The sequence below is a fragment of the Oncorhynchus kisutch genome, linkage group LG6 (assembly GCF_002021735.2).
Source record: "Oncorhynchus kisutch isolate 150728-3 linkage group LG6, Okis_V2, whole genome shotgun sequence".
Lineage (NCBI taxonomy): Eukaryota > Metazoa > Chordata > Actinopteri > Salmoniformes > Salmonidae > Oncorhynchus > Oncorhynchus kisutch.
The window spans coordinates 22,152,537-22,219,609 of NC_034179.2; the positions used below are offsets into that span (position 1 = coordinate 22,152,537).

The following is a 67,073-nucleotide window of genomic DNA, read 5'->3' on the forward strand; positions in this document are numbered from 1 at the left end:
GCCGCGTCCATCAGAGCATGGGTAAACCAGCTGAGTGGAATGTTTACTTCCATATTCAATCTCTCCATTTACCAGTCTGTTGTCCCCACTTGTTTCAAAATGTCCACCATTATTCCTGTACTAAAGAAAGCGAAGGTAACTGAACTAAATGACTATCGCTCCGTAGTACTCACTTCTGTCATCATGAAGTGCTTTGAGAGGCTAGTTAAAGGACCATATCACCTCCACCTTACCAAACACCCTAGACCTACTACAATTTGCATAAAGCCCTAACAGATCCACGGACGATGCAATCGCCATCGCACTGCACACTGCCCTATCCCACCTGGACAAGAGATATACTTATGTACGGATGCTGTTCATCAACTTCAACTACAGCTCAGCCTTTCCACACCACAGTGGCCTCCAAGCTCATCACTAAACACAGGGCCCCGGATCTAAACCCCTACCTGTGGAACTGGGGCAACAACACCTCTGCCACGCTGATCCTCAACACGTGGGCCCCATTAAGGTGCATGCTCAGCCCCCTCCTGTACTCCCTCTTCACCCATGACTGCATGGCCTCGCACGTCTCCAACTCGATCATCAAGTTTCCTGACGACACAACAGTGGTTTGCCTGATTACCAACAACGATGAGACAGCCTACAGGGAGTTGAGTTCCCTGGCGTAGTGGTGTCAGGAAAATAAGATCTCCCTCAACGTCAAAAAAATGAAAGAACTGGCCGTGGACTACAGGAGACAGCAGATAGAGCATGTCCCCATCTACATCGAAGGGGCCGCAATGGAGAGGGTCAAAAGCTTCAAGTTCATCATGTGCACATCACTGACAACCTGAAATAGTCCCTTCACACAGACAGTGTGGTGAAGGAGGAACAACCCGGTGTCACAGGAAGGCCCAGAAAATCATCAAGGACCTCAGCCACCCGAGCCAGGTCCTGTTCACCCCGCTAACATCTAAAATGCGGTGATCGTACAGGTGCATCAAAGCTGGGAACAAGAAACTGAGAAGCAACTTCTGACTCCAGGATATCAGACTGTTAAACATTCACTGCCCCGACACTGCCCTGAACCTTAGTCAATGTTCTACCCGGCTACCTTAGAGATTGCTGCCCTATGTGCATAGTAGGGGAGTTTTTCAGTATAAAAAAGAAACGGAATGGAGCAAAGCAAAGGCAAAATCCTAGAGGAAAAGCTGGTTCAGTCTGCTTTCCACCAGACACTGGGAGATGAATTCACCTTTCAACAGGACAATAACCTGAGAAAAAATAAGAAACCGCACTGTGCAGGTTTCTTCTTTTTTCTCATCTTATTCAACTGTTAACATGCTCTGGAAAAAAAGACAGCTCAGATGTGCGTGTGCCTTTTGAATAGCAGCACAATAATCTAAAAGGCCAAATCTACACTGGAGTTGTTTACCAAGAAGACAGTGAATGTTATTGAGTAGCCGAGTTACAGTTTTGACCTAAATCTACTTGAAAATCTATGGCATGACCTGAAAATATTTGTCCAGCAATGAACAACAACCAATTTGATAGTGCTTAAAGAATTTTGAAAAGAATAATGGACAAATGTTGCACTATCCTGGTGTGGAAAGCTCTTAGAGAAAGACTCACAGCTGTAATTGTTGCTAAAGGTGCTTCTATAAAGTATTGACTCAGGGGTTTTACTTCTATAAATGAGATACTTCTGTATTTACTGTTCAAAACATTTGCTAAAATGTGTAAAAACATGTTTTCACTTTGTGGTTATGGGTTATTGTGTGTAGATGGGTGAGATAATTATTTATTTTTTAATTAATTTTGAATTCAGACTGTAACACAACAAAATTGGACTAAGTCCAATATAAATATATAATATAAATATATTAAATACTTTCTGAAGGCACTGTATATATTGTATTATAGTCATTGCTTATCCTATATAACTACTGCTGTACATACCTTTCTACCATTCTATGTATATGCAGTGCATTCGGAAAGTATTCAGACCCCTTCCCCTTTTCCACATTTTGTTACGTTACAGCCTTATTCTAAAATTGATTAAAAATAAATATATCCTCATCAATCTATACACAATAACCCATAATGACAAAGCAAAAACAGGTTTTTAGACATTTTAGTAAAGGTATTCAAAATAAACCTTATTTACATAAGTATTCAGATCCTTTGCTGTGAGACTTGAAATTGAGCTCAGGTGCATCCTGTTTCCATTGATTATCCTTGAGATGTTTCTACAACTTGATTGGAGTCCACCTGTGGTAAATTCAATTGATTGGACATGATTTGGAGAGCACACACCTGTCTATATAAGGTCCCACAGTTGACAGTGCATGTCAGAACAAAAACCAAGCCATGAGGTTGAAGGAATTGTCCATAAAGCTCAGAGAGAGGATCGTGCATACCCCAAAAATTCTGCAGCACTGAAGTTCCCCAAGAACACAGTGGCCTCTATCATTCTTGACCCACCAAGTCTCTTCCTAGAGCTGGCCGCCTGGCCAAACTGAGAAATCGGGAGAGAAGGGCCTAGGTCAGGGAGGTGACCAAGAACCCGATGATAGAATATGGTAGAACCTTCCAGAAGGACAACCATCTCTGCAGCACTCCACCAATCAGGCCTTTTTGGTAGAGTGGCCAGATGGAAGCCACTCCTCAGTAAAAGACACGACAGCCAGCTTGGAGTTTGTCAAAAGGTGCCATTTTCAACCTGTCCCTGACTGAGTCTGTAATACCAACATGTTTCAAGCAGACCACCATATTAACTGTGCCCAAGAACACTAAGGTTACCTGCCTAAATCACTACTGACCCGTGGCACTTACGTCTGTAGCCATGAAGTGCTTTGAAAGGCTGGTCATGGCTAACATCAACACCATTATCCACAAAACCCTAGAGCCACTCCAATTTGCATACTGCTCCAATAGACCCATGCCAAATCTTTTCAATCTCCTGAGTGGAAATAGGTATTGTCGTGCCCTCATTACATGCATCTGCGCAATATAGGACTCACCTGGACTGACTCTGTTACTTTGTTGATTGTCCCTCTATATCTGTCTGCTCCTCAGTTTGTTCCCCGTGTCAGCATTGATGTCGTTATGTTTACCCCTGTCCAGACGCTGTCCTTGTTTGTTTCTTGTCTATTATCCATTAAATGTTCACTCCCTGTACATGCTTCTCGTCTCCCAGTGTCAGTCCTTACAGAATGCCGACACCACAATTTGAAGCATCAGGGAGTTTTGTGTTTTTTGTTTTGTTGGTGACGTCGGGTCCGGGGATGCCTCAGCTGGCTTCTATGCCTTAGTTGGCTCGAGAGATTTCCTTGCCTCGGTTGGCTCGGCAGGCTCCCATCCCACGTCATGCCTCAGCTGGCTTGTCGGGCTCCCACGCCTCAGCCGGCTCATCGGGCTCCCATCCCACGTCATGCCTCGGCCAGCTCGTCGGGCTCCCACGCCTCGGCCGGCTCATCAGGCTCCCATCCCACGTCATGCCTCGGCCAGCCCGTCAGGCTCGCCCATGTGGGACGCCATCATTACGTGCATCTGCACAATATTGGACTCACCTGGACTCCATTACTTTGTTGATTGCCCCCCTATATCTGTCTGCTCCTCAGTTTGTTCCCCGTGTCAGCATTGATATTGTTACGTTTATCCCAGTCCAGACGCTGTCCTTGTTTGTTTCTTGTCTATTACTCATTAAATATTCACTCCCTGTACTTTCTTCTCGTCTCCCAGCATCGGTCCTTACAGTTGGAGCTAGAAACACAAACATTTCGCCGCACCTGCGTTAACATCTGCAAATCTGTGTACGTGAACAATAACCTTTGATTACATTTTTTTGGGGGGGGATTTTGATCAACACCATTGATTGTGTATGTTTGAGTGAACTACTTTGCCCTGAAAACCTTGAATAATCAAACCTGATATCTTCCTGACTTTTCAACCACAAGTGAGAGGGGCATTTGTCTGTTGCGATCTTATACCATATTGTGCTGCACATTTTTTTTTGGGGGGGGGTCAGGGTAAATGCAGTATGGGGGCAGATGGTTATTTTTTAAGGGAAAACACGTAAAAAAATGTACTGATAATTTTGTAAATATACCCTAATCATAACTGAAATAGCAATATTTTTTATATATTTCTTTAAACTTTACTCTTAACAGTTCAGATACTCACCACCACACCCCTTCTTTAACTACATTTAAATGCCATAACCTATTATTCTATTTGTGTACCCTTCACCATGCTTGGCTTGTACATAGTCTTGAATAGCAAATGTATACCCAATTAACTTAAAAGGAGTCGAGGCAATCAAAGTGTAACCAGAAATGTCTTACTTGGTTACACAATTTAATTGTAGTATTTAATTCACAAAATAATTCAGTGCCATTCAAAATATAATTCTTCAATATGGAATAAAATGCTATAGGAAAATAGACTTCAAAATAAACCAATCAATATGGCATCAAGCTCAAGAAATAGATGTAAAAAAGACATAGCAACAGCTCATTGTCATTCACCATCAAGTAAAAAAACATACACATTCAATAACAGTCAATAACCGGTTGCAACCTTATACATGGTACATAGAGGGGTCAGCTCTTCAGTCTCAATTAACTTAAATGCAACAATACCATTTTACGCCTGTCACTGCCAGCAATAACATTCTGGCATATTGTTTTCATATCTATGCTATCCAGCTTCTCCTGGTGAATATGACAGAAAGCAACATGGTCTGCTTTGTCATTGTTGAGCACAGCCACGTCTTCAACCTCCTGAGGGCACTAAAGCTCCTTTCTGCTTCAGAGGACAATACACGTACGACAAGGAGCAACCTGACCAGAGCTTCAACATCTGTAAATAAACCATGAACTTCTACTGGCAGTCCTTTTAGAATTTCTGCAGCCTCTGCACTAGAACTGAGTAGTTGAGTAAAAACATGGGCAGTTGCACTGCAAGAGAGCGGGTATTAACATCTGGATATTGAGCAACCATTGATTCAATCTGTCCAGTGAGTAGTGTTCTCTAGTTTCAAGGGTCAGTAGACCATCTTGTTGAAACCTCTCATTAAACTGTTAATCGACCGCATCTCCTACCTTATATAACTCTATCCTCTAGTGTTCCATGGGAGATTTTGATTTATACACATTTGCCTTATAACTCAAATTCTCACCTGATGTCCAGTCCGTCCTCTCCCTGCTTCAACATGGGTTGTGTTCTCCCTCTCCCTCTATCTGCTGCGTGTCTCTGGCCCCTGCCATGACAATCAAATTCAATCCGAATGGAGGCAATACCATTTGTTATATCACTTGGGCTACAGTCAGAAAAGATGAGGAGTTGAAAAGATAGTGCCATATAAATCAAATTCTCACCTGATGACCTGTTCATCCTCTCCCTGCTCACTCTCTCCCTCTCTCTACTTCCTGTCTTTGACCCCTGCAATAATCATATGAACAACTACCATTATCATCTGACAAAAATGGCTAGCCTTAATTATGGTGTTAGCTTATTAACATTAATTTGATTCTGCTTTTATTAGCAGAATTATTTATTTACTGGCTGGCGATATGTATAGCTAGCTAGCTGATGACACCATTATTGTAATGAGTGCGCTGAGAATCGGGAAGCATGTACAGGGAGTGAGTGTTTTAATAAATAAACACGAAACACAAACAACGCACCGATATGAAACAGAGTCAATAACAGCTGAGGAAAGAAACAGGGGGAGTGACAGATATGGGGAAGATAATCAGGGAGGTGATGGAGTCCAGGTGAGTGTCATGAGGCGCAGGTGCGCTTGACGATGGTGACAGGTGTGCGGGATAATCAGCAACTTGATGACCTAGAGGCCGGAGAGGGAGTATACGTGACAAGTATGAATTGTACAGTGTACGGTGTAGTTAGCTAGCCAGCTATTTAGCCATTCCTTCATAACTTACAGTTCTCTGCAGCCTAATCTTATGTCCTGCACTTTTCTCTTATTTGGTGATGTCATCTCCATTAAGGGCACTACCCACGGGGCACAGTCGTCAGTTCAATGTCTAGTTTGATTTACATTTGATTGAGTTGTCAACTAACATGAACTCAACGAGAAATCAATATTTAAACATTTTAAAGCAAACTTGCTTTAAAATGGAAACATTTTCTCTATGGCAAAACGTGCAGAATTCCAGGAAATTTGAAAAACTTGAAAAACTTGAAAAAAAAAGTATCTTCGATGTGGCCCCCAACCCATCGCTGATCTAGAGGGTGACTCTTCGCTGTAACGAGGGGGGCCGCTAAAATGTTTTACTCGCAGAGTGGGGTAAGCAGCATTTCTTTTTTACATTGAACCTGTATTTAACTCATGATGAGATCCAATGTTTTGTAGGCCCCCACCCCCATCAAAGTTGCCCCCCCTCAACTCATTCAGTTAGTAGTCAAAACATCAATATCACAACCCAGCAGAGTTTATGAATGGGACAGACTCCACCTAACCGTACACAAGGGAAAATGAATCTTGTTTGAAGTGGTTTTGTCATTGCCTGCAATCATTAGATAGGATAGAAGATATGGATAGAATATATTTCATGCCTCAGAACTATACATTCATTACCTTTATCCAAAAATGTATTTCCCAAGCTGAAGAACAAACTGAGGATTTTACCTCAATTATAAAACCATAATTTGCTCAACCGGACTCATTTTGGTTGTTCTGTTTGACAGCGGGCAATCGGTCAACTTGCCATGCATCTCACACCACATCTGTCCCTGTATGAGACAAGGTGAACGACAGTGAGAGTTAGAAAGAGACTGACAGAAAGAGAGAGACAGGTTCTATGTCTCATCACCCCCAGGACGTCCGCTATCTCCGAACAGCTGTTGTCTGAGAGCTAGAGGCAACACTGCGGTGTCCTGTCAACTCCTTCTCCTGTGAAAGCCTTGTGCATGCCAAACAGTTACACGCTGCCCTCTCGCTCTCTACCTCCGTCACTCTCTCCCCCTTACATCTCTCTCTCCATCTTTCACTACCTCCCTCCCTCTCTCTCTCTCTGTCTCACTCACTCTCTCTCTCTCTCTCTCTCTCTCTCTCTCTCTCTCTCTCTCTCTCTCTCTCTCTCTCTCTCTCTCTCTCTCTCTCTCTCTCTCACCCTCCTATTTAATGCTCCGCACCTTCAAATCTAATACAATCAAGCTTTATTTCTATAGCATATTTCAGACCAGAATCCAACGTAATGTGCTTCACAGGAAAAAACTAATAAAAACAATGAAAATAAAAACAGAAATGTACCACACAACAAACATAAGAGTATTAAAAACAAAAGAATAACAATAAAAACTGACAGATTAAAAAGTACCCTAAGGAAAAGCAAAGCTTTTTTCACTTAAGATCTCTTTTTAAACATGTCCACAGTTTCGGCCCCCTTCAGGTTCTCTGGTAGGCTGTTCCAGAGGCTGAGGGCATAGTAACTGAAGGCTGCCTCTCCATGCTTCTTGGTCCTAGGCTTTGGATCTTAGCACACATGCACTCACTCACGCACACACAATACATTAATGCTACACACACACATCACAATTGCTGCTATCAAACTTATGTACTATTGCAAATATTGCAGAATTTAAACACTTGCACCCCATTCCAACATTCCTCTGATACATGTGTAAATATTGTAAATACTATAAATTGTGCCTTCCTGTATTATACTTATGCTAAAATGTGTATTCTATTCTACTGAGCCATTTACTTTATGTTCATATTCAAATATTTTCTCTTAATATGTGCACCTCCACTTTATATTGCATAAGCATTGTCTCTGTGCCAACTTTTAAACAATCTTCTCATATCTCTCTCTGGTCACATTCCATGAGTTCCCATTCTCTTATTATAGACACAGACAGCGCCATCTTGCCGAAGAACATGGCTGACGTTTTACATTCTCCCAACCAATTGTACTATTTTGTAAAACAATTTTTGCATTTTGTGTAACTTATTTTTTTACTTATTGTGTACATAATGTTGCTGCTACCGTCTCTTATGACCGAAAATAACTTCAGGACATCAGAACTGTGATTACTCACCGCAGACTGGAAGAAACGTTTTACTTTAATGAGTCCGACGAGAAGGATGTCCTGCATTCACTGGACAGGCCCAGATCCACCACTTTTGCGTGAAGAAAAATCAGCAAAAAAAGGGGACGCAAATCTGGGATCCTTAGAATTCGGAGACGAGCGAGTAAACTCCCAATATATTCCATTCTTCTTGCTAGTGTGCAATCATTGGAAAATAAAATTGATGACCTACTATTAAGATAATCCTACATTAAAAACTGTAACATCATATATTTCACCGAGACGTGGCTGAACGAAGATACGGACAATATAGAGCTAGCAACATTTTCAGAACAGAGACACTACCTCTGGTAAGACGATGGGTGGGGGCGTGTGTCTTTTTGTCAATAACAGCTGGTGAGCAATGGCTGCCATGCTGATCCTTAACAATGGGGCCCCTCAGGGGTGAGAACTTAGTTCCCTCCTGTATTCCCTTTTCACCCACGACTGTGCGGCCAAACACGACTCCAACACCATCATTAAGTTTGCTGACAACACAACAGTGGTAGGCCTGATCACCGACAACGATGAGACGGCCTATAGGGAGGAGGTCAGAGAACTGGCTGTGTGGTGCCAGGACAACAACCTCTCCCTCAATGTGAGCAAGACAAAGGAGCTGATCATGGACTACAGGAAACGGCGGGTCGAACAGGCCCTAATTAACATCGACGGGGCTGTAGTGGAGCGGGTCGAGAGTTTCAAGTTCCTTAGTGTCCACATCACCAACAAACTATCATGGTCCAAACATACCAAGACAGTTGTGAAGAGGGCACAACAAAACCTTTCCCCCTGAAAAGATTTGACATGGGTCCACAGATCCTCAAAAGATTGTACAGCTGCACCATCGAGAGCATCTTGACCGGTTGCATCACCACCTGGTATGGAAACTGCTCGGCATCTAACCATAAGACAGAGGGTAGTGCATACGGCTCAGTACATCACTGGGGCCAAGCTTCCTGCTATCCAGGACCTAAATAATAGGCGGTGTCAGAAGAAAGCTCATGAAATTGTCAGACTCCAGTCACCCAAGTTATAGACTGTTTTCTCTGCAACCGCACGGCAAGTGGTACGGGAGCGCCAAGTCTAGGACCAAAAGTCTCCTCAACAGCTTCTACCCCCAAGCCTTTAGACTGCTGAACATTTCATAAAAATCGCCACCGGACAATTTACATTGACCCCCTCCCTCCCTTTTGTACACTGATGCTACTCTCTATTTGTTTGTTACCTATGCATAGTCACTTCGCCCCAACCTACACGTACAGATTACCTCAACTAGCCTGTAGCCCTGCACACTGACTCTGTACCGGTGCCCCCTGTATATAGCCTCGTTATTGTTATTCTTATTACTAACTGTTAGCTTGTTAGCACAGGCCTGCTAACCGTCTGAATCGCCGCGTCCCAAACACTCACTGGACCCATATTTACTTTCAATCTCTTTTCAATTTTTTTATTTGTTTATACCTTCCGGTAACCTGCCTCACCCAATGTGATACGGAATCGCTATTATTTTGAATTTTTAGAACACACTCAAGAACCTCCAGAAGCTAACCAGCTAACTAGCTAAAAGCTATTTAGTCATTGTACTCGCCAGTCCAGCTTCCCTGCCCCATCCACCACTGCCCCCTGGACACTGATCACTTGGCTACATAGCTGATGCATGCTGGACTGTCCATTAATCACGGTACTCCATTCTGCTTGTTTATGTTTTATCTGTCGGCCCCAGCCGCACTCAGGCTCTGTGTGTAGATAATCTGACCCTCCCTGCCTAGTCAACACCATTTTACCTGCTGTTGTTGTGCTAGCTGATTAGCTGTTGTTGTCTCACCTACTGTTTTAGCTACTGTTTTAGCTAGCTCTCCCAATTCAACACCTGTGATTACTGTATGCCTCGCTGTATGTCTCTCTCAAATGTCAATACTGTTGTTCAGGTTAGTAATAATTGTTTTAGTTTACAATGGAGCCCCTAGTTCCACTCTTCATACCCCTGATACCTCCTTTGTCCCACCTCCCACACATGCGGTGACCTCACCCATTACAACCAGCATGTCCAGAGATACAACCTCTCTCATCATCACCCAGTGCCTGGGCTTACCTCCGCTGCACCCGCACCCCACCATACCCCTGTCTGCGCATTATGCCCTGAATATATTCTACCATGCCCAGAAATCTGCTCCTTTTATTCTCTGTCCCCAACGCTCTAGGCGACCAGTTTTGACAGCCTTTAGCCGCACCCTCATTCTACTCCTCCTCTGTTCCGCGGGTGATGTGGAGGTAAACCCAGGCCCTGCATGTCCCCAGGCACCCTCATTTGTTGACTTCTGTGATCGAAAAAGCCTTGGTTTCATGCCTGTCAACATCAGAGGCCTCCTCCCTAACTTTGTTTTACTCACTGCTTTAGCACACTCTGCTAACCCTGATGTCCTTGCCGTGTCTGAATCCTGGCTCAGGAAGGCCACCAAAAATTCTGAGATTTCCATACCCAACTATAACATTTTCCGTCAAGATAGAACTGCCAAAGGGGGAGGAGTTGCAGTTTACTGCAGAGATAGCCTGCAAAGTAATGTCGTACTTTCCAGGTCCATACCCAAACAGTTCGAACTACTAATTTTGAAAATGACTCTCTCCAGAAATAAGTCTCTCACTGTTGCCGCCTGCTACCGACCCCCCTCAGCTCCCAGCTGTGCCCTGGACACCATTTGTGAATTGATCGCCCCCCATCTAGCTTCAGAGTTTGTTCTGTTAGGTGACCTAAACTGGGATATGCTTAACACCCCGGCAGTCCTACAATCTAAGCTAGATGCCCTCAATCTCACACAAATCATCAAGGAACCCACCGGGTACAACTCTAAATCTGTAAACAAGGGCACCCTCATAGATGTCATCCTGACCAACTGGCCCTCCAAATACACCTCCGCTGTCTTCAACCAGGATCTCAGCGATCACTGCCTCATTGCCTGTATCCGCTACGGAGCCGCAGTCAAACGACCACCCCTCATCACTGTCAAACTGGATGCAGTTTATCACAGTGCCATCTGTTTTGTCACTAAAGCACCTTATACCACCCACCACTGCGACTTGTATGCTCTAGTCGGCTGGCCCTCGCTACATATTCGTCGCCAGACCCACTGGCTCCAGGTCATCTACAAGTCTATGCTAGGTAAAGCTCTGCCTTATCTCAGTTCACTGGTCACGATGGCAAAACCCATCCGTAGCACGCGCTCCAGCAGGTGTATCTTACTGATCATCCCTAAAGCCAACACCTCATTTGGCCGCCTTTCGTTCCAGTTCTCTGCTGCCTGTGACTGGAACGAATTGCAAAAATCGCTGAAGTTGGAGACTTTTATCTTTCTCACCAACTTCAAACATCTGCTATCTGAGCAGCTAACCGATCGCTGCAGCTGTACATAGTCTATCGGTAAATAGCCCACCCATTTTTACCTACCTCATCCCCATACTGTCTTTATTTATTTACTTTTCTGCTCTTTTGCACACCAATATCTCTACCTGTACATGACCATCTGATCATTTATCACTCCAGTGTTAATCTGCAAAATTGTAATCATTCGCCTACCTCCTCATGCCTTTTGCACACAATGTATATAGACTCTCTTTTTTTCTCTACTGTGTTATTGACTTGTTAATTGTTTACTCCATGTGTAACTCTGTGTTGTCTGTTCACACTGCTATGCTTTATCTTGGCCAGGTCGCAGTTGCAAATGAGAACTTGTTCTCAGCTAGCCTACCTGGTTCAATAATAATAATAATAAATAATAAAAAAATCTATAAAAAAATCACACGCTCCAGCAGGTATATCTCACTGGTAACCCCCAAAGACAATTCCTCCTTTGGTCGCCTTTCCTTCCAGTTCTCTGCGGCCACTGACTGGAACGAACTGCAAAAATCACTGAAGCTGGAGATTTCCATCTCCCTCACTAGCTTTAAGAACCATCTGTCAGAGCAGCTCACAGATGACTGCACCTGTTCATAGCCCATCTGTATACAGCCCATCTATCTACCTCATCCCCATACTGTATTTATTTATTTAGCTCCTTTTGCAACACAGTATCTCTACTTACACATCCATCTTTTGCATTCCAGTGTTTAATTGTCATATTGTAATTACTCCGCCACCATGGCCTATTTATTGCCTTAACTCCCTTATTTGACCTTATTTGCACTCACTGTATATAGACTTTTCTTTTTTTTCTACTGTATTATTGACTGTATGTTTTGTTCTTTCCATGTGTAACTCTGTGTTGTTGTATGTGTCGAACTGCTATGCTTTATCTTGGCCAGGTCGCAGTTGCAAATGAGAACTTGTTCTCAACTAGCCTACCTGGTTAAATAAAGGTTAAATAAATAAATAAATAAATATGCACGCACCACTTTTCTATTTTAGTTATTTTTTTAATTCGACTTCTCGAATTTGGACTATTTTGTATATGTCCATTACATGAAATCCAAATAACAATCCATTTAAATTACAGGTTGTAATGCAACAGAATAGGAAAAATACCAAGGGGGATGAATACCTATGCAAGGCACTGTACCACTCATTTAGCAGACCAGATTGATTGTGTATTAGGCAGCACCTTTAATACATTTCCCTATATAAGAAAATGAATGAACATGTCCTAAACTGATTAACCTGTGAAGCTTGTAATGCTCTCAGCTACCCTCAGCTGTCAGAAGCCATTTGCAAAGAGGAGAGTTAGGCAGTGTCAAACTATTCTCCAGTCTCCATGGTACCAATTTAAATGGCACGGACTACACCAGTCATGCATATGTATGAAGTTAAAATACAAGACACCAGATATTACTTGTGTTCATTTCACCATTTGTTTAACACATTTGGGGACTTTTCTGTTCTCTTTTTTTATACTGTGCCTCTCCATACAAGTGATAAGGTACTGCATGAAATTTGTTAGGAATGCTATATAAAGTCACTGTCAGCAAAAATTGGGGTAGTTGTAGTAGAATATGAACTCATCTGATTTCACGAGGTTGGATGTGTTCAGAGCTCTCCTCAGGACACAGGACTTCAATACCTCAATGGAAGCCCTGTGCTGTCTCAGAATGAGATGGAAGAGGGTAAACACAGGTACTTGTGAACTTTCTGATAACCTACCAGATGTGTCTGGGTTGGGTGCCTGTCTGCTGAGAAGATCACAGTCTTGAGTCAGGCTGTAATCTCAGGACCGTGACATTGTGTAATAGCTCCCACTATAGAGTTTTCAGATTTTCAGATTGGCTTTTTTAAATCCAAGTGTATGAGATTTTAGATAGCGAGCAGGCAGAGTTATCTTTGCCAGAACCACTACATTTACAATGCACTGTTGCTTGCTGTTTGTTATTTGTACAACATATCCTGTCAAAAAAAAATTAAGTGTTCAAAATCTAATTCATAAAGAATTAAAATCATATCTTTCCCTGTGGAGAAACTGTTGCCAATTAAGCTAGACACAACACGGCACTAAGTGTGCACCTGTTTCTTAGTCAGTTAAGTGGCAGCTTGACTAATTCATTTGAGACCATTTAATGTGTATGAGAAACAAGTGTCAGGTTAAGCTGGATGCGTCAGTGACTAAAACCACCAGCATATGTAGCCATTATGTAAAACCCATGTGCATTCCTAAAAAGATGGTAGACACACACAGCGACAGATTTTCACCTTGTCAGCTCAGGGATTCGATCCAACAACCTTTCGGTTACTGGCCCAACGCTCTAACCACTAGGGTACCTGCCACCCCACAACTACAGCCCACAACATGCTTACAACACAACATGTGTACAGTGCTCCTGTACAACAAACATTGTCTTTGATAGAGCATGGCGCTTGCATCGCCAGAGTTGTTGGTTCGATTCACATGGGGGACCAATACAAAAATATATGCACCACTGTAAGTCGCTCTGGATAGAGAGTGTCTGCTAAATGACTCAAATGTTAAGAAAAAATGTAAAATGTTATAAAGAACATACACAGGGCCTGGTGTGCCTCTGTGAAAATGGTCTTATTGAACGGTCATACTAAATCTCTCCTTATCTCAGTCTGATGTCCCCACTTGTTTCAAGATGTCAACCAATGTTCCTGTACCCAAGAAAGTGAATGGAACTGAACTAAATGACTATGTTTATTATATATGCATAGTCACTTTAACTATACATTCATGTACATAATACCTCAATTGGCCTGACCAACCAGTGCCCCCGCACATTGGCTAACCGGGCCTCTTTTACGCTACTGCTACTCTCTGTTTATCATATATGCAGAGTCACTTTAACCATATCTACATGCACATACAACCTCAATCAGCCCGACTAACCGGTGCCTGTATATAGCCTCGCTACTGTTATTTTCCATTGTTTTTTTACTCTTGTTTTTATTTCTTCACTTACCTATTGTTCACCTAATACCTGTTTTGCACTATTGGTTAGAGCCTGTAAGTAAGCATTTCACTATAAGGTCTACACCTGTTGTATTCGGCGCACGTGACAAATAAACTTTTATTTGATTTGATCGCCATGTAGCACTCACTTCTGTCATCATGAAGCGTTTGAGAGGCTAGTTAAGGACCAGAGCATTCTGGCAGGCTGTTTCACCATCTGATACGGCAATGGCACCACCTACATCCGCAGGGATCTCCAGATGGTGGTGCAGTCAGTCCAACGCATCACCGGGGGCACACTGCCTGCCCTCCTGGACATCTACAGCACCTGGTGTCACAGGAAGGCCAAGAAGATCATCAAGGACGTCAGCCACCTGAGCCACGGCTTGTTCACCCCGCTACCATCTAGAAGGCAGAGACAGGACAGGTGCATCAAAGCTGGGACCGAGAGACTTTGAAACAGCTTCTATCTCCAAGACATCAGACTGTTAAACAGTCATCACTAGCTGTCCTCCGCACCGGTACCCTGCCCTGGACCTTAGACACTGTCACTAGCCGGCTACCACCCGGTACTCTACCCTGCACCTTAAAGACTGCTGGCCTATGTACAGTGCAACAGACCCCTTGACTTTTTCCACATTATGTTACATTACAGCCTTATTCTAAAATTGATTAAATAATGACAAAGCAAAAACAGGTATAAAAAAAACTGACCCTACTCAATACTTTGTTGAAGCACCTTTGGCAGCTATTACAGCCTCGAGTCTTCTTGGGTATGACGCTACATGCTTGGCACACCTGTATTTGGGGAGTTTCTCACATTCTTCTCTGCAGATCCTCTCAAGCTCTGTCAGGTTGATGGGGAGCGTCGCTGCACAGCTATTCTCAGCTCTCTCCAAGGCACTGTTACCACTCATTTAGCAGACCAGATTGATTGTGTATTAGGCAGCACCTTTAATACATTTCCCTATATAAGAAAATGAATGAACATGTCCTAAACTGATTAACCTGTGAAGCTTGTAATGCTCTCAGCTACCCTCAGCTGTCAGAAGCCATTTGCAAAGAGGAGAATTAGGCAGTGTCAAACTATTCTCCAGTCTCCATGGTACCAATTTAAATGGCACGGACTATCGGGTTCAAATCCAGGCTCTGGCTGGGCCACTCAAGGACATTCAGAGACTTGTCCCGATGCCACTCCTGAGTTGTCTTGGCTGTGTGCTTAGGGTCGATGTCTTGATAGATGGTGAACCTTCACCGCAGTCTGAGCGAGGTGCTGAGCACTCTGGAGCAGGTTTACATCAATGATCTCTCTGTACTTTGCTCCGTTCATCTTTCCCTCTATCCTGATTAGTCTCCCAGTCCCTCCCACTGAAAAACATACCCACAGCATGATGCTGCCACCACCATACTTCACCGTAGGGATGGTGCCAGGTTTCCTCCAGATGTGATGCTTGGCATTCAGGCCAAAAAGTTCAAACCTGGTTTCATCAAACCAGTTTCTCATGGTCTGAGAGTCCTTTAGGTGCCTTTTACTGAGGAATGGTTTACGTCTGGCCTCTCTACCATAAAGGCCTGATTGGTGGAGTGCTGCAGAGATGGTTCTTTCTGGAAGGTTCTCCCATGTCAGAGTGACCATCGGGTTCTTGGTCACCTCCCTGACCAAGGCCCACCTCCACCGACTGCTCAGTTTGGCCGAGCGACCAGTTCTAGGAAGAGCCTTGGTGGTTCCAAACTTCTTCCATTCAGAATGATGGAGGCCACTGTGTTCTTGGGGACCTTCAATGCTGCAGACATTTTTTGGTAGCCTTCCCCAGATCTGTGCCTCGACACAATCCTGTCTTGGAGCTCAATGGACAATTCCTTTAACCTCATGGCTTGGTTTTTGCTCTGACATGCACTGTCAACTGTGGGACCTTATATAGACAGGTGTGTGCCTTTCCAAAGCATGTCCAATCAATTGAATTTACCACAGGTGGACTCCAATCAAGTTGTAGAAACATCTCAAGGATGATCAATGGAAACAGGATGCACCTGAGCTGAATTTTGAGTCTCATAGCAAAGGGTCTGAATACTTATGTGAATAAGGTAGTTCTGTTTTTTATTTTTAATACTTTTGTAAACACTTCTAAAAACCTGTTTTCGCTATGTCTCATGGGATATAGTGTGTAGATTGCTGAGTTTTTAAATTTATTTAATAAAAAACCAAATATATTTAATACATTTTAGAATAAGGCTGCAACATAAAACAATGTGGAAAAAGTCAAGGGGTCTGAATGCACTGTACCTAGAGTCATTGAACACTGGTCACTTTAATATTTACATACTGTTTTACCTACTGTTTATGAATATACTGTTTCATAGTCATGGCTCATCCTATATAACTACAGCTGTACACACCTTTTTTATTCACATACACACTATGTATATACGCTGAGTATCCCAATCATTTGGAACACGTTCCTAATATTGACAAGGTGTCAAAACGTTCTACAGGGATGCTGGCCCATGTTGACTCTAATGCTTCCCACAGTTGTATCAAGTTGGCTGGATGTCCTTAGGGTGGTGGAACATTCTTGATATAAACGGGAAACTGTTGAGCTGTACCTCGTTCAAAGGCACTTAAATATTTTGTCTTGTCAATTTACCCTCTGAATGGCATACATACACAATCCATCCTATATATATATATAATTCGAAATAAAATTTAAAAAATTGCGGGCTCTGACATTGCTCATGCTGATATTGCTCGTTCTGATTAAAAAATATATATATATATAATTTTTTTTAATTTGAGATATTACTGCATTGTGGGAGCTAGAAACATAAGCATTTCACTGCACCTGCGATAACATCTGCCGATCTGTGTACCCGACCAATAAACTTAATTTGATTTGAAAAAGGTCTGACAGTCCAACAATGCCATCTACAGATATTCGGTAAGCAATGGGTCCCAGGAAATGCTTTTTATAGTTAAATACCTGCTGCCACCATGTGGAATCCCTCAATAAATACAACTTGAAACAGATCATTTTTATTCAACTAGGCAAGTCAGTTAAGAATAAATTCTTATTTGCAATGACGGCCTTCCAAAAGGCAAAAGGCCTCCTGCTGATATAAAAAATAAAATATATATAAATATAGGACAAAACACACATCACGACAAGAGAGACAACACTACATAAAGAGAGATCTAAGACAACAACATTGCAAGGCAGCAACACATGACAACACAGCATGGTAGCAACACAAAATAACATCACCATGGTAGCAACACAACATGGTAGCAGCACAAAACATGTTACAAACATTATTGGGCACAGACAACAGCACAAAGGGAGGTAGAGACAATAACACAAAACACAATGCAGCCACACGTGTCAGTAAGAGTGTCCGTGATTTAGTCTTTGAATAAAGAGACTGAGATAAAACTGTGCTTTGGGGACCTTCAACAGAGTGTGACTGGCAGAATGGGTGTTGTATGTGGAGGATGAGGGCTGCAGTAGATATCTCAGATAGGGGAAGTACAGAGAACTACAGAGAAAAAGTGTGGTTATTTTGTTTCTCCCTATTATTAAAGAGTAAAAAACATATATTTTTGAAAAACACTAAACATCTATTTTATATCCTTCTAAAAATAAAGGGTTACGTTATAAAGGGGTTACTAGATGATTTAATAAACTAATCTCACAAGTGTATCTGTTCCAAATATGATACATTGTCAATGATGACTGCAGCATATCAGGGTCACCGCAGTTCCCAGATCCTCATTCACTGTGACAGTGCATTTTGAGTGGTGTGAAGCCTGAGCAATAGAATAAGTTGTGGTTTCACATGAATAAACCAACTCATCAGATTTTGTTCAATAGTGGTAACATGAAATGAATAATCATCAATCGTTCAAACTCTGAATGCTGAAATATACCTTGGTAACCAGTTTATAATAGCAATAAGGCACCTGGGGGGGTTGTGGTAAATGGCCAACACACCCCTGCTAAGGACTGTATCCAGGCACTGCCTAAAAACAGCCCTTAGCCATGGTATATTGGCCATATACCAAACGTCCTAGGGCCTAAATGCTAAAGTATAGGCCATATGATGGTTATTGCCTATTGCACCCCAAATACTCACGCAACTAGGCTATCAGTCAATTCAAGTGTCAACCTACCAAAATCTGTGTAGATGACAATGTGAAGTTTTTTACTCATGAATCCTTCAATTAGGCCTAGGCCTACTTATTTTTCTATTTACTCGTGAAAATGTTTTTGTTCATGTAGTGTATGTCTGCAGAAGCTAACACTATTTTTCTCAACAGCTTTGGAGTGATTAAAACCGAACAGGACTGTTTTTCAAAGTAGCTTTTCTTGAGATATTAGCACGAGCACATTGGCCATCACTAGTGAGTAGCCTATGTTTCATCTTCATCAGTGGGTGAGTCAGTGTCACTAGAAAGTGTATTTTGTAGCCTTTATATCTACATATAAACATACAGTGCATTCAGAAAGTATTCAGACCCCTTCCCCTTTTCCACATTTTGTTACGATGCAGACTTATTCTAAAATGTATTAAATAAAAAACTTTCATCAATCTACACACAATACCCCATAATGACAAAGCGAAAACAAGTGATAGCAAATGTATTTAAAATAAAAGAACCTTTACTTTGAGACTCAAAATTCAGCTAAGGTGCATCCTGTTTCCTTTGATCATCCTTGAGATGTTTCTACAACTTGATTGGAGTCCACCTGTGGTAAATTAAATTAATTGGACATGATTTGGAAAGGCACACACCTGTCTATATAATGTCCCACAGTTGACAGTGCATGTCAGAGCAAAAACCAAGCCTTGAGGTTGAAGGAATTGTCCGAAGACCTCCGAGATAGTATTGTGTCGAGGCACAGATCTGGGGAATGGTAACAAAACATTTCTGCAGCTTTGAAGGTCCCCAAGAACACAGTGGCCTCCATCATTCATAAATGGAAAAGTTTGGAACCACCAAGACTCTTCCAACAGCTAGCTGCCTGGCCAAACTGAGCAATTGGAGGAGAAGGGCCATGGTCAGGGAGGTGACCAAGAACCCAATGGTCACTCTGACAGAGCTCCAGAGTTCCTCTGTGGAGATGAGAGAACCTTCCAGAAGGACAGCCATCTCTCAGCACTCCACCAATCAGGCCCTTATGGTTGAGTGGGTAGATAGAAGCCACTCCTCAGTAAAAGGCACATGACAGCCCGCTTGGAGTTTGCCAGAAGGCACCTAAAGACTCTCAGACCATGAGAAACAAGATTCTCTGGTTTGATAAAACCAAAATGGAACTCTGTGGCCTGAATGCCAAGCATCACGAATGGTGGTGGCAGCTTCATGCTGTGGGGATTTTTTTAAGTGGCAGGGACTGGAAGAGTAGTCAAGATCAAGGGAAAGATTAACAGAGAACAGGGAAAGATGAACAAGTACGGAGAGATCCTTGATGAAAAAATGCTCCAGAGCGCTTAGGACCTAAGACTATGGCGAAGGTTCACCTTCAAACAAGACAACGACCCCAAGCACACAGCCAAAACAACGCAGGAGTGGCATCAGGACAAGTCTCTGAATGTCCTTGAGTGGCCCAGCCAGAGCCAGAGCCTGGACCTGAACCCAATCTAACATCTCTGGAGAGACCTGAAAATAGCTGTGCAGCGACGCTCCCCATCCAACCAGACAGAGCCTGGGAATATCTGCAAAGAAGAATGGGAGAAACTCCCCAAATACAGGTGTGCCGTGCTTCTAAAGTCATACCCAAAAAGACTCGAGGCTGTTTAAAAAATATATATATATATTTCACCTTTATTTAACCAGGTAGGCTAGTTGAGAACAAGTTCTCATTTGCAACTGCGACCTGGCCAAGATAAAGCATAGCAGTGTGAGCAGATAACACAGAGTTACACATGGAGTAAACAATTAACATTTAACGAGTCTATATACATTGTGTGCAAAAGGCATGAGGAGGTAGGCGAATAATTACAATTTTGCAGATTAACACTGGAGTGATAAATGATCAGATGGACATGTACAGATAGAGATATTGGTGTGCAAAAGAGCAGAAAAGTAAATAAATAAAAACAGTATGGGGATGAGGTAGGTAAATTAAGTGGGCTATTTACCGATAGACTATGTACAGCTGCAGCGATCGGTTAGCTGCTCAGATAGCAGATGTTTGAAGTTGGTGAGGGAGATAAAAGTCTCCAACTTCAGCGATGTTTGCAATTTGTTCCAGTCACAGGCAGCAGAGTACTGGAATGAAAGGCGGCCAAATGAGGTGTTGGCTTTAGGGATGATCAGTGAGATACACCTGCTGGAGCACGTGCTACGGATGGGTGTTGCCATCGTGACCAGTGAACTGAGATAAGGCGGAGCTTTACCTAGCATGGACTTGTAGATGACCTGGAGCCAGTGGGTCTGGCGACGAATATGTAGCGAGGGCCAGCCGACTAGGGCATACAAGTCGCAGTGGTGGGTGGTATAAGGTGCTTTAGTGACAAAACGGATGGCACTGTGATAAACTGCATCCAGTTTGCTGAGTAGAGTGTTGGAAGCAATTTTGTAGATGACATCGCCAAAGTCGAGGATCGGTAGGATAGTCAGTTTTACTAGGGTAAGTTTGGCGGCATGAGTGAAGGAGGCTTTGTTGCGGAATAGAAAGCCGACTCTTGATTTGATTTTCGATTGGAGATGTTTGATATGAGTCTGGAAGGAGAGTTTACAGTCTAGCCAGACACCTAGCTTATAGACACCTAGGTACTTATAGCTGTAATCGCTGTCAAAGGTGCTTCAACAAAGTACTGAGTAAATGGTCTGAATACTTATGTAAAAGTAATTTCATCAGTGTGGAATGCTCTAATTTACTATTGCAGCACCCAAAGAAAAGAACACAGTTGCACAGGACATACATAGGTAGGACTACAAGGTGTGCATTGAAGAAGTATCGACTGATACTGACTCAATGTATTCTGAGGTAGGCCTATACTCCACCAAAACTCCATTGAGATGTAGGCTTTATCGTGGGGTGGAGTTTAGTCAGCTATGAAAGCAGCCCATGCAATATTTTTTTTTTTTTAAGAATGTAGTAGGCCTAGCTACCGTAGACAACTACATGAGGACACCAAGGTCCAGACCTCAGTAATTTGGGGTCACTTAGAAATGTCCTTATTTTTGAAAGAAAGGCACATTTTTGGTCCATTAAAATAACATCAAATTGATCAGAAATACAGTGTAGACATTGTTAATGTTGTAAATGACCATTGTATCTGGAAAAGGCAGATTTTTTTAATAGAATATCTACATAGGCGTACAGAGGCCCATTATCAGCAACCATCACTCCTGTGTTCCAATGGCACGTTGTGTTAGCTAATCCAAATGTATCATTTTAAAAGGCGAATTGATCATTATAAAAACCTTTTGCAATTATGTTAGCACAGCTGAAAACTGTTGTGCTGATTAAAGAAACAATAAAACTGGCCTTCTTTAGACTAGTTGAGTATCTGGAACAGCAGGATTTGTGGGTTCGATTACAGCCCTAAAATGGCCAGAAACAAACAACTTTCTTCTGAAACTCGTCAGTCTATTCTTGTTCTGAGAAATTAAGGATATTCCATGTGAGAAAATGCCAAGAAATTGAGGATCTCGTACAAAGCTGTGTACTACTCCCTTCACAGAACAGCGCAAACTGGCCCTAACCAGAATAGAAAGAGGAGTGGGAGGCCCCGGTGCACAACTGAGCAAGAGGACAAGTACATTAGAGTGTCTAGATTGAGAGACAGACGCCTCACAAGTTCTCAACTGGCAGCTTCCTTAAATAGTACCAGCAAAACACCAGTCTCAACGTCAACAATGAAGAGGCGACTACGGGATGCTGGCCTTCTAGGCAGCCCAAACTTTTGAACGGTAGTGTACAGCAGCCAAGGTGATAATAGCTGGGGTCATTTTTGCTTTTTTTTCTGTTCTCCAAATATAACTTTTTTATTTGTATAGAAATGTACAAGTTGAAGCTTATTTACTACACTTCTATACAATAAAAAACTTCGGACCTCACTAAAATTCTAACAGTCTTACAAGCTACTACACTTATAAGCTACTACACTGTAGCCTAAGTAGGCCACTGCTGACAGTAATAAGAGAACATTCGGAACCCACTATGGTGTTTCCGGTGCCAAGTTTCTGGTCATGTTGCAGCAGTATGTAGGAGGGAGATTCAAAGATGTGAGAAGTGTGCAGGAGGGCTTGTGACAAAAGAGTGTGTAGTTTCAGGGAAAAGGTTGGGTGTTTCAATTGTGGTGGTGGCCATGTTGCTGGGGTTCAGAAATGTCCTGTGCGAGTGAGACAGATTGAAGTTTCCAGGGTGAGAGGAGCACAGAAAGTGTCACATGCTGAGGCAGTGAGGAAAGTAGAGGATGATGTGCTAAAGGAATGGGAAAGTAGGTCAGTACAGAGTGACCAGAACAGTTTGTGCTTTATTAAGGTTGGCTTCTTGGAATTTATTGCTATGGTCATTAATTTTACCGCACAGATGGAAAGGAAATCCCAGAAGATTGAATTGGTAGTAGCAGAAGGATAGATGTGTTTGGGTATCAGAGATTTTAGTGCAGAAAAACTACAGGGGGTTTTGAGAGAAGGGGTTCCAGCCTCCCAGGCTGATGACTTGCTGTAGGATCTGTTGGGGCCAAAGTATTGAGCAGGGGTGGATGGGTGTGTTGGAGATAGTGGTATATATATATATAGATGGGGATGCAATTTTCTATTTTTTTATTTCCCTTTTCTGTGAACAGTGCACTTTCCAAACTGAAAGGCAGCAATACACAACAAAGCGCCTGTGTAGTCTGCCAGAAAACCAGACGAAGAAGAAGTAGTGAGAAAAAACTAGATCAAAGGAGACTGCCAAGTTGCGGAAGTGCGCGCTCTGTCTGCAGAGAATGACACCTTGAAATGCATTAGGACCTTGAAGAAACTAGCTTATTACTTAATTATGAGCGCAGCCGGTATCGACCAATAACATGAGTTGGAGTTGGGGATGTGCTAATGAAAAAAATATCTGTTCCACTGAACTGACGCTGTTTCGATTTCAGTAGTTACCAGCGTTGTCCTGAGCGAGACCAATCGTTATTTCCATGCGTCTGGATTGGTCGGCTGGCACGTTTCTCGAGTTATGGGCGCATTACAGTCATTATCTGATGAACCAGAATACAGAGAATTGGCAGAGAAGACGGGCTGTGAGTATTACGTGTGTTTCTTGTAGTATACGAGTACAATTGTTGAGAACACGCATTGTTATGGGTCTATGTAATCCTGCGCTAAAATGTATCATTATTGTGAAATGAAACGCCACCACAATACATAACCCCATTCTCAATAATGAGTATCTTCATAATACACGTCATCAAGTGTAGCGGTAAGTGTTCTGGGGGCTATTTCCATAGCAGAACAGCATGAGTTATATATTGCTGTAGGCTACAGCACTAGTATGAGTATCTTTCCTGCTAGTTGGCGCCGATGCTATCCCTCTTGGACATCAGCGCGCAAAAGGCTTTGACATAACCGGAAAGCTAGTTTCATGTCCACTGTGTCACGAATGTTGAATAAAATTCCATTTGAACTTACTCTGCTGATTGTCTGTCGGGTTGGTTCTTGTATAGTGCGGAATTTGAGACAATATCCACATGAAAGTATAATTAAACTAACTTTTAAAAGCCTGGTAGTGCGTTCAAATCACCTGAAGCATGCGCAGGCAATGCATGCACACTTGCCTAGAGGCCTCCTGTAGACGTTTGTTTACATTGTTTTGCGCATGTGCCAGGGGATATAAATATCAATGGAGGTACCAGTGTTTGGAAAGTCAGTTTAATAATACTTCATTACTTTCCTGTGGATATTTCTGCTCAAGTTCCTACCCACAAAAGGACAAACCGCACAGACTACTGGTAGAATACATTGAAATTCAATTGTATTCAGTATTCTGGCTTGTGAGAGGACATTTTCAAATCAAACGTATGGCATTAATCTCAGACTGTGAACCTGAGGTATTAGTCTGATGATTGTCAGGCATCTAGTAGGCCTACTGCTGTGTCTTTCCTGATACCCTGCAATGAGATGAGCTACCATGTCTAAATTAAAAGCAGAACAATGAGAAGACTGTTTGATCAAATATGGAATGTCCTTGTGACTAAAGTCAGATGAAAGAAATGAGACTTGATAATCGTATTAGACCAGATTAATCGTCTATATTTTTTAAAGCTGCAATATGTAACTGGCTACCTGACCAAATTCACAATAACAGATAACTCACATTTCTTTCTCATTGAAAGCAAGTCTAAGAAGCGGTAGATCGGTTCTATGTGCGCTATTTCTATGCTTCCCATTCTTAAGTTTAGTTTTTGCATATTTTACTTTCAGTTTTGTACACTATTGTAACGACCCTGGGTTTATAAGCGCAGAAATCGACTCTGCCGCACGAGCATGCTTTTGTGGCACAGTCGATAGCGCACTGGACTTCGGGCTAAAAGGTCAAGGGTTCGATGAGTATTTCTGTAAATTGATGTGGCTCTCTGCAAAATCACTGGATGTTTTTGGAACTACTGAACATAACGCACCAATGTATACTGAGAGTTTTTCATTACTGAGAGTTTCTCCTTAATGCAACCGATGTGTCAGATTTCAAAAAAGCTTTACGGAAAAAGCAAACCATGCAATAATCTGAGTAGGGTGCTCAGAGACCAAAACAGCCAAACAGATATCCGCCATATTGTGCAGTCAACAGAAGTCAGAAATAACATTATAAAGATTCACTTACCTTTGATGATCTTCATCAGAATGCACTCCCAGGAATCCCAGTTCCACTATAAATGTTTGTTTTGTTCGATAATGTCCATAATTTATGTCCAAATACCTCCTTTTGTTAGCGCGTTCAGTTCACAAATCCAAATTCATGACGCGCATGCACTAGGAGCAGACGAAAAGTCAAAAAGTTCTGTTACAGTCCGTAGAAACATGTCAAACAAATTATAGAATCAATCTTTAGGATGTTTTTAACATAAATCTACAATAATGTTCCAACCGGAGAATTCCTTTGTCTGTAGAAATGCAATGGAACAGAGCTCGCTCTCACGTGAACGAGCGTCACGAGCTCATGGCATTCTGGCAGACCCCTGACTCATTCCCCTCTCATTTGCTCCCACTTCACAGTAGAAGCATCAAACATGGTTCTAAAGACTGTTGACATCTAGTGGAAGCCTTATGGAGTGCAACATGACCAATGTCCCACTGTATCTTCAATAGGGAATTAGTTGAAAAACGACCAACCTCAGATTTCCCACTTCCTGGTTGGATTTTCTTCTCAGGTTTTTGCCTGCCATATGAGTTATGTTATACTCACAGACATCATTCAAACAGTTATAGAAACTTCTGAGTGTTTTCTATTCAAATATACTAATAATATGCATATATTAGCAACTGGGACTGAGTATCAGGCAGTTTACTCTGGGCACCTCTGGGCACCTTATTCATCCAAGCTACTCAATACTGCCCCCAGCCATAAGAAGTTTTAATATATCAAAGTACCCTTTTTGATTTTGTTTATTTCAAGACATTGTTTAGAACAATATACTCTACAAGTATATAACATTTCCAGAGTGGGCTCTCTGCTAATTCTTAAGGTTTTATCAGAAGGCATTTTTTGGAAGTTGAAGCTCATTTAGTGGATTTCTATACAATTGGAGAACAGCAAAAACAAGCAAAAATGGCTCAAGCTATTGTCACCTTGGCTGCATTAGGTTCATTCACCTCATTCACCTCAATTTGTAATGTTAAAGGCCTACCCCTGGAAGGGGGTAAATATGAGAAATGATTCACACCGACACATAGCATCAGGGATTGTTCAGTCAGTTGTAATGATGAATAGCATAAAATCATATATACTATACATGGATAGGCTCTCTTTTCTCAAATTACATAGTGTTCACATTTGTATTCCTAGGCATTACTAATCAAGCTCCTAACAAACAGACATCCATGGAGCACACAGATGATTGTATTATCACATTCACTTAAGTTATTAGAATATTACTTATGATTCTGTATTAATATCAGTGATGTAGTGGTAAAAAAAAGTGGGTAATGGGAACTATAAACTGCAGTGGGCGATGGAGATAAGACGAACAACCACCAATATAACAAAAAACAAATGTCATTTTTAGAACTGTAGAACTGTATTGTTTGCACTTTTAGGGAAGATGGGCCATGTGGATATGTTCATATTGAAACATATCTTTCAACATGAACAACCCCAAGTTTGGGAACCACTGCTATAACCTCGCTCTCTGCTTGCTTCCTCACTTTCTCTTCTGCTTCCTCCTGCAAGCATTGCAGCCTGACTCAGCCTCACCACTGAGCGCCACATCGCTATCTGTCTCAGTAGGCTACTCTCTGTAAAGAAAAGCTATTATGAGAACTCTGTAGCCTATTTTCTGCTCCTGCTGAGGTGGGCTACGTTTAACATTAGCTTCTTACTTCATCCTTCTATCTGGCAAAGTAATACTAGCCAAAGCCCTTCAACGTCTCTCCCGGCAGCTAGCCACCTGACTGACTGACATACACTATACAGTACCAGTCAAAAGTTTGGACACATCTACTCATTCCAGGGTTTTTCTTTATTTTTTACTATTTTCTACATTGTAGAATAATAGTGAAGACATCAACACTATGAAATAACACATATCAAATCATGTAGTAACTAAGAAAAAAGTGTTAATAAACAAATAAAAATATATTTTATATTTGAGATTCTTCAAAGTAGCCACCCTTTGCCTTTGATAGCTTTGCACACTCTTGGCATTCTCTCAACCAGCTTCACGAGGAATGTTTTTCCAACAGTATAGAAGGAGTTCCCACATATGCTGAGCACTTGTTGGCTGCTTTTGTTGTTGTAAAAATGTATGTAACCTTTATTTAACTAGGCAAGTCAGTTAAGAACACATTTTTATTTACAATAACGGCCTACACCGGCCAAACCAGGACGACGCGGGACCAATTGTGCAACGCCCTATGGGACTCCCAATCATGACCGGTTAAGATACAGCCTGGAATCAAACCTTTTCCTTCACTCTTAGTTAATTTATAACAAACGCTTTCGATAATGCCAATCGTTCAATTACTATTTTGCTAGTAAGGTGGAAAAACTCAAAGTGAAATGAAAACATTGAACAGTGATCCGTCATATTTTTGTATAAAATATCTAATAATGAAAGTGAAGGATTGCTGTTTTGATTTAGTCAAGTTAGTGTGGGACAGGTGGAAAAACTATTGTTATCCATCAGTAATGACAAGCCACCAGGTATAGACAGCATTGATGGGAAACTATTGAGTATGGTAACAGAATGTATTGCCAGCCCTATTTGCTATATATTTAACCAAAGGTGTGTGTGTGTGTGTGTGTCCACAGATGTGGAAGGATGCTAAAGTAATTCTACTGCCTAAAAATAGTAAAGCACCCTACTGGAGTGATTTAAGGTAGATACTGTATGTATAGGGGTATATGAAAAAAATAAGTGTGGGTGTATGTGAGCGCGTGCGTGTGTAGAGTCAGTATAAATGTGTGTGTGTGTGTTGGAGTGTCAGTGTGCGTGAGTGTGTAGAATCCTGTCAGTCTGCTAGAGACAGTGAAAAAATACAAGGGACAGGTAGTCTGTGTAGCTATTTAGCGGTCTTAAGGCTTGGGGATATAAACTGTTCAGGAGCCTGTTTGTGTCAGACTTGATGCACCGGTACCTCTTGCCGTGCGGAAGCAGAGAGAACAGTCTATGGCTTGGGTGGAGTCTTTAACAATTTTTCAGGCCTTCCTTTCACACCGCCTGATAAGAGGTCCTGGATGGCAGGGCGCTCGGCCCCTGCCATGCACTGGGCTGTCTGTACCATCCTCACATTGCCATGTGATCCAGGACAGTGATGTTGCCATAACAAACAGTGATGCAGCCAGTCAGGATGCTCTTAATGGTGCAGCTGTATAACTGTTTGAGGATTTGAGGGCCCACGCCAAAACTTTTCAACCTGTTGAGCTTGAAGCGGCACTGTCACACCTTCTTCACGACTGTGCGCACGTGTGTGTGAACTATTTTAAGTCCTTAGTGATTTGGACACCATAGAGCTTGAAGCTCTCGACATGCTCCACTTCAGCCCTGTCGATGGGGATGGGGGCATGCTCCCCCCATTTCCTGTAGTCCATGATCAGCTCTTTGGTCTTCCTGACGTTGAGGGAGCGGTTGTTGTCCCGGCACCACACTTCCAGGTCACTGACCTCCTCCCAGTCTCATCGTCGCCACTGTCGTGTCTTCAGCAAACTTGATGATGGTGTTGGAGAAATCGTGGGTGAACAGAAGGGGAATAAACTTACACCCCTTAGGGGTAAGCGTGGCAGAGGGGATGTTGCCTACCCTCTTCACCTGGGGTCGGCCATCAGGAAGTCCCAGGGTCCTAAGCTTGGTAACGAGCTTGGAGGGGAAACTGGTGTTGAAAGCTGAGCTGTAGTCAATTAACATTATTCTCACATAGGTATTCCTCTTTTCTAGGTGGGTGAGGGCAGTGTGGAGTGTAATTGACATTGTGTCACCTATGTGGAGAATCCATTGAGTTGGATAGCCATTGGGGGGTGTCTGGTCTGAAAGCAATCAGAGCATATCCGCAATCAGAGTTAATCAATTTTATAGAATGGAGGAAGAGGTGGCTGGTTCTCCCTTGGCCTTAATCTTGCCAGGACTCCCCTCTCTTGCCTCTGTAATGCCGGCATTTCCTTTTGGATACCCCAAAAATTGGTGTAGAGCACTCACCTCGTACTGCGCTGACTCCGATGACAGATTGGTTAAAAATTAATGGACAATAAGATGATAGTTGAAGCTGTATTGTTAGATTTCTTCTAGATCTCTTCTAGTTATGAGAAATATTACTGCGATGAAGATTCCAGATTGTCTGCACAATCAAATTCTATTCAGCTCAGACACACATGCATACCCCACAAGACATGCCATCAGGGGTTTCTTCAGTCCCCAAGTCCAAAACGAGTTCATGACAATGCACTGTATTATACAGAGCCATGATCTCATCGAACTCCCTTCCAACTCAAGAAAACAGCAGAATTACCGTAAAAAATAATAATAATAATTGAATTATATCTCATGGAACGGTGGGGACAGTGAGGGGACAAACACACACACTCTAACACACAATTTTTGTTGTATTGTTTGTATATCGTTGTATTTAAAATTTGTGTGACTGTCCTTGTCTATCAGTGTTTTGTTGCATGTCATGTTTTGTGTTTTTGTGAACCCCAGGAAGAGTAGCTGCTGCTTCTGCAAAAGTTAATGGGGATCCAAATAAACAAATAACAGTGTAGGCCTGACTGAGCCACCATGAATAATAGATTAGATACTTTGTGTATAGCTTCAGAAAAACATGCAAGCAATGAGGCCGTGAACAGACCGGTTTTCTTCACCATCTCTATTGTCTGAAATCCCCACCCTCAGTGAGTATCCTCATACCACTGGTAATCAAACATTAGATCTTCACATACTGGTATGCCCGTACAATATACCTAGGAATGTATCACATGCGGCTGGTCGCCCCATAATTGGGGAGGACGGACTCATAGTAATGGCTAGAATGGATTCAATGGAATGGTAAATAACTCATCCAAGATATGGTTGATACCATTCCATTCACTCTGTTCCAGCCGTTATTATGAGCTGTCCTTCCCTCGGCAGCCTCTTTTTCACACACTAAAACACTCGCACTCACTCACTCACACACACACACACAAACTCTTAATTGAAGTATTGTGGCGATTAGATAGATAGATAGATATTAGATATCAGTCCTTGTTTGAATGCATTTGAATACTTTGAGCTCATTACATGTAATACACAGTTTAATAAACATTTATTACTGTATTTCTCTAAACTACAATGAGAATGCAATGTGATCGTTTTTACATTTGAATATACAAATCCACTGGCATCAACTAAAAATAGATGCTGAATAAACATTCAGCCCTACTCTCTGCTTATACTATGTGTGTATACAGTGTTAGTCCTGAGGATGTCAAATCAGGCAAACTGAATGATAAATTAGACATAACTTCAAGACACAAAGATAAAATGTAGTTGGCAAAAGTTAAAAAACAATTGTGTTCCGTTAACATCATTACTCTGCAGTCCGTCATGGTTTCCTGCTCATTCAATGTTAGCTGATGTGCTGCCTGGCATTTTGCTAATAAGAGGCCTCTTGAAGATACATTTGAGTTCTCCTTCATCCACCTATGTCTCTAACCTGCTGTGGTAGGCTGGCAGGATGTCCCTCTCTGTCTTGGACTCATGACAGTCTTTTTTTGTTCCTCAGTTTCCTTCGAGCAAATTGGAATCCTGCACAAAAGATTCAAGCAGTTGAGCCACAATGAAGACATGCTGAGGTAGGACTCCCTAATAATGTTTGACATTCATACACTCTGTAAAGGCCCATTCTAACACACTTTATTTTTTAACTTGTGCTGTTACTATGGGGACACACATGGGTGTATTCTGGCATAATACATTTCTGGTGAAGTGGTTCTTCCCATTTCTTTATAATAAACTAGCCTAACAGGTTTTGGTTTGGCTTTTGTTGAGCAAGATGTTATAAGTGACCAGCTTCCTGGTGCACACCTTTTAATTATCTCCTTGTCTTTTCACTTGTAGGAGAGCTGACCTCAACACAATTCCAGACCTGGCATGCAATCCAATCCGCACCCAAATTATAGAGGCCTTCTTTGACAAAAGGTAGATTATCATGTTCCCGTTAAGTACCTCAATAAGTACACAACTAAGGGCTCTATTTTAACAAACCAAATGCAAAGTAAATCTTAGCAGTTGAGTGGTGGTGTGTCTGAAATATTTTATGTACTGATGTTTGTACAAATAAGTTACAAACAATGCGAATAAACACAACAGCACAGTTGGTTAGGAGCCCTTAAAACGGCAGCCATCCCCTCCGGAACCTATATATCATTATATCCTGACTAGTCTCCCAGTTCCTGCCGCTGAAAAACATCCCCACAACAAAGGGCTACCCAGACCCCTCTTCTACACTGCTGCTACTCTCTGTTCATTATCTATGCATAGTCACTTTAACTCTACCTACATGTACATATTACCTGAATTACCTTGACTAACCAGTGCCCCCCACATTGACTCTGTACTGGTACCCCCTGTATACAGCCTCACTATTGTTATTTTACTGCTGCTGTTTAATTATTTGTTACTTTTATTTTCTATTTATCCATTTTTTTACTTAACCAACAATGCAGTTCTAAGAAAAATAAGTGTTAAGGGCTTGTAAGTAAGCATTTCACTGTAAGGTCTACACCTGTTGTATTCAGCGCATGTGACATACAATTTTATTTTATTTGATGCTGCCACCACCATGCTTTACCGTAGGGATGGTGCCAGGTTTCCTCGAGACGTGATGCTTGGCATTCAGGCTAAGGAGTTCAATCTTGGATTCATCAGACCAGAGAATCTTGTATCTTATGTTCTGAGAGTCCTTTATGTGCCTTTGGAAAACTCTCTAAGCGGGCTGTCATGTGCCTTTTACTGAAGAGTGGCTTCCGTTTTGCCACTCTACCATAAAGGCCTGATTGGTGGAGTGCTGCATGGCTGGTTATCCTTCTGGAAGGTTTTCCCATCTCCACTGAGGAACTCTGGAGCTCTGTCAGAGTGACCATTGGGTTCTTGGTCACCTCCCTGACTATGGCCCTTCTCCTCCAATTGCTCAGTTTGGCCAGGCGGCTAGCTGTTGGAAGAGTCTTGGTGGTTCCAAACTTCTTATGGCTGCAGCAACAAGGGCAGTATTGAGTAGCTTGGATGAAAGGTGCCCTGCTTAAGTACTGCAGTTCATCTCCTCCTCATGGACTGCACCAGATTTGCCAATTGCTGTGAGATGTTACCCCACTCTTCCACCCAAGGCACCTGCAAGTTCCCGGACATTTCTGGGGGGAATGGGCCTAGCCCTCACCCTCCGATCCAACAGGTTCCAGATGTGCTCAATGGGATTGAGATCCGGGCCCTTCGCTGGCCATGGCAGAACACTGACATTCCTGTCTTGCAGGAAATCACACACAGAACGAGCAGTATGGCTGGTGGCATTGTCATGCTGGAGGGTCATGTCAGGATGAGCCTGCAGGAAGGGTATCACATGAGGGAGGAGGTTGTCTTACCTGTAATGCACACAGGCCTGCCTTACAACAGGCCTACAAGCCCACAGTCCAGCCTCTCTCAGCCTATTGCGGCAGTCTGAGCACTGATGGAGAGATTGTTCCTGGTGTAACTCGGGCAGTTGTTGTTGCAATTCTGTACCTGTCCCGCATGTGTGCTGTTCAGATGTACCGATCCTGTGCAGATGTTGTTACACGTGGTCTGCCACTGCAAGGATGATCAGCTGTCCTGTGAAGTTATTTGGATTTTTACGAATTATCTTTGAAAGACAGGGTCCTGAAAAAGGGAAGCTTTTTTGTTGTTGCTGAGTTTATAATCTATATGACAATAATACAACCTTAGCTAGCAATAGGCGGAGTCGAGCTACTACCATATTGCGTACAGTATCCATTTCAGTATCCATGATGTGCCTAGGATGTCGTGCAGTGACCTCATCTGTGCACAAGATGGAGATATTTATGTTCCTTGCTTTTTCATACCTCTATAGAAACTTCCATCAGAATGGTGACGGGACGGTCGAGGAGATCAGCTTTGAGGAGTTCCTTGTGGTGATGTCCCACTTCAGACCTCCAGCACTGAACATGACAGAGGAACAGAGAGAGAAGGTCAGGAGGGAGAAACTCCGCTGTGAGTACCGTTATTAAAATGTTACAGTGTGGACTGGTGTTAAGATGGATGTTTTGCATTATAGTATAGTTTCACTACCAAATGTAACACTGTGCTGAAATTGATATAATAATATCTAAAAATGAAATGGATATAATAATTCTTTGTGCGTCTCTTTCGGGACACACAACCGGTGCGTAAATACATACATGAATCACAAGCAATAACTACAGCAGCATGTGGATTCAGTTCCTTGTTAGTTCCTTATTAGCTTGTGTACTTTCTACAATGACATTCAGAACACTGTACATGGTTTGATGTGTACTATGGCTCGCTCTTTGACTGGAATCCAGAAAAGGAATCAATTATCTGTAAACGTTCTGCTGGGATAGCAGGTACGCATACAACAGATCTGTATCCCATATACAGCATTATTCAGCAAATGCTTGACCGTGATGCCTCATGACACATGCAGGTAAGCCTTTGGTAAGCAAATATTTGTAAAGAGTTTGTAAGATTTTCCTTGTTTTCTTTCCCAGTCCTGTTTAACATGCACGACACAGACAACGATGGAACAATCACTCTGGAGGAGTATCGACATGTAAGCCATTGCCCAGCCCTGTCTTTCAAATACAATACTTTACTATCACTATGTATTGTAACCATGACTGCCTTTCCTCTGAGTGTACTGTAGGTAGTGGAGGAGCTGCTGTCTCGGAGCGGAGCCCTGGGAAAGGAAACAGCAAAAGGAATAGCAGATGCTGCCATGCTGGAGGTGGCCAGTATTTCCATGGGTCACATGGTACGGCTGCTTTTTTACAACATCTTGTGAATGTTTTTTTCCTCACTCTGAGTTTTAGATCTGGAATCAGCTGCTATATGACATCTGACTATTATACAAGTTTTTTTCAATACCATATTCAATAATCTCATTCTCAGGAACCAGATGAGTTTTACGAGGGGATCACATTTGAACATTTTCTAAAGGTTTGTTATAAAACATATTATTTTGTGTCTAATAATATTTTTATTTTTTGGGGTAAAAGTCATGGCTATAGTTTTATTTTTAAAAGGTTTTTATTATTAAATAAAGGACGTCTAGATTATTTAAGTGAGCTTCGCTGGAGAGCCCATTAAATCACCACTGTTCTTTAAAGGCGTGATCTGCACTCCTTACATCAATTTTTTTACTTTTAAATTAACGATATATTCCCATTGATTAATGAAGATTATAAACTGGGTGGTTGGAGCCCTGAATGCTGATTGGCTGACAACTGTTGTATATCAGACCATATAGCATGGGTATGACAAAACTGCTCTAATTAGGTTGGTAACCAGTTTATAATAGCAATAATATACCATGGCTAAGGGCTGTATCCAGGCACACTGCGTTATAACAGCCCTTAGCCGTGGTATATTGGTCATATACCACACCCCCAGGCCTTATTGCTTAATTATAACTTTTAAATGCCTCATGACCTTAGTTCAACTCTCACATCCCATTAGAACCCAAAATATATAAGCTTGTTTGTAAACAAATACTGTATAGCATCAAAACATGGTTAAAACTATAATTTTAATTTCTGGTGGATGGTCAGTCCTTGCATCTATAGCTCTGTCTTTGAAAATCTAAAGTGGTTACATTTCTCCAGCCCGATCTCTCTGTTGTTTGACAAGACTGCAGATTGTCCCTTTAACACAAACAATAGCAGCACAGTTGTTGTTCTTGTTATTAAAGTACACAATAGTTTAAGGTATTGTCAGAGTTTAGTAACTAAGTACTATACTGGTAGTAAAACAACATTTTCTTTTCAGATACTGAAAGATATTGAGATCGAGACGAAAATGAACATTCGCTTTTTGAATATGGACACGACGACCCTGTGCAAGTGAGGATCTTCCACTTTATTTTATTACTATGATGCACAAGCACTCTTCTATGGTATTTTTATTTAGTGGCCAGATAGGGCATACTTTCCCTTCTCAGACCAACTATTACAAAGCTCTGTTTAATGGTTTTGGGTGACGGTTTAAGCTTCTACTATCTATTAGCCTCTAACACACACTTTATGTATTTACAAATTTATTGGATAAAAAAAATATTTATGTGCAACTATGCAAATATACACAGATTAGCAGTAGGTATGTTATGAATTTAGCATGCCTGTATCTATCACTCCATATTTTATGCAAGAGTATTCACAATGCTCTAAATGCCATGAATCAATAATAAATTCAATAATAATGCAACAATCCAGTAATAACAATGTAATAAGCCAGTAATAAAGCGCTAGCCAATTATGCAGCTCCATGATTGAAGTGAATGCAATTTACCTCCTAGTATATCTAGGGCACTGTGTGGAATAAGCTACAAACATTTGTACGTCTCTTCTATACTGTCATGCACACCTAAACTGTTTTGCTGCCACTGCCATCAGTTTGGAATCAAAACCGGTTACAATTTCCATGTTCATTAAAAAGTCACTGACCAATAGAAACAAAGTACTTATTTCCAAAGTTTAACTGACCAGCCTAGCAGTATAGCATACTGCACATGTCTTGTGGCAAGACCCTCCTCATATTGAGATCGTAGTTTCAAGTACAATGTGCGTTAGACTTGTGCAAATGTTTTAAGAATCAAGCTCACACAAACAAGCATTTGTTGACTGTTAGAAATGGGAACAATGATATGCAACTTGTCTGTGCTGCCCTCTAGAGACCAAAGAATGTGAAGTCTATCCCATTCCCACATTTAATCATCTCTATACTGCCTATTTTATTGTTTGGTTTGCATGTGTTTGATGCCATTCCATTTGCTCCATTCCTGCCATTTATTATGAGCCGTCCTCCCCTCAGCAGCCTCCTGTGGACTAAATGGCATGCAGTCATTGAATTAATTTGGCCTTAATCAGTTGCAGATCAAATGTATTTTAAGTAGGCACCAGCAAATACTGCAGCCTGCCGATATCTTGATTGCATCTACAGATTTTAGCATGTCTTGGTGTTTGAATTTCCATACACACTGTATATTTGTACTGTAAAATACAATATTTTCATTCCGATTTGGGATGTTATTGTAGCAAGGAATAATGTAAATGATGTGGCCTTCTCTTTTTATTGAGAACATTAAAATAGGAAACCGCTCACCAAAAGTGTATCATTTTTGAATGATTATGTACTGTAGGAATTGGAGTGTGTTTAGTTTTGCTTTTAAGAAAATAATTGTATTATCAGACAGCCTTGGAGAGGGATCTATAATGAAACTTGAATTTGCTTTGTGCTTAATCAAATCAAGTGGGGGCAGCACATAGCCTTGGGGCTAGAGGCGTGAGCCAGCAACCGGAGGGGGGGGGGGGGGTTCCGCTTTGGGCTGAATGTGTCAATGTTTTGTTCATTTCAAATCGACAGTTTTTCTGGAAGCATTATATTTATATATATATATTAGTTGGACCTTGTTTGCAATTGACCAATAAAGTGATATTAATCATAATGAATTTATGTAATTACCTTCTAAAAAACCTTTAAAGACATTCTCTGTATCTTTGGTGACTCTGTACTTTTTAAAACTTTCCGCTTTGTGCTGAATGTGTCAATGTTTTGTTCATATGAGCAGAATTACTGTCTTAACTCACAAGCCACAGAAATCCCTAGTTTGAAATCAACTGTTTTTCTGGAAGCTATGCTGTGCCATTTTCCCTACATTTACCCCCATGTGGGCTAGCCCCCAAGCAATTTGAGTTCTGGCCGATGAGCTTCAGACCCTCGCCACACAGCGGCGCGAGAGAGTACTGATGTGGTGCTCAAATCAAATTTTATTTTCAGAATACAACACGCACACACTGGCAATCCTTACAGTGAAGTGCTTACGTACAAGCTCTTAACCAACAATTTAGTTTAAAAAAAATACCCCCCAAAAAGTAAGAGATAAGAATAACAAATAATTAAAGTGCAGCAGTAAATAACAATAGCGGGGCTACATTATATACAGGGGTACCAGTACAGAGTCAATGTGCGGGGACACTGGTATTGAGGTAATATGTACATGTAGGTAGAGTTATTAAAGTGATTATGCATAGATAATAACAGAGAGTAGCAGCAGCGTAGAAGGGGGGGGGGGGGCAATGCAAATAGTCTGGGTAGCTGTTCAGGAGACTTATGGCTTGGGGGTAGAAGCTGTTTAGAAGCCTCTTGGCCCTAGGCTTGGAGCCCTGGTACAGTTTGCCATGTGGTAGCAGAGAGAATAGTATATGACTAGGGTGGCTCGAGTCTTTGAAAAATGTTAAGGCCTTCCTCTGACACCGCCTGGTATAGAGGTCCTGGATGGCAGGAAGCTTGGCCCCGGTGATGTACTGGGCTGTACGCACTACCCTCTGTAGTGCCTTGTGGTCGGAGGCCGAGCAGTTGCCATACCAGGCAGTGATGCAACCCGTCAGGATGCTCTCGGTGGTGCAGCTATAAAACCTTTTGAGGACCCTTTTCAGTCTCCTGAGGGGGAATAGGCTTTGTCGTGCCCTCTTCATGTCTGTCTTAGTATGCTTGGACCATGATAGTTTGTTGGTGATGTGGACGCCAAGAAACTTGAAGCTCTCAACCTGCTCCACTACAGTCCCGTCGATGAGAATGGGGGCGTGCTCGATCCTCTTTTTCCTGGGGTCCACAATCATCTCTTCATATATGTGACGTAGTAAGCCATTTTCAGGGACCACTTTTGGCTCATGGGCACTACTTTCAGAGCTACTGGCTGACAAGGTAAAAATGTACCCCGGTAGGCTGTCATTGTAAATAAGAATGAGTTTTTCACTGACTTGCCTAGTTAAATAAAGTGTTTTTTTTTATGTATGTAAAAGTACTGGTGAATCTCTAACTTCACCAGACCTCATATATTTCCCCACAGACCTCAGTTATGGCATTACTCCCTCTGTCATAGTGTATATGCTGCGGTGAGGAGGGCCCCCCCTTACCTTACCTTACCCCAAACATGACAAACAGACCTCACTGCCCATCTTATGTGTTTTCTATTCATCTCAGGTTTTTCTCTCAGGTAACCTACATACTGATCAAATTATTTTGATCAAGTTATTTTATTTTATTGTAAATTAGTGGTGGATTAGCACAGTTGCCTGTAATTTGATTTCACTTGTAGTTTTCAGTACAATATGGTTAACATGAAATATTTACATAATTAACTGCCAAAGTAGCATGTTATTGTAGAGTTCCTGGTACTCCCATAAAATGTGCTCAATTTATCTGAAGGGAGTTTTTTTCTGTTTGTCCCTCATGGGCAGACAGACTTTTAGCTGATTATAGCAGCTTTTATCATCCTCCCATTTTTACTGTATGTATATGACCTTTCACATTTTCATGGATATAGAAAATTACATGATAAAGAGAAAGCCAGTTAGTGCTTTGTTTCACCTGAAGACTTATGATTATCAAGTCTGTTTCAATCACAAAGGGAATCTGTGTCAATGACCTTTCATTCCAGTAAATGTTTGATGGTTTCAGTTGTTGCCCAGACTTACCCCATTGTCTCTTGGTTTTAAATAAAGTTCTGGGTTGAAACAGGGAACTTGATTCATGACCTAGAGTGTATCCCTCCTCAATTTCCAGTTTTGCATGAGCTTGTGATCTAAGGAAAGCTTAGAATATTTCTGATGGCATTTGTCTGTTGCTTATTTGGATAGTATATCTACAGATGTGCACACTATTACAAACTATCAGTTACATTCATTGTGTCAACTGCAAAAAGTTTACTTACTACCTTTTTCCTCCCAAGCAACGCTCATGCAACATACTTGCTTGTAATTTACATTTGATAAAGTAACCTGACAGTCTATTGATAGTTTTTTATGGAATGTAAAATCATGAAACGCTTGAATTTCGTCCCAGTACAGGTCTGCCTTATAGGGAGTGATGAAGAGAACCATTACATCTATGTGAACGCATCACCCCAGAATACACACATAATCTGACCCATACACACCCACACCTTGTGACTGGCCAGACAGAAGCCCGCCACTTTCACAAAATCTTTCCTATCAGATGCTGTTTAGTCTTCAAGACGTGTCACTGTGAGATGAGATCACAGACTGTGTCTCAATTGCTTCCTGGCATATCTCATGTTGGGACCACTGTGTGGAAGTTCTGCAGTCTAAGGCTAACGTCATAGACTTCACTTGAGCACAGGCTGCGAGAATACTTATTTTTAATTTGCTCACAAAACTTAAAATGGACAAAACTATTAAAGTGACTCAGATTTGACAAAAGACATTCATTTTAAAATCTCACAGTAGTCTACAAGAATACTGCAGGGCAATTTTAACACACAAGTTAAGTTAATTCATTCTCAACACAAAAAATATATATTTAAGTTATTCAAAGTCGAACATTTGTGCAGACAGTTATTTTTCAGTGGCAGCAATAAGCTTCCGTAACTTCTGAACACGTGTACAAATAAATAATAAATAAAATATAATAGAAAGTTGTCCTCAGAACAGTGCATTTGTGTATGCAAATGTCCTACTTTTGCACATTTGGTTCTTTATGGTCCTTAGTTCATGTCTGATCTGTGACAGGAGCTCCTTGAAATTCTTCAGAACCACACAACCATAGACCTTCTGTTGGAATACGTTTTGGGAGGGGTGTATTGACGTCGGTCCGTCTACAGGTTCAAGTGGGATGGGCAGGTTTGGAAAGAGAGTTTGGTAAATGCAGTTTATTTGGTTGGCCAGACCACTAGTGCGGTACTGGGCAGTGGTGAGGTTGTTTAGCAGGGGGCTAGAGGGTGGCTGTAAGTCCCTCTGTTGCTCAGTGACTCTCTTCAGGTGTGGTAGGAAAACCTTACAGTGGGAGTAGATGCTCAGCATCCGCTCTGAGGGGTCCAGGCCAGAGATGTTTGGGTCAGGAACAATGTTGATTGGCATCTGGCAGAACAGCTCTGACAGGTCTCCTTGACTGGCCTTCTGGAGATCAGGAAGTTGTTGGAAGCACAAGTATAATGCGTTATGATTTGTCAATAATGTAGCTTTAAAGCAGTTTTACATTTCCCATTAGACTGTGGACAATGTATGCATGTTACACTAGGCTATAATTCTGGATAAATGTTATGGCATTGATTTTCTACTTACATATATTTTTAAGAGGTCCACAGATTCCATATGTATGAGTCTGGTTAGCTTGGAACTTCTTTGTATGTGACTCTCACATTGTTGGTTTCTACATGCTATTCCAGCATTCATTGAATCAATGGCAGCCACCAGTAACAGGGAGAGCAATGCTGAGAAGCAAGATATAACACAATTTGAAATCTACGTCTGCATTGCTTGCTCTTTGGGGTTTTAGGCTGGGTTTCTGTTTAAGCATTTTCTGACAACTTAGATAAATAGATGTGATTTGACGCCAACACCTCTATCACATACACTTAATCATGCTACCTTAGCAGTGTTACATGAAAATCTAAATTCTAAATATGAAGTTCTGAAATAGATATGTTGTGATAAGTAGCTGTGGTAACGGTTACAAAATGTAAAATGTATACATGAGCAAAGGACCCAAAAGTTGAGTGTACATATACAGATGTGGGATCTTAATTTGATCGCTTTTTTGTTGCTGAGAATTTGTTTCAACCCCTGTTGTATCAAACTGGCTCAAATTGAAGATCCTACATCTGTACTAAGCTTGCACCTGTGCACTGAGTACAGTCATTCATGCACAAAAACAAAAATCAATATGCAATTATGTGCACAGCATCATACATTCAAAGTCTGCTTATTGATGTTCTATAAATACTGAAGACATTACAGCAAAGTAAAGTATAGTATGCAGATGGTTTAATTTACAATTAGAGAATATGAAATATAGTTATCTTGGTTGTATAATGTAATTGTACTTACTTCTTGCTGCTTGTGATATGGACAGCTGAGGATACATATTCTTTACATGACCACTCATCTCTCATACAGTGACATAGGCTAAGTGTCAGACACAAACTAGTCATGATCACTCCCCTGAAAAACCTTTTAAAAGACTGAAACCACACATTTGTCATTGGAGGAAATGACGTGCTCGGCTCTCTTTGTGAAGCAACCCAATTTCCCCAGAATTTCTTTTTTCAGACATGAATTATTTTCTCTGATGTCAAATCTAAATGAATACCAGATCTATCTACAACAAATATGCATTGCAGGTGTATTCAGTTGTGTATATTGAGCACATACATTTACAAACAGCATAACTGTCAATGGATTATACTATTTGAGGTACTGTAAATGCTGAGTTAACAAATATTAATTTAATAACCTATGCATATGTGAGGTTGTTTGTCATTTGTTTTATATCAGTTACAAAAGGTCAACCCACTATGACACAATTCATTGTAGATAGTACTGTCGCCACCTAGAGTAAGTGGTTGTGAGGTTTTACAGTAAATCGATGCATGCAGTGTGGCAATCTGAGTTTGGGTATCATACAATGATACATTGTTGATTACCTTGTAGTTACACACAGAATGTGCATATGGAGTATCGAATACTGTAAAGCTGTGCTCTTGTCAATAGAGGAAACAAAACAGAGTGAGCGCACAGTGGTTGCTTACGTCAGTTAAGACCATTTTCAGGTTCATGCGAAACCCTTGCATGTGGCCTTACGGGAAGCTGTCAACGCACAGGAAGAGTTTCTCAACAGGAGACTTTCACCAGTGCGTAAAAGACAGAGTAAAGAATGGGTCAGAGTCACCAAATTAGGCCATGAGACAACATTTCCACATCTTGATTGTTAGAGGAGCCCGGGGTTGGTTATCACAGTGCTTATTACTCAAAATCTAGGAGGGGTATTTGGTATTAATTAGGATCCCAATTAGCTGCTGCAAAAGCATCAGATACTCTTCCTGGGGTCCACATGAAATAATACATAGTACAGAACATTATTAGTGGAGGACTGAAATACATACATTTAAAATGTCACACACAACTTATATATCAGTACAAACAGTGCATTCGGAAAGTATTCAGACCCCTTAACGTTACAGCCTTATTCTAAATGGATAAAATCGTTTTTTTCCCCTCATCAATCTACACACAATACCCCAAAACGACAAGGCAAAAACAGGTTTTTAGAATTATTTGCAAATTTATAAAAAATAAAAAAATAGAAATACCTTAAGTATTCAGACCCTTTGCTATGAGACTCAAAATTGAGCTCATATGCATCCTGTTTCCATTGATCATCCTTGAGATGTTTCTACAACTTGGTTGGAGTCCACCTGTGGTAAATTCAATTGATTGGACATGATTTGGAAAGGCACACACCTGTCTGTAATAAGATCCCACAGTTGACAGTGCATGTCAGAGCAAAAACCAAGCCATGAGGTTGAAGGAATTGTCCATTGAGCTCCGAGACAGGATTGTGTCGAGGCACAGATCTGGGGAAAGGTATCAAAACATTTCTGCAGCATTGAAGGTCCCCAAGAACACAGTGGCCTCCATCATTCTTAAATGGAAGAAGTTTGGAACCACCAAGATTCTTCCTAGATCTGTCCGCACGGCCAAACTGAGAGCAATCTGGGGAGAAGTGCCATGGTCAGGGAGGTAACCAGAACCAAATGGTGACTCCAGAGTTCCTCTATGGAGATGGGAGAAGCTTCCAGAAAGACAACCGTCTCTGTAGCATTCCACCAATCAGGCCTTTATGGATGACTGGCCAGACGGAAGCCACTCCTCAGTAAAAGGCACATGACAGCCAGCTTGGAGTTTGTCAAAAGGCACCTAAAGAACTCTCAGACCATGAGAAACCAGATTATCTGGTCTGATCAACCAAGACTGAACTATTTTGGCCTGGATACCAAGCGTCAAGCCTGGATACCAAGCGTCAAGTCTGGAGGAAACCTGGCACCATCCCTACGATGAAGCTTGGTGATGGCAGCATCATGCAGTGGGGATGTTTTTCAGCAGCAGGGACTGAGAGACTAGTCAGGATCGAGGGAAAGATGAATGGAGCAAAGTACAGAGAGATCCTTGATGAAAACCTTCTCCAGAGTGCTCAGGACCTCAGACCGGGGTGAAGGTTCACCTTCCCAACAGGACAATGACCCTAAGTACACAGCCAAAACAACGCAGGAGTGGCTTCGGGACAAATCTCTGAATGTCCTTGAGTGGCCCAGCCAGAGGCCGGACTTGAACCTGATCGGACATCTCTGGGGAGACCAGAAAATAGCTGTGCAGTGACACTCCCCATCCAACCTGACAGAGCTTGAGAGGATCTGCAGAGTAGAATGGGAGAAACTCCCCAAATACCGGTGTGCCAAGCTTGTAGCGTCATACCCAAGAAGACTCGATGCTGTAATCGCTGCCAAAGGTGTTTAAACAAAGTACTGAGTAAAGGGTCTGAATACTGATTAGAAATACTATTTTCCTTTTTGCGTTATCATTATGGGGTAGATTTGAGGGAATCATTTTTAAAAAATCCATTTTAGAATAAGGTTGTAACATAACAAAATGTGGAAAAAGTCAAGTGGTTTGACGACGAAAAGTCGTCAGCTTCAGAAAATGTAGTATTTTTTTCACTCAACTTTTAACCTAAATGCAAAAACACAGTGATCTTTTTCGTAGATTTCATATTGAATTCACATTAGTTGACAACTCAACCAAATCTAAATCAAAACTAGATGTTGAACTGTTCTCTGTTCCCAATGGGCAGTGACTTAACAGGAACCAGGATTGAGATGGGGACCCATTTTATCCTCATAGAGTATCTTATTTCAACATGGAGTTATGAGCCATAAATATTAATAAATAAATAGTTTTGGAAGCTATACTGGTGCTGAAAAATACACAAAGTGACAACTAATCCCTGTCTCTTCTACCTGTAGTGTCGGTCTCTTTCCCCTTCACCAAACCAAGCCACACCTCGAAGGCTGTTCGAGTTTATTTTGTCAGGAAACTCCTTATAGGTAAATCTATTTCAGAGAGACCCTTTTTTCATCAGATGAGGACTGTCCAATTACTTATCAGATTGTTCTTTATAGCCAATAAAAAAATCATGCTTCTCCATTATCAACCACAATCCCCAAATATTTGAATGAACCAACCATGACCCAAACAATTATGAATTTTCAGTGATGACATTTGTGAAATGAATCACCAAAGTGGGACATGTACTGAAAACAGTCATTTATTTTTGAGAGACATTTTGCTCACTGATGACATAATGTAAGAATGATGCATGTTGCTTCATTTCTGCTTGACTCAGACTTTGAAGTCTGTGGGGTGTCATAATCACCTAACAATGCCGTCAGGGGTACGCCAAATAAAATGTGGCTCACATTTTCAAACAGGGGGGGGGGGGGTTTCTCTCCTGACTAGCCTCGTTTCACTGCCAAAAATTAAACCTAGTGTTCAGCGAAATAACAACACAATGTCAAATACAGGTAGCCTAGTCAAATAATTAACATCCAATCACGTCAACCGTTACTCTCTCGCGGGAATTCCACTAACGGACCATATGTAGCCAAATGTAGCTGCTGCTCATTCCGTTTGCTTGAAAATTGATGAATGGTTAAAAAAAAGTAAGGCCCGCGTCCAAAGAGACACATACCAGCTCTACTACCAGTAGGTGTAGGTGTAGTACTCCTAGTACCAGCAGTACTACACCTGCACCTGTCGACGACACAAGTTCTTCTGCTTCCACGAGCACATCCAATGCTAGTATCAGTAATTCTACATTTGTTGTTAGCCCAGCTAGCATGCACACTGACAGTTGTGAATCTAATGCAGCCGAAGAGCTACTTACTGCCCCCTTACCCGGGAAAGCACCGAACAACAGACAGAGTTGGACCATCGAAAGGTGCTTATATGATGAGAACTACATTGATTTGAGGTTCACTTACACTACCGTTCAAAAGTTTGGGGTCACTTATGAAGGTCCTTGTTTCTGAAAGAAAATCACTTTTTTTGTCCATTTTAAAATAACATAAAATTGATCAGAAACTAGCTGTAGCTGGAAACGGCAGATTTTTTATGGAATATCTACATAGGCGTACAGAGGCCTATTTATCAGCAACCAGTACTCCTGTGTTCCAATGGCACGTTGTGTTAGCTAATCCAAGTTTATCACAGACAGAGATGCAAAGAAAAAGCCATATCTCAGACTGGCCAATAAAAAGAAAAGATTAAGATGGGCAAAAGAACACAGACAATGGACAGAGGAACTCCCGGAGTCGCCTCTTCACTGTTGACGTTGAGACTGGTGTTTTGCGGGTACTATTTAAGGAAGCTGCCAGTTGAGGACTTGTGAGGCGTCTGTTTCTCAAACTAGACACTCTAATGTACTTGTCCTCTTGCTCAGTTGTGCACCGGGGCCTCCCACTCCTCTTTCTATTCTGGTTAGGGCCAGTTTGCGCTGTTCTGTGAAGGGAGTAGTACACAGTGTTGTATGAGATATTTTGTTTCTTGCAATTTCTCGCATCTAATAGCCTTCATTTCTCAGAACAAGAATAGACTGACGAGTTTCAGAAGATAGCTCTTTGTTTTGAGACTGTAAAAAAAACACAAATGCTGATGCTCCAGATCCTCAACTAGTTTAAAGAGGGACATTTTTATTGCTTCTTTAACCAGGACAACAGTTTTCAGCTGTGCTAACATAATTGCAAAAGGGTTTTCTAATAATCAATTAGCCTTTTTAAAATGATTAACTTGGATTAGCTAACACAACGTGGCATTCGGAACACAGGAGTGATGGTTGCTGATAATGGGCCTATGTAGATATTGTAGATATTCCAGCTACAATAGTCATTTACAACATTAACATTGTCTACACTGTGTTTCTGATCAATTTGATGTTATTTTAATGGACAAAAAAAGTAGCTTTTCTTTCAAAAACAAGGACATTTCTAAGTGACCCCAAACTTTTGAAAGGTAGTGTATACAGTGCCTTGTGAAAGTATTCGGCCCCCTTGAACTTTTGCGACCTTTTGCCACATTTCAGGCTTCAAACATAAAGATATAATACTGTATTTTTTTTTGTGAAGAATCAACAACAAGTGGGACACAATCATGAAGTGGAATGACATTTATTGGATATTTCAAACTTTTTTAACAAATCAAAAACTGAAAAATTGGGCGTGCAAAATTATTCAGCCCCCTTAAGTTAATACTTTGTAGCGCCACCTTTTGCTGCGATTACAGCTGTAAGTCGCTTGGGGTATTTCTCTATCAGTTTTGCACATCGAGAGACTGACATTTTTTCCCATTCCTCCTTGCAAAACAGCTCGAGCTCAGTGAGGTTGGATGGAGAGCATTTGTGAACAGCAGTTTTCAGTTCTTTCCACAGATTCTCGATTGGATTCAGGTCTGGACTTTGACTTGGCCATTCTTTGACTTGGCCATTCACCTGGACATGTTTATTTTTGAACCATTCCATTGTAGATTTTGCTTTATGTTTTGGATCATTGTCTTGTTGGAAGACAAATCTCCGTCCCAGTCTCAGGTCTTTTGCAGACTCCATCAGGTTTTCTTCCAGAATGGTCCTGTATTTGGCTCCATCCATCTTCCCATCAATTTTAACCATCTTCCCTGTCCCTGCTGAAGAAAAGCAGGCCCAAACCATGATGCTGCCACCACCATGTTTGACAGTGGGGATGGTGTGTTCAGGGTGATGAGCTGTGTTGCTTTTACACCAAACATAACGTTTTGCATTGTTGCCAAAAAGTTCAATTTTGGTTTCATCTGACCAGAGCACCTTCTTCCACATGTTTGGTGTGTCTCCCAGGTGGCTTGTGGCAAACTTTAAACGACACTTTTTATGGATATCTTTAAGAAATGGCTTTCTTCTTGCCACTCTTCCATAAAGGCCAGATTTGTGCAATATACGACTGATTGTTGTCCTATGGACAGAGTCTCCCACCTCAGCTGTAGATCTCTGCAGTTCATCCAGAGTGATCATGGGCCTCTTGGCTGCATCTCTGATCAGTTTAGAGGGACGAAGGTTTAGAGGGACGGCCAGGTCTTGGTAGATTTGCAGTGGTCTGATACTCCTTCCATTTCAATATTATCGCTTGCACAGTGCTCCTTGGGATGTTTAAGCTTGGGAAATCTTTTTTGTATCCAAATCCGGCTTTAAACTTCTTCACAACAGTATCTCGGACCTGCCTGGTGTGTTCCTTGTTCTTCATGATGCTCTCTGCACTTTTAACGGACCTCTGAGACTATCACAGTGCAGGTGCATTTATACGGAGACTTGATTACACACAGGTGGATTGTATTTATCATCATTAGTCATTTAGGTCAACATTGGATCATTCAGAGATCCTCACTGAACTTCTGGAGAGAGTTTGCTGCACTGAAAGTAAAGGGGCTGAATAATTTTGCACGCCCAATTTTTCAGTTTTTGATTTGTTAAAAAAGTTTGAAATATCCAATAAATGTCGTTCCACTTCATGATTGTGTCCCACTTGTCGTTGATTCTTCACAAAAAAATACAGTTTTATATCTTTATGTTTGAAGCCTGAAATGTGGCAAAAGGTCGCAAAGTTCAAGGGGGCCGAATACTTTCGCAAGGCACTGTATTTGGAGTAGTGCCTTTCCTCAGCCACGGTGTGTTATATGTGTAAAAGTACTATCTCACAAGTCGATGAAACCTTCACTCATGCGCAGACATATAGAAGCAAAACAAACCAATTTGAAAAATAAGCCACAGGATTTTTTTGTTGCAATAATTAAGATTGCTTTTGAGTAGTAAGACATGTATAAAAGCAACATTAATACCATTAATGAGAAGGGGCTAGAAGCGTCTTATATGGTGAGTTACCGAGTGGCAAGGACAGGCAAGCCCCATACTATTGTGGAGGACTTAATTCTTCCTGCTGCCGCGGATATGGCTGGGACAATTCTGGAGGAACTATAGACAATGCCCTCATCAAACCACACTGCTTCAGTGACATGGCAGTAGATGTTTTGAAACAATTACTGCTTCGCTTAAAAGCCAGTGAATTCTATGCGTTACAGCTGGATGAGTCAACAGATGTGGCGGGCCTGGCACAGCTCCTGGTATACGTCTGTTACGTTTATGGGGGGTCAATTAAGCAAACCACTTGAAACCAGGACAACAGGATAGAATATTTTGGACAGCTTTGTGACATCAAATGGACTTTGGTGGTCAAGATGTGTCAGTATCTGTACTGATGGCACAAAAGCCATGACAGTGAGACATAGTGGAGTGGTAATGCGCGTGCAAGCAGTTGCTCCCGACGCCACTTGGGTACACTGTACATCCACAAGAGGCTCTTGCTGCCAAGGGAATGTCTGACAGCTTGAAAGACGTTTTGGACAATACAAGTGAAAATGGTTAACTGTGTTATTAAAGCAAGGCCCCTGAACTCTCATGTATTTTCTGCACTATGCAACTATACGGGCAAACATGTAATGCTTTTACAACATACAGAATCGCACTGGTTATCAAGGGGCAAAGTATTGACATGTTTTTTCTAATTGAGAGACGAGCTTAAAGTTTTTACTGACCATCATTTTCACTTGTCTGGCAGCTTGTATGATGACAAGTTCTCACACAACTGGCCTGTCTGGGTGATGTTTTTTCTCACTCAATGATCTGAATCTAGGATTACAGGGATTCTCTGCAACTATATTCAATGTGCGGGACAAAATTGAGACTATGATTAAGAAGTTGGAGCTCTTCTCTCTCTGCATTAACAAGGACAACACACACGTCTTTCCATCATTGTATGATTTTTTTGTGTTCGAATGAACTCAAGCTTACAGACAATGTCAAATGTGATATAGCGAAGCACCTGAACGAGTTGTTTGCGCAATAGACAGGTACTTTCCCGAAACGGATGACACAAACAACTGGTTTCGTTATACCTTTCATGCCCTGCCTCTAGTCCACTTACCGATATCTGAACAAGAGAGCCTCATCGAAATTGCAACAAGGGGTTCTGTGAAAATTGTAATTTAATCAGAAGCCACTGCCAGATTTCTAGATTGGGCTGCGCTCAGAGTATCCTGCCTTGGCAAATCGCGCTGTTAAGACACAGATGCCCTTTGCAACCACGTACCTATGTGAGAGTGGATTCTCGGCCCTCACTAGCATGAAAACTAAATACAGGCACAGACTGTGTGGAAAATTGTTTAAAAATTTGATTTGATTTGAAATGATTTAAGACTGAGACTCTCCAATACAACCCAACATTGCAGAGTTATGTGCATCCTTTCAAGCACACCCTTCTCATTAACCTGGGATGAGTTATTCACAATCTTTGGTGAACAAATAAGGTTTTATATGTAAGATGATTCAATAAAGAGCAAAATGATTGATTATTATTATTTGTGCCCGGGTGCTATAAGAGCTCTTTGTCACTTCCCACGAGCCAGGTTGTGACAAAAACTCACACTCATTGTTATGTTTAAATGTATCATATAGTATGTGTGTGGCAGGCTTACAATTATGGCAAAAAAACAACATTTGAGAGTGTGCTGACCTTGACGCTAGAGGGGGTATGCAGCTGGAGGTTGAATGTTTGAAGGGGTACAGGACTATAAAAAGTTTGAACCACTGACCTACACCATTACTTTTTAGGAACCAGGATTGAGATGTCATTTATAACATGACATCTCAATCCTGGTTCCTGTTAAGTCACTGCCCGCTGGGCACAGATGTCAGTTCAACATCTAGTTTTGATATATATTTGGTTGAGTTGTCAACTAATATGAATTCAATGTGAAACCTACGAAAAATATCACTGTCATTGTGTTTAGGTTTGGTGAAAAAAATACTACATTTCCTTACAAATCCAATCAGTTTTCCCCATTGATTCAACATCATCACATTGAATTTTTGTTGTCGGAATGATGTGGAAACAATGTTGATTGAACCAGTTTTTGCCCAGTGTGTGTGTTACGTGAGAATGCATTTACTTATGTACACTCATTCCCTTTAATGATTATCATCCACATGTCCCCATTTCAACTCAGCAATGTTTTTGGAGGTGAGCATTTTATTCTGATTTACATCAGCAGGGACTCTAGTTCTATCAGATGACTGACTGCTTGAGAAAAGTGAGGGGGAACTCATACGACCACATCCCTGTCAGCACAACTCAGGTAAGTGTAAAGTGCCTCCACCACAACTCCTCTACCCTTCATCCCAGGGTACTTTCCATTTGGCCAACGTTTAAAAGGCTGCTGCTGATACCACAGCCAGTCAACACTTCGAGGAACTTACAGTTGAATTCTTGCCAGTGAATACAGACTTGAAGCCAGTGAGAATGTCCCTCCCCTACAGCCAGATCAAAAGAGATGCACAGTCTGCATGGTAAATGGTAGACCACAGGGCATCGAGGAAACACAGGAAGCACTGCCGTGTAACTTCCTTCACCAACATATCACACAGCACTGTGGGAACTATGGAGTGTCCCTTCTAGTGAACCTGACATGCTATTATTATTTTTTGTATTTCTTGTGACTCCTTACAGTATGCGGTTGTTCTGGTCAATAACACTTTGTCATGTCCGGGTGTATACTGTATATAACGAATATGGTAACAATACAGGAAAGAATCAAATAATTGCACATTCATGCACTGAAATTGGATGCAGGATGTTGATGCAGTCATCATGTTTCAAGAGAATCTCTTTTATTTTGTCTGTGCCACACAGGAAATGCTGCATGGCTTAGTTTAGGAAAGTCCCCTTTATTCTAGCTAAATACATATTTCTTTATAACTGAAGTCCACATAAACACTTTGGTTCATAACAGGTTTAAACCATTTTCAACCAACCCAGAGAAAATAGCATATGGATCTTAACCATTTGTCAACAAAAGTTACAATCTGAAAAACCTTCCAAACTCAAAATATTTTGCTTTCAAAGGAGTAATTTACAGCAAATCATTCCAAAAATGAGGCCTACTAAATAACTTTGACACTTGAATTCTTGCAAGGAGCCATAAGTCTGGGGGTATCAACAATGCCATACTGGGTTGTTCACATTGAAAATATTAGTTGTTTATTCATGTATTTTGAATTCCATAGTTAGTTCTCTTGCATTTGTGTCAGATATTATACCATTCTCAATCTCACTTGCCCAGCCCACCACTATGAAGAGCATGATTTCCATCACGTATCAATGTATAGGGAACAGGAGAGTTTGGAGGCAACTGTCAAAATACCAGGGTTGCATTCAAGAAATCTTTTGAAACTGTTCACCCTGGACACTTTGAAATAGTTTGTAACATCAATAGACAGACATTCAATCTGGTCTTCTGTCTGTGTCACAGGATCACAAAGGCTGATGGTGATAGTAGAAATCAAGTCACTGTAATGGACACATTGTGCAACCTTATGTGCAATAACAACCGTGAACACTGCAAAACATTGTACATCTGGTAGCTAAACAGCTATGACTTGAATGCAACCCAGAACAAAGCAACCACCTGCCAGACATCTTTAAAAAATATGTATTTACAGTAATTCTGTGATACCATTAAACTGTTTTTATACAATCTGATAAGTCTGCAGTGATTCATTTTCAGTATGTTGATCTACTGTATTACCATGTCAGTTTAATTGTGACAAAAAAAAAACATTCCCAATTATAATGTGAAGTTCCTTCATCAAGTAATCGACCAAATCTTCTGTATCTCCTAGTTAGGTTCTCAAATACAAATATTTATACCAAAAGTTATACAGCACAATTCTCACCATTTCCTTTACAATACCTTTGATTAGTGAACATTAAATGATTCACAAATTGGAATGGAACAAACAATGGTGTTGGCCGTGCTAAACAAACATGAAAGAACGACAAATGAAAACCGCTTCATAGGCACAACTTAAATAAAGGCATTTGTGAAATTGTCATATCTAATATGGCGCTTATGTTCAGTATCAATAGGCATTAAAACAAAAATGCTATGACCACTTATTTACAAACGGCTAAAATCTCTTGACAGATTCATGCTTTACTTCACAACCTGAATGTGTCTTTAAAGTGCATGCAACAATAAGCAGTTTTACTGAGTTGAATCATTGTGATAAAATACACACCTTGATCAAACTGATGCCAATAAATCCTAAATACTGAACAATGGAACATAAATATCGTAATTGTTTAAAAAAGTGAAGGACTATATTCTTTAGCTCAATATGGAATTAAGTAAAAGCTCTCCATAAAACTGCGTACATACATCTGACACCGTCCCCATACCCTCTTTTTAGCTCACAGTATTCACATCCAGTATTATTCACATTCTCTGAGAAGAAAGATGAAGCAGCTAAACATCACGGTGTAGTCCGCAGCTCACATTCCACAATGCCCCTCCATGTGACATACGCATTAAGCATTATATGAACATGGTTAATACTTAAACATATCAAAGTGCTCATTTTTACTAAAATTTCCTGAATTTTATACCAAAAGGAGCTGTGACGGCATGGAGGAAAGAGTCCGTTCTTATTTTTGATAAGCATTAGTTTCTTGGTTTGTCTTGTGTTTTGAATTAATCTTGTTTTATTTTCCCCCTTTTTTAAATTGCACAAAAGTAGTTCCCCTGGCACATGACAGCACTATGCTGTGATGTGGTATCTAAAAGACTAGAGAGAGAAAAAGAGAGAGAGAGAGAGTTATCCAGCATTGTCACTGTGGAGGTTGACGATGGTCAAGTCGACAGTGAAACCGTGCAAGCACGTGTCTACACCATACACCAGAAGCGAAGAGTCCTCCACACACACATCCATTTTCATCTGTCGTCCTCCTTGGGGAAGTCCAGTGATCCTAAGCTCCCAAACCCCAGCTTAGTGCTCTCTGCATCAAAAGCGTCCATCTCCCTCTCTTGCCGTTCAAACAGGTGCTTGATCCTTTCAGTGCGTTCCTTCTGAAGTGAGGCCAGCTCCTCTTCAATCTGAATCCACAATTGTTGAATATTAAACAATAAAATAAGTGAAGTGGTCAGTTTAAAGAGTCTGTGTTACTTATAAAATAATCAAAACATACCTTTTGTTCCAGGTGGGCCCTGCGTAAGGAGACTTCCTGCTCCAGCTTCTGCAGCTCCCGCTCGTGTTGGGCTTCTGTCTGGGCCTTGGTCTTGTTCTGGTAGGCATCCAGGAGCTCCATCTCCTGCTGCAGCTGCTGCTTCAATGCCTGGCACTCTCCTTGCTGCTCCTCCTCCAGACGCATCTGGAGGACCACAGAGACGAGAGCGGTTAAAAATGCATGTAAGTAAAGTAGCCTTGCACGAGCTGGAACAACTCATAGGCGCAAAAGCTTATCTCCTGTTTCTGTAGCGTGAGGCAGCTTGATGTGCAAATACACCACTGGGCAGGACACTAGTCTATCGCAGGGCCTTAACCCAATCCACCTCCTTAATGCTGAGTGACAAGCAGACTCATCAGGGCAAAAAAATGTGTCCTTCGGTATGACTCGGCCGGGGATCGACCTTCCCATCTCAAGTCGGACACTCTAACCACAAGGCCACCGAGTTGGCAAAAAATGTAATGCATGTACCAGCAGAGATTGTGTGATTGTTTGGAGGTTCAGGGTAAGTCCCCTTACCGCTTGTGAGGCCATCATCTCGTTGATGCTCTGCTCGTACTGCTCGGCCAGCACGGCGAGCTTGCGTGTCTGCTCCTCCTTCAGTGACTTTAGGATGGCTTTGTGCTCGCTCTTAGGAGAGACCTCAAGCTGATGGTTCCTCAGGGATTTGTACTGCTTGTTCTGCACCTTACACGTGTCCTGGAACTGTTTCTTGATCTGCATCTCCAACATCTCCAGAAGGACAAATGGAAAGAAAAATTGTAAGAAATATACAGTAAGAAACAATAATTTTGCCAGTTTTGGGTGCCGGCTGAGCTTCAGTCTGACCAGGGGTACAACTTTAACTAAAGGGTCTTTGCCTAGATGTACAGGCACACAATGATTTGTCATTGGCTCTTACTAAACCAAATTTACAGTGCACCAGCTGCAGTATAGATTCTATGCACCTTGAGGTTCCGGGGCTGCTGTCTCTGCTCTAGGGCGTGCTTCCTGTGCAGCTCTCTCTGCCGCCGGCCGTTGTACTCCTCCTGGTTCTCCAACTCGGTCTGGTGCTGCAGGCGGATCAGCTCAACACGGAGCCTCTGCAGTGTCTGCAGCTGCCTGCGCTCCAGCTCCTGAGTGGACTCGTCCTGTCGGATCATCAGGGCCTGCTCCATCTCCTTCTGGGTCTTCTTCTTATTCAGCTCCTGGGACGGGACATATTCTTCATCTTTCCATTTCATTTTAAATATACAGTTCTTCAGATTTGTACAGTGCAAATTAGGCCATTTAACAAAAGAGGTTTGAGATTATTATTTTACCAGGAACTATGAGGCAAAGTTGAAGAAAGCAATCATACAACAGACTGATAAAGAAGGGATATAAAAGCACACATCTATCAGCATCATGGACCCTGCATGTTCCTGTTAGCTAACTAAATCTCAGAGAGCAACTGTACCTCTCTCATTTGCTCGTGTTCAAATTCGTGCCTCCTGACCAGTGTCCTGCGTTTCATGGCCCGGCAACCTCTGTCATAGACCAGCCTCTGCTGGTCAAGGAGATGGGCCTCATCATCAGCCTGTGAGCGCTGCACCGTCTCCTTGTGCCTGGACAGACGCTCCTGCTTCTCCTCCTTGGGTGTACTGGGGTCCTCATTCATCTCCTGCAACACCCAGACAAGAACCAGGGCTTAGTGGGTCATGGGGCGGCAGGGTAGCCTAGTGGTTCAAATCCCCGAGCTGACAAGGTACAAATCTGTCATTCTGCCCCTGAACAGGCAGTTAACCCACTGTTCCTAGGCCATCATTGAAAATAAGAATTTGTTCTTAACTGACTTGCCTAGTTATATAAAGGTAAAAAAAAATATTTAAAAATGTAATGGAGAAAATGAATGGAATGCATGGAAAATGCAAACAATTTCACACAAACAAAGAGGAAACATTTGTTAATGATTCATACATTTACCTCTTTGATCTTCTCTTTACAGAGCCTGTACTCTCTCTTCTGGTTGTCTAAGAAGGTGGTCAGCTCCTTCTTTTGCTGGGCAATGATCTGTTGCTGGATCCTCTTCTCCTCTGCTGTAGCTGCCTTTAACTGTACGGGAACATATTAAATGTTCCAGAATTAAAGGTTTATCACCTCACTTCGATGTTCTGTAGAAAATTCTGACATTATGCTGAAAGGGCAAAATTCTAAGGATGCTATCTAATCAAGGAGTTTGAACATATTCAGTTTACACCTCATTCATACCAATCAGGACCTACTGTCCTACCAGGCGACAGTACATCATTCACCTCTTTGTCTGTGTGAATGGCATGCCGTTTGGCCAGTCTCTCGAGTTCTATGTAAGTGTTGTTGGCGTGGGTCTCCACTTCTTTCTGCAACCGGAGCCTAAGCTCATCCATCTCCGCCTTCAGCCTGTTCTCCAGGGCGATCAGCTGCTTCTGGTGCTGCCGCCGCATGCGCTTATAACCAGACATCTGCTCCCGCAGCTCAGAGTCCTGCTCATGCTCCTGGATCTACCTGGTGACCTGGACACAGGGGTCAGGGGTCGGAGGCCACAGAGAGAACGGTCAGGGGTGAAAAGCAAGAGGGCCTGTGAAGGAAGACAACTGTAAAATTAAAATGTACTGTATCGTTCAACATGGACGAGTATCCTAGTCATACTCAGTAATAGACCTTAAAATACAGTAGAACAATGTCCTTTGTGAATCTGAAACATAACTTAACATGTTTTAGTCTTTGCAAGAATACCTTAAATGGAATAGAGTCCTCACAAGGACTATATACAGTACACCTAAAGCTAACTAGTATTTATTTGGTTCTATGTATTTGCTCTTACTCTAGAGAGTATTCTCTGAATTTCACCCTTGATGTAGTATAACTAAATTAATTCCAGAATATATCAAATATAATCTGCGTTCTAGTCCATTACATGTAAACTTCAATCAATTATAACTAAAGATGGCCTCTATGACCACCTATCACAAATCCTGTCATAAATTTGACACATAAAACACACACGCAAAGGCACATGCACACACAATCGCACACCATTGTTAATTGGTGGACATTCCTGGGGATTATTAGCTACAGTATCTGTGGAAAGCATTTTCCAGGACAGGAAATAATGCACACTGTTCCTCTTCACTGATTGATCATTGCTGCTTGGCTCAGATGTCATGCTAGTAACATAGCACATGCATCATCAATTATGGTTGCTACATACATGAACATAAAGAGGGTGCCTTGAACGTCAATGTGGTGTTCCTCATGCTAATATATCTGTCACGTACATACTGTATATGTAGCCACAAATGGAGCGGTATGAGCCTGGTTTGCAGGCCTACAATTGAATGGTAAAGGTACAGCTTGTAAATAAATAACAAAAACACTTGAAATCATGACAAACCGATAGCGAAAGAGATTTGATAGAAATCCAAACGATTACACACATATAAAAGCACAGGCATAGGGGGAAAACGGAGGCTTGAAAAAATGACACTTATTTACGGGATCCGGTTGCCATGACTACAGATGTGCAGCTGAAAGGACGGAGATCCTTTCAGCTGCACATCTGTAGTCATGGCATCTGTAGTCATATGCAAACAGCGGGGAGAGGGAGCCTGCCTACCAAAGATGCTGATGATTTGATGGTGGCAAAGCATTCACAGATCTTGCAGTCGAGAGCCCGGCTCTTGTGAGAAGAAGTAGGCCGCAGCTCTGGCCTGGCGTCCCTGTGCACAGCCTCATCCCTCACGCAAGCATGGTCCTGCAGGGGGGGAGGAAAAGGAGGAGAGAGAGGGGGTGGGCGCTTCCCAGGCCCTCTGTGCTCGCTGTTGCTGCTGCTATCGCTGCCGTGTCTCCCAGCATCCAGCACACATCCTGCTTTAAATGCATCCTTCCCCTGCGTGGTCCCTCGCTACTGCCTGCAGCTCCTCGCTAGAAATGAACAGGACATCGCAAAGTGATAGCGGGCCCCGCCAGGAAGGCAGCAGCTGAAGGCAGTCCTTGTCTCTGGCGTCTCCACTTCCTGAGGAGGAGGAACCAAATGGATCCGGTGGGAAAGGGTGAAATATACAACGCCTATAACATACAATCAGGGCAAAAAGAAGAGGAGGGAAATTATAAAGAGAGATTGTTGCATTCCTCCCGAACTCAAAATCAAATAAAAAGATTATGGGCAGTATTCCTTTTCTTGTATTCCCATGATGACATGAAATGTTAGGTGATCTGTGAAACAATGTAAATCAAACAGAGATCCATCCAAGGCATATTTCCCCTATGACGATACTAATCAGCTAGATATTTATTATATATTCCAATTCATTTTCAGTCAAAATACATTGTGCTCTTTCTTAGATGGTTGTTTCTAGTGCCTTCTATTGATCTCTCCAGCTCTTTCACGAGCCATCTTTCACACTCCCACTTTTTTTTTTAAAGAGACACTGCAATGTTTCACATACTTGATGGAAGCTGTACAACGATTCTTTAAATTAATTATATGGTGTGGCTTCCTTAATTTAATAGAATGTTGTTGATTCTTGGTACAGATTTGTAAACATTTCTGAATAAACAACAAGGTCATTATAAAAGTCATACAATAGTAGTATTGTAAAAACTACTTCAAACGAATACTAGTTCAAAGGACTGTCTATAGGTAACCTGCTGTACAGAACTTGATTAACCTTTACAATAACTTTCATGAATAAGCCATTATAAATGTTTATATGTGTTTTGTAAATTACTATGCATGCCATAATTGCTTCTGAATTGTAATTATGTTTATACATGCTTAAAATGTTTACAAATAATGGCATTGTAATTCATTAATAGGTACGCTGTTTGTAAATATGTATATTATTTGTTAAAGCTGCAATATGTAACCTTTTGGGCAACCTGACCAAATTCACATAGAAATTTGAGTTATACAGTGCATTCGGAAAGTATTCCGATTCCTTGACTTTTTCCACATTGTGTTACGTTAGCCTTATTCTCATCATTCTACACACAATACGCTATAATGACAAACTAAAAACAACCATTTTTGGAAATTGTAGCAAATGTATTTAAAAAAAAGCTAATACCACATTTACAGAAGTATTCAGACCCTTTAGTCAGTACCTTGTTGAAGCACTTGGCAGCGAATACAGCCTCAAGTCTTCTTGGGTATGAGAGGGAGATTCTCCCATTCTACTCTGCAGATCCTCTCAACCTTTGTCAGGTTGGATGGGGAGCGTCACTGCACAGTTATTTTCAGGTATCTCCAGAGATGTTAGATTGGGTTCAATTCCAGGCTCTGTCTGGGCAACTCAATGACATTCAGAGACTTGTCCCGAAGCCACTCCTGTGTTGTCTTGGCTATGTGCTTAGAGTTGTTGTCTGTTGGAAGGTGAACCTTCGCCCCAGTCTGAGATCCTGAGCTCTCTGGAGCAGGTTTTCATCAAGGAAATCTCTGTGCTTTGCTCTGTTCATCTTCCCCTCGATCCTGACTAGACGAGTCTGAATACTTATAAGGTACAGTGGTAAGAAAAAGTATGTGAACCCTTTGTAAATACCTGGATTTTGCCATAAATCGGTCATAAAATGTGTTCTGATCTTTATCTAGGTTACAACAATAAACCAACAGTCTGCTTAAAATAATAACACACAAACCTGTATTTTCTTCTGTTGAAGCCATTCTGTTGTTGATTTACTTCTGTGTTTTGGGTTGTTGTTCTGTTGCATCACCCAACTTCTGTTACACTTCAATTGGTGGACAGCCTAACATTCTCTTGCAAAATGTCTTGATAAACTTGGGGATTCATTTTTCTGTCGATGATAGCAAGCTGTCCAGCAAAGCAGCCCCAAACTATGATGCTCCATCCACGATGGAGTTTTTCCATGAGTTTTTGATGTTTGTGTGCTGTGCCTTTTTTTCTCCTCACATAGTGTTATGTGTTCCTTCCAAACGACTCAACTTTAGTTTCATATATCCACAGAATATTTTGCGTATTTTTTACGTATTGTAGACTCGTCAACAGAGATGTTGGCATGTTCCAGAGATTTCTATGTCTTTAGCTGACACGCCAGGATTCTTCTTAACCTCATTGAGCCTTCCCTAGGAGTGGCATTTTGAGCCTGTAATCAAACCCACAAATGCTGATGCTCCAGATACTCAACTAGTCTAAAGAAGGCCAGTGTCATTGCTTCTTTAAATCAGACCAAACAGTTTTCGCCCAATTTTTCAGTTTTTGATTTGTTAAAAAAGTTTGAAATATCCAATAAATGTCGTTCCACTTCATGATTGTGTCCCACTTGTTGTTGATTGTTCACAAAAAAATACAGTTTTATATCTTTATGTTTGAAGCCTGAAATGTGGCAAAAGGTCGCAAAAGTTCAAGGGGGCCGAATACATAGCATATATATATATATATATATATATAGCCCAGTGCTTTCTGTGGTGGTGGGGCAGCCAGCAGAAAATACGAAGTGTAGGGGTTGGTAATGTTCTCTAGTCGCATTGTGATTGGCTCAGTGTTCTGTCACTCATGGGGGCACTACGTCACCGCAAAATCTACGGGGAGAGCTCCAAAATTCAAGACCCTTGGTTGCTGCCATAGAGTTACATTAGAAATGCCCATCCATGAATGCTTAGTCATTGACCACAGATAAAATCACATATCTACAGTAGCTTTGATTGGACTGATCATGTCAACATCATACTTTCAAAATCTTAGCTAGCAAGCTGTCAGTCATCATCATGAATCAAGTCGACAATCAACTTGCAAATCCTTTTCAGTCCTTGTCATATGAAGAGAAATTATAGATAAAACATGCCGGTGCTCATCGGCCATTGAACATAAACATTACACAACAAGTTGGAAATCGCAAATTCAACGATGAGTGGTTTGGAAGGAATCAGTGGCTAACTCCAAGCATTGTAAAGCAATCACTAGCAGCACAATTCAGTGGAGTGGATGTGTGGTCCAAGTCTGAGTTTTAAGGGTCTCTTTTCCAAGCTTTAAAGGATAAACATTCAACATTGGCCATTCTGTCAATCCAGCATGACTTCTGCCACTTCCAAAGCAAATGGAAACTTGGAACTGGGAAATCTCAGACTTCAGTGAGTTCAAGACAAGTGTGAATTCCAAGTCGGGAACTCGGTCCTCTTTCAAGAGCTCCTACCTGAAGATCACAAACGTCATGATTCAACCTTATTGTTCCCAGTTGTCTTGAAAGCACCATAAATTCACAGAATGCCGGACTTCGATGACAATGCATGATGACAACATTTGCCCTAGAAGGACCACCGCGCCACCTTCCTGTTCAAATGAGCACAGCACAACAAGGTGAGTCCAATAATGTATTGTATGCTGCTGCATAAATTATGTCATTTGCCAGGGAGATATGTATACTGTAGCTAAGAAATGAATACAAAGTGTATGTTGTGTAGTAAACTGTTAGTAGCCCATATGACTCACCCAAATAATTTGGTCCCTTTTCCCCTACTGTTCTGACTTGGTGGTGCACATGTAGCATATAGCCTGTTTTAGAGAAATGTCATCATAAAATATTGTAAAACCTTTGTCTGCTTTTTAAAATTAATTAATTAAAACTTTATTTAACAAGGCAAGTCAGTTAAGAACAAGTTCTTATTTATAATGACGGCCTACCAAAAGGCTTCCTGCAGGGACGGGGGCTTGGAATAAAAAATAAATACAATATAAATATAGGACAAAACACACATCACAACAAGAGAGACAACACAGCACTACATAACGAGAATTAACTGTTTCGCTGCCAGACCAGGCTCCTCTGATAGCCATGTGTAGCAGTGATAAGGTGTTGGGATTGCTGTTGGGACAGCATTATGTAGGCCCTAACAGTTTGTGGACACCGTTTGTCATCATTATAGTCCAATTAATGTTTTGTTTAGTGTTGTGTAGTGGCTTTGCTGGCATGCCCCACCAAGATTTACATGCTAAAATCGCGACTGCAGCTGTATGACCCAGTGTGGTTGCATAAATCTAGCATGAGATTTAAATGGAGTTCTTATGGCTCAAATAAAATGTATTCATATAGCCCTTCTTACATCAGCTGATTTTTTAAAACCTTTATTTAACTAGGCAAGTCAGTTAAGAACAAATTCTTATTTTCAATGACAGCCTAGGAACAATGGGTTAACTGTCTGTTCAGGGGCAGAATGACAGATTTGTAACTTGTCAGCTCGGGGGTTATGAACTTGCAACCTTCCAGGTACTAGGCCAACGCTCTAACCACTAGGCTACCCTGCCACTATGCTACTTTGATATCTCAAAGTGCTGTACATAAACCCAGCCTAAAACCCCAAACAGCAACCAATGCAGGTGTAGAAGCACAGTGGCTAGGAAAAACTCCCTAGAAGGGCAAAAACCTAGGAAGAAACCTATAGAGGAACCAGACTATGAGGGGTGGCCAGTCCTCTTCTGGCTGTGCCGGGTGGAGATTATAACAGAACGTGGCCAAGCTGTTCAAATGTTCATAAATGACCAGCATGGTCAAATAATAATAATCACAGTAGTTGTCAAGGGTGCAGCAAGTCAGCACCTCAGGAGTAAATGTCAGTTGGCTTTTCATAGCCGATCATTACGAGTATCTCTACCACTCCTGCTATCTCTAGAGAGTTGAAAACAGCAGGTCTGGGACAGGTAGCACGTCCGGTGAATCAAATCAAATCAAAATCAAATCAAATTTATTTATATAGCCCTTCGTACATCAGCTGATATCTCAAAGTGCTGTACAGAAACCCAGCCTAAAACCCCAAACAGCAAGCAATGCAGGTGGAGAAGCACAGTGGCTAGGAAAAACTCCCTAGAAAGGCCAATACCTAGGAAGAAACCTAGAGAGGAACCAGGCTATGTGGGGTGGCCAGTCCTCTTCTGGCTGTGCCGGGTGGAGATTATAACAGAACATGGTCAAGATGTTCAATGTTCATAAATGACCAGCATGGTCGAATAATAATAAGGCAGAACAGTTGAAACTAGAGCAGCAGCACAGTCAGGTGGAAGTTGAAACTGGAGCAGCAGCATGGCCAGGTAGACTGGGGACAGCAAGGAGTCATCATGTCAGGTAGTCCTGGGGCATGGTCCTAGGGCTCAGGTCAGTTGAAACTGGAACAGCAGCATGGCCAGGTGGACTGGGGACAGCAAGGAGTCATCATGTCAGGTAGTCCTGGGGCATGGTCCTAGGGCTCAGGTCCTCCGAGAGAGAGAAAGAAAGAGAGAAGGAGAGAATTAGAGAACGCACACTTAGATTCACACAGGACACCGAATAGGACAGGAGAAGTACTCCAGATATAACAAACTGACCCCAGCCCCCCGACACATAAACTACTGCAGCATAAATACTGGAGGCTGAGACAGGTCAGGGTTCCATAGCCGCAGGCAGAACAATTGAAAGTGGAGCAGCAGCATGGCCAGGTGGACTGGGGACAGCAAGGAGTCATCATGCCAGGTAGTCCTGAGGCATGGTCCTAGGGCTCCGGTCCTCCGAGAGAGAGAAAGAAAGAGAGAATTAGAGAGAGCATACTTAAATTCACACAGGACACCAGATAAGACAGGAGAAGTACTCCAGATATAACAAACTGGCCCTAGCCCCCCGACACATAAACTACTGCAGCATAAATACTGGAGGCTGAGACAGGAGGGGTCAGGAGACACTGTGGCCCCATCCGCTGATACCCCCGGACAGGGCCAAACAGGAAGGATATAACCCCACCCACTTTGCCAAGCACAGCCCCACACCACTAGTGGGATATCTTCAACCACCAACTTACCATCCTGGGACAAGGCCGAGTATAGCCCACAAAGATCTCCGCCACGGCACAACCCAGTCAGGAAGATCACGTCAGTGACTCAACCCACTCAAGTGACGCACTCCTCCTAGGGACGGCATGAAAGAGCACCAGTAAGCCAGTGACTCAGCCCCTGTAATAGGGTTAGAGGCAGAGAATCCCAGTGGAGAGAGGGGAACTGGCCAGGTAGAGACAGCAAGGGCGGTTCGTTGCTCCAGAGCCTTTCCGTTCACCTTCACACTCCTGGGCCAGACTACACTCAATCATATGACCCACTGAAGAGATGAGTCTTCAGTAAAGACTTAAAGGTTGAGTCCGAGTCTGCGTCTCTCACATGGGTAGGCAGGCCATTCCATAAAAATGGAGCGCTATAGGAGAAAGCCCTGCCTCCAGCTGTTTGTTTAGAAATTCTAGGGACAATTAGGAGGCCTGCGTCTTGTGACCGTAGCGTACGTGTAGGTATGTACGGCAGGACCAAATCTGAAAGATAGGTAGGAGCAAGCCCATGTAATGCTTTGTAGGTTAGCAGTAAAACCTTGAAATCAGCCCTTGCCTTGACAGGAAGCCAGTGTAGGGAGGCTAGCACTGGAGTAATATGATTTTTAAAAATGTGGTTCTAGTCAGGATTCTAGCAGGCGTATTTAGCACCAACTGAAGTTTATTTAGTGCTTTATCCGGGTAGCCGGAAAGTAGAGCATTGCAGTAGTCTAACCTAGAAGTAACAAAAGCATGGATAAATTTTTCTGCATCATTTTTGGACAGCAAGTTTCTGATTTTTGCAATGTTACGTAGATGGAAAAAAGCTGTCCTTGAAACAGTCTTGATATGTTCGTCAAAAGAGAGATCAGGGTCCAGAGTAACACCGAGGTCCTTTACAGTTTTATTAGAGACGACTGTACAACCATCAAGATTAATTGTCAGATTCAACAGAAGATCTCTTTGATTCTTGGGACCTAGAACAAGCATCTCTGTTTTGTCCGAGTTTAAAGTAGAAAGTTTGCAGCCATCCACTTCCTTATGTCTGAAACACAGGCTTCTAGTGAGGGCAATTTTGGGGCCTCACCATGTTTCATTGAAATGTACAGCTGTGTGTCATCCGCATAGCAGTGAAAGTTAACATTATGTTTTCAAATGACATCTCCAAGAGGTCAAATATACAGTGAAAACAATAGTGGTCCGAAAATGGAACCTTGAGGAACACCGAAATTTACAGCTGATTTGTCAGAGGATCATTGTACCAGAAACTTAGAACCTATCACTGACCATGGATGAAGGTGTACTACAAGATCAAGCATTTTCTGGAGAGTGTTAAAAGAACTGGCTAACATGAAATAAGACTTTGCAAAATGCAAAGCAAATTTTGCCATGGCTGAGGCGAGGAAGAAGGTGATTGAGGAAAAGAGGGTATCTCTTCTGCAAGAGAAAAATGACTTGCAACTCCAAGTAGCATCTTTGAGTGAGCCTTTCTCATAGAACACAATCATTAGCTGAGGAACATTTCAAAATGTTTTAAAGATACCGTTGCATCAATTCATTGATATTGTGTCATTAAATAAACTGTACATGTACTCTTGTTACGACAGCAGGAATCTGAGAATCTCACAGATGCTGAGGAGAGATGTGAGGGACTATTCAAGAGTATGATCCAGCTTGAGGCCAAACTCAAAAGAGACAACGGAGAGACTGGAGGATGAGGAGGAAATTAATGTTGAGCTGACTACCAAGAAGAAGAAGCTGGAGGATGAGTGCTCCGAGCTCAAGAAAGACATTGGTGACTTAGAGCTCACTCTGGCTAAAGTGGAGAAGAAACATGGAACAGAAAACAAGGTATGACATAATAGATTATATTGTTTCATTGTAAATTTAACCTGCTTATGTGAATGGAATGATGAAAATTACATTTTGATTTGGTATCAACACAGTTCGACTCTCATTCACTTGAACCAGGTTAAAAATCTGACAGAGGAAATGGCCTCTCAAGATGAGAGCATTGGCAAGCTAACCAAGGAGAAAAAGCCCTCCAAGAGGCACATCCACAGACCCTGGTGGATCTCCAGGCAGAGGACGACAAAGTTAACACTGACTAAATCCAGGACCAAGCTTGATCAAATAACTGCAATAAAACCATCTCAGAATTGCATTTAACAAATATGTTCTCTTTTTTTAATTGTATTTATTTATTTATTTCACCTTTATTTAACCAGGTAGGCTAGTTGAGAACAAGTTCTCATTTGCAACTGCGACCTGGCCAAGATAAAGCATAGCAGTGTGAACAGACAACACAGAGTTACACATGGAGTAAACAATTAACAAGTCAATAACACAGTAGAGAAAAAAAAGGGGAGTCTATATACATTGTGTGCAAAAGGCATGAGAAGGTAGGCGAATAATTACAATTTTGCAGGTTAACACTGGAGTGATAAATGATCAGATGGTCATGTACAGGTAGAGATATTGGTGTGCAAAAGAGCAGAAAAGTAAATAAAAACAGTATGAGGATGAGGTAGGTAAAAATGGGTGGGCTATTTACCAATAGACTATGTACAGCTGCAGCGATCGGTTAGCTGCTCAGATAGCAGATGTTTGAAGTTGGTGAGAGAGATAAAAGTCTCCAACTAATTGTATAGCTTGAGGGTTTTCTGGAGCAAGAGAAGAAGCTCCACATGGAAATTGAGAGAGCCTAGAGGAAGCTTGAGGGTGACCTAAAACTGGCCCAGGAATCCATAATGGATCTAGAGAATGACAAGCAGCAGTCAGAAGAGAAGATCAAAAAAGGACATGGACTGCAATTTAATAAATAATCTACTCTATCAACATATACTTTTTATTATGATTCAGACTTAACTGTCAACATTATCTATGTCTATATCAGGAAGGACTTTGAAACCAGACAGCTTCTAAGCAAGATTGAAGATGAGCAATCTTTGGGGTCTCAGCTAGAGAAGAAAATCAAGGCGTTCTAGGTGTGAAGTATGCAGTTTATAATGTATTTATTTTCATTCATAATTTATATATGTGTGAAAGGTGGACTCAATTGCATTAACCTTTTCATCTTAGGCCTGTATTGAGGAACTGGAAGAAGAGATTGAGGATGTGCTGCCCACGCTAAGGTTGAAAAGCAGAGAGCTGATCTTTCCAGGGACCTGAAAAGATCGGTGAGAGGTTTGAAGAGGCTGGTGGTGCAACTGCTGCTCAAATTGAGATGAACAAGAAGCGTGAGGATGAGTTGCAGATGCTGCGCTGGACTTTGAGGAATCCACCCTGAAGCATGAAGATACCGCTGCTGCTCTCCACAAGAAGCAGGCTGACAGCGTAGCAGAGCTGGGAGAGCAGATGTACAACCTTCAGCGCATCAAGCAGAAGCTTGAGAAGGAGAAGAATGAATACAAAATGGAGATTGATGATCTCGCATGTTACAGTGTCATAGAGGCCACCAATTAATATGAATGTAATTTCAATCAAGAGCGATGTGCATTTACACCAGGTGAATATAGCCAGCAGCTTGAATAGAAAGAAGCTGACCAGAGGGAAGCAGACACACTCAGCAGATTGAGGAGGTGAAGAGACACCTTGAGGAGGTCAAGGTAAAAGGACCTTATTACAAACAATCAATTCATACATTTTCATTTGTAAATTTATTATAACCAATTACTTGTTTTTCCTTCTTAAAGACTAAACCCTAGCCCATTGTTTGTAATCAGCCAGCCATGACTGTGATATGCTGAGGGAGCAGTTTGAGGACGAACAGGAGGCAAAGGCTGTGCTGCAGTGTGTAATGTCCAAGGCCAACAGTAAGGTAGCTCAGTGGAGAACCTAGTATGAAACTGATGCAATCCAGCGTACTGAAGAGCTTGAGGCGGCAAAGTGTGTTCAAAAGTAACAACTAATACAGTATGTACCTCTTTTTCTGATATTTGTT

At 41.7% G+C, this 67,073-nt stretch overlaps 3 protein-coding genes across 9 annotated transcripts; 1 reads left to right on the top strand and 2 right to left on the bottom strand.

Moving 5' to 3' along the window:
• The first annotated feature begins 23,307 nt into the window (after positions 1-23,307).
• Positions 23,308-55,483, top strand: LOC109892506 (calcineurin B homologous protein 3). 4 transcript variants are annotated; one of them, XM_031826401.1, is made up of 11 exons: positions 23,370-23,702; positions 30,871-30,940; positions 31,206-31,286; positions 33,208-33,347; positions 33,866-33,927; positions 34,021-34,128; positions 34,266-34,313; positions 35,142-35,215; positions 50,348-50,434; positions 53,335-53,543; positions 55,328-55,483. In XM_031826401.1, the coding sequence occupies exons 1-9, from the start codon at positions 23,639-23,641 to the stop codon at positions 50,370-50,372; spliced, it is 672 nt and encodes a 223-aa protein (XP_031682261.1). In that variant the 5' UTR covers positions 23,370-23,638; the 3' UTR covers positions 50,373-50,434; positions 53,335-53,543; positions 55,328-55,483. The 4 variants fall into 4 exon arrangements, with proteins under 4 accessions (XP_020340673.1, XP_020340674.1, XP_031682261.1 ...); XM_031826402.1 differs by lacking the exons at positions 53,335-53,543; positions 55,328-55,483 and adding an exon at positions 51,608-51,716; XM_020485084.2 differs by lacking the exons at positions 50,348-50,434; positions 53,335-53,543; positions 55,328-55,483 and having other exon boundaries at positions 23,308-23,702; positions 35,142-36,816.
• Positions 39,515-41,329, bottom strand: LOC109892076 (uncharacterized). Of its 2 annotated transcripts, none has more exons than XM_020484495.2 (3): positions 41,219-41,329; positions 40,454-40,602; positions 39,515-40,285 (listed from the first exon to the last, which is right to left on the bottom strand). In XM_020484495.2, the coding sequence occupies exons 1-3, from the start codon at positions 41,274-41,276 to the stop codon at positions 39,815-39,817; spliced, it is 678 nt and encodes a 225-aa protein (XP_020340084.1). In that variant the 5' UTR covers positions 41,277-41,329; the 3' UTR covers positions 39,515-39,814. The 2 variants fall into 2 exon arrangements, with proteins under 2 accessions (XP_020340084.1, XP_020340085.1); XM_020484496.2 differs by having other exon boundaries at positions 39,515-40,288.
• On the bottom strand, positions 50,945-57,756 carry LOC109892517 (serine/threonine-protein kinase TAO3). Of its 3 annotated transcripts, none has more exons than XM_020485102.2 (8): positions 56,975-57,756; positions 55,635-55,871; positions 55,306-55,434; positions 54,800-55,003; positions 54,309-54,548; positions 53,881-54,093; positions 53,323-53,505; positions 50,945-53,230 (listed from the first exon to the last, which is right to left on the bottom strand). In XM_020485102.2, exons 2-8 carry the CDS (start codon positions 55,818-55,820, stop codon positions 53,069-53,071), a joined length of 1,317 nt encoding a protein of 438 aa, XP_020340691.1. In that variant the 5' UTR covers positions 55,821-55,871; positions 56,975-57,756; the 3' UTR covers positions 50,945-53,068. The 3 variants fall into 3 exon arrangements, with proteins under 3 accessions (XP_020340691.1, XP_020340693.1, XP_020340694.1); XM_020485104.2 differs by having other exon boundaries at positions 55,635-55,936; positions 56,975-57,754; XM_020485105.2 differs by lacking the exon at positions 56,975-57,756 and having other exon boundaries at positions 55,635-56,832.
• Positions 57,757-67,073: the final 9,317 nt, after the last annotated feature.

Excerpts from the sequence above, each read along its gene's own strand:
- LOC109892506 (XM_031826401.1), top strand. The coding sequence starts at position 23,639 with ATGGGCGCATTACAGTCATTATCTGATGAACCAGAATACAGAGAATTG. Across the intron at positions 34,314-35,141 it reads CATTTGAACATTTTCTAAAG|ATACTGAAAGATATTGAGAT; the intron begins GTTTGTTATAAA and ends TTTTCTTTTCAG. Across the intron at positions 35,216-50,347 it reads GACACGACGACCCTGTGCAA|CAGGGACTCTAGTTCTATCA; the intron begins GTGAGGATCTTC and ends GATTTACATCAG.
- LOC109892076 (XM_020484496.2), bottom strand. The coding sequence starts at position 41,276 with ATGAGTGGTCATGTAAAGAATATGTATCCTCAGCTGTCCATATCACAA. Across the intron at positions 40,603-41,218 it reads CATATCACAAGCAGCAAGAA|CATTGCTCTCCCTGTTACTG; the intron begins GTAAGTACAATT and ends CTTGCTTCTCAG. Across the intron at positions 40,289-40,453 it reads TGGACCTCTTAAAAATATAT|AAGGCCAGTCAAGGAGACCT; the intron begins GTAAGTAGAAAA and ends CCTGATCTCCAG.
- LOC109892517 (XM_020485102.2), bottom strand. The coding sequence starts at position 55,820 with ATGTCTGGTTATAAGCGCATGCGGCGGCAGCACCAGAAGCAGCTGATC. Across the intron at positions 54,094-54,308 it reads AGCAGCCCCGGAACCTCAAG|ATGTTGGAGATGCAGATCAA; the intron begins GTGCATAGAATC and ends GTCCTTCTGGAG. Across the intron at positions 53,506-53,880 it reads AGATGATGGCCTCACAAGCG|ATGCGTCTGGAGGAGGAGCA; the intron begins GTAAGGGGACTT and ends GTGGTCCTCCAG.